This window comes from Elgaria multicarinata, chromosome 4, assembly GCF_023053635.1.
Source record: "Elgaria multicarinata webbii isolate HBS135686 ecotype San Diego chromosome 4, rElgMul1.1.pri, whole genome shotgun sequence".
Taxonomy (NCBI): domain Eukaryota; kingdom Metazoa; phylum Chordata; class Lepidosauria; order Squamata; family Anguidae; genus Elgaria; species Elgaria multicarinata.
The window spans coordinates 107,608,376-107,664,342 of record NC_086174.1 but is presented as its reverse complement, the minus strand read 5'-3'; the positions used below and the strand labels follow the sequence as shown (position 1 = coordinate 107,664,342).

Genomic DNA, 55,967 nt, shown 5'->3' with positions numbered 1-55,967 from the left:
CTGACAACATAATCCTTACATTGGGTCAATATCTCTTAAGATTTGAAAAGGACAGTTGATGGCTGGTAACATTCTTCCCCTAGAAATCTGACGGGGAACAGGAATTGCTTGTAGTGCTAATGGTGTGAACCCTCATCTTATGCTTAGCCTGTATATATGTGAAAATAAAACTTATATCACAGAAATGTCATAAGTCTCCAGTGAGTTCCTTCTAGGGCCACAGAACCCTGAGAAAGCGCTAGGGCAAATGTCAAGACTTCTGACTAGATGATTGTTACTGAAGTGGAAAATTCTGTAGGTTCTTTTTGTAGAAATGTATACATCATGATGCTATAGTGGATAATTCTTTGAAGCAAAAAAGAAAAGAAAATACTTGTCGCTTTTTCATAGAGAAAATTTGGAACCACTGATCTAGCCGATGATTATGTGATGCACAGCCATGACCACCAAAATGGTTGCTAATGTACAGAATACTGAAACAGACTGTACAATTTTCCACTTTGAGATTAATCTCATTACATAACTGGTTTACATTTCTAATCCAGTATATCAGACTCTAAATACAGTCTTGTATTGTAAGAAGTAAGAAAAACTATATATGCAAGGAGTATATGAGTTTGTATAGGACCAAAAAAAAAAAAAGTAGGCAGAGGCAACTTCTAGCATGCTTATGCAACCCCCCTTTTAAATTCTGTTATATAATAATTACTTTGGGTCCTTGCCAAAATTTCTGTGTTACTTTGTGTATTTAAGACAATCAATCCCAACAAGGTGCCCTGCAGATGACTTGGTCTGTAACTCCCGTAATTCCCAGAGAGCACTCATTATAATAGGTAGTAGAAGGGCTCCGCAGATGACCTTCAGCATTTGACAAAGGTCTTGCATCTCACCTCACTGAGATGTTCTTTGTTGGATTTATTTTGGCTGATAACTGCTGGGATTTTTGTTTGCTTGTTTTGGGCTGCATTTGTTCTTATTTCCTTTATTGGCTCATCTGTTTCAAACTATTGTTTATATTCCTTTTGCCATTTTCCCACCTTGCTTTGTGCAATTTTTGTTTTAAAGAAAAGCCATTTAAGACTTGTATAGAACAATCAGTAAAACAGTCTACTTTGGGCTTGATGTACTGATAGTGTTATACAAATTAAAAACAATTAAGAGAGTGCACCTAAGTTCCCAGGGAGGGGTTGCAGCAGACCTCCTTCTCTGTGCACTCCCAGTGGCAGCAGAAAGCTCCACCAAGAGGAGATCCCCAAATAAGGTGTATTGTGGGGTGTCAGAGGAGGCCACGGATCCACAGAATCCGAAGCCTCTTCTTCTCCAGGTGCAAAAAGCAGCCCCCAGGCCCCTCCCTCTCCATATCTGCCATGGAGAAACATTGTGGCAGCACAGCCGGGGTTTTCCGTTGCTAGAGCTAGTCTCTGCTGAGAGACTGGAGATGGTTTCCTTGCTAGTCTTTGTGGTGCCCTCCAGAAGTTTTTGGACTGCAACTCTCATCAGCCCCAGCTAGGAATAATGGGAAGTGTAGTCCAAAATTCCATGGTTGAGGCAGGGAGATTGCAGTATAAAAGCCTTGTCGGGTAACACCCATGGTCTCTGCAGCTGGACTCATAGGGCCATGCTAGACCAGGCCTTAGCGCGCCTTCCGACCCGGTTTCCCTGCTGTGCGTCCACATGACACACAGGGGAATCCGGCGGCAGGCCGCGCTGAGGCCTGGTCTAACGCGCCACAAGTGAATTCGCTTATGGCGCACCTTTTCCCCAGCTCCGGCCTCAGGCTGGAGCTGGGGAACGTCTAGGGACTTCCGCGGCTTTTCGCGGCTACTCGCTTACTCGCGAGTAGCCGCGAAAAGCCGCAGACCTGCCTGGCACAGCGCTCATACGAGCGCTGTGCCCATCGGCCCGGGGGGGGGAGAGAGGGGAGGGGGAAGGATGGCAGGGTGGGTGGCAAGGGGGCAGGGCGGGTGCGATCGCACTGCGCGCCGCCCGAGCAAGCAGGCGAGCAGCGCTTGCCCGGGCAATGCCGCCCCATGCCAGGCATTGCCCGGGCAAGCGTTGCTCGCCTGCTTGCTCAGGCGGCGAGCGGCGCAATCGCACCCGCCCTGCCCCCTTGCCACCCACCCTGCCATCCTTCCCCCCCTTTAAAAAAAACCCCCACTTACCTTCTCGGAGTCTTCGGGCCGCACCCGGCCACTTTAACAACAACAACAAAAATGGTGGACGCCGCAGGGACTCGACGTGTGGAAGCCTGGGGGAGGCACGCTAACGTTAGCGCGCCTCGGCCCCGCCTCCCTGCCGGAGTAAGCCGGCAGGTCTAGCAAAGCCCATAGTGAGTATTTGTGAGGAACTGGTAGGGGTTGGTACATAGTTCCACTGCTTGTGTTCTGCCAGTCGATTTGTCTGGTTGATGGGAGATGGCAATGATGTGGCCAATACTTACCCTATTCCCCATAGTCATGGTTTCTTCTGTTGCATGCACCCAGGCTGTGACCCTGCAAAGCAAAAATGCTCATGGCCAGTAGTAGTCCTGGTTGAAGTGGAGTCCCTTGCAATTGTCAATGGAAAGCAGACCTGAATGCGGAGGTACGGACTGCTACTAGCCGTTGGGGTGGGAAAGATAGTTTCACCAATGCAGTTCAAGCAAGACACAGTTTTCACATACATCCAGGAAATGGGGAGAAAGTCATGGTGGACTGTCACAGCAGAGCAGCAACTACTGTATACCTTGTATCACAGATGTAACCTTCTCTTGCTTTCCTGTGTGATGTACTGTGTGCATGCATCTCCAGTTGTAGAGGGGGTTGCTGCTGGGTATTCATGTATGGAGTCCCTGTAACAGTGCTAGGAAGAACAATGTTAGCCATGTGCTCAATTTTCTATCTGTGTTCTGGAGACCCGGCCATTTGTTGAAAGTGCTCTCTTGGGGGGGGGGGGCAGAATGCCCCTTCTCCTTTGTTCCCATCACCAGAGTTTTCCCTTATATGCTTTAAGTGTGAAAACCCAGGGTCAGGATGCTAAGAGTTCCATGTCGTGTGCCCTATCATCTGAATTATGATCTCCCTGCTAGGAGTTTATGGGTGTTGATGCACTGTGATTGGGTGTAGAGTACACCAAATGTTGCGAGTTGGGCAATTCATACAAAATTGAATGAGTTGGACATGTTGGAAAGTCTGGTGTGACTTATAGCAGAGTTGCCTTAGATAAAGAAAGCATGGTAACATAGCATTTAATATTAGAGGGAATAAATAGGCTAGAGTTTAGGAGAATTCAAATCAACTTACTTTATTAGTGCTTTTATACACATTGTTGAAGAAGTCCATCTAACACTGTTCAACTACAAGCACCCCTATACTGGGTGCGTGAGCAAAGGCATGATAGTAAGCAAAGGCATGAGATATAGTTACATGCTTCCTTCAGGGAGAGAGCACATGTTGCCTGTTGCAGAGGTGAAGAAGAAAGGGGGAATAGGAGAAATGAACTGATCAAATTACAGGACAACAAGGGGGATAAATAAGACAAATGGCTGTTGATACAACACATTCTCTATCGCCCCCCAGTGTTTGGAAGCATGCAGAGTTGTTCCTATTATCCAACAGGAATCACATACAAAAACCTAGTAACATGAATATTATAAATCATGAATTATGAAGGGAAAGGCCACAGCTCAGCGGTAGAACAGCTGCTTTGCATGCAGAAGGGCCCAGGTTCAATCCCTGACATCTCCAGGTAGAACTGAGAAAGAATCCTTCCTGAAAACCTGGAGAACTGCTGCCAGTCACTGTTGACCATACTGAGCTAAATGGACCAATGGTCTCTCAGTATAAGGCAGCTTCCTACAAATCACCAGCAAGAGGTCTGTTTCAGCCATGCATCTTCATCAAGTTCTACCAATAACTGATGGCTTTTAATTTGTCAGGAGGAGGACTTTGTCAGATTCTAGCTTGATCATTAGTAAACACTAATCCTCCCAAAATGATAATCTATTGTGAGTGCAATCCCTCAAATTTGTAGCATCATCATTTGTAGAAATTCTTTACTCAGTTTTGGAGAGTGATCTTCAGACAGCTTGTAATTTATATAGTAGCACAGTCTGCATCAATTAGGTTGAAGTAATTTTCTACAAAGGATGTACTGAAAGTCTGAAGGACTAAAGCTTACTGTATAATCATTTCGGGAGGATTAGTGCTTACTAATGATTCAAGAGTGGCATCTTTCATTTTGCATCGTCTACTTTAAAAAACCCAAAACAACAACAACCCTAAAACCCCAGAATTCATAGATGTGTTTCAAATTTAGCCAAGAAGAGTGCATATTAAGTACTCCTTAACAGTTAATGCATAAGAACTCTTTGTTAACCCCATACATGTCTACTTGGAAGCAAATCCTACTGAGATCCATGGTGCTCACTTTTGGGTAAGTGGCTATAAGATAACAACCTTCAGAACTTAGAGAACACCTTGCTCAATCAGACCAAAGTCCATGAGTCCAGTATTATTTTCAAGAATCCTCGCATTAAGGGATCTACCAAATACAGGCCAGTGGTTCACTGATGGACCACTCCTGAAATAGATGGATTCTAATAAGCACTGACATAAAATTGCATATGCTTAAACAAAATGGAAAATCGTCCAATAAAGAATACCATTTGCACTATTTTGTTTGCCACCTGCAAACAAATACCAATGCACATTAAAAATCTGAATTTTTCCCATTTTCCTGTATCACATGAGACTATAATTTGGTTTGGCTCAAATCTCACACTGAGATGTAGAGGTGTGCACATTTCAGTTCTTTATTCAGGCTGCTTGTACTCCTCTGTATTGAGTAAAAAATGGGTAACCACCCTCCTTCAGCCTTGTATCATGCATAGACATGCAAAGGAAGACATGTGTTTCTGAAAGGATGCATGTTGGTATGGAAGTTTTGAACAAATTGGCTTTGGCTATTCGAGCTAGCCACGGAATATGTACTAGCACTAGGTCTGAACAAGATTAGAAATAGTTTAGACAATTTTGGATGGCAATGGGATGGCAAGAAACTTGCAAGGATTGGCAACCCCTTTCCTCTTATAGAGGGAAATTCCCTAAAATTAAGTACAATATAAATACTCTAAATAAATAAATGCACCTGTACTAACAAAAACAATATTCAGCTGCAATCCCAGGAGTAAGCCCCATTGAACAAAGTGGGGCTTACTTTTTATTAGACATACATCGGATGGTACTCAGTGGAGGCTGGTGGCTTTGGCACCTTGGAGAGCTCCTTTAGAGTTCTGACTGAAACCTGGAGTGGATTCATGGCCCCAGTGACGTCAGAGCCACCAGCCTCCACTGATTGTACTATAAATTAGATACCTCATTTGGGAAGATAGTTTCCAGGTACAGTATTTTGAGATTGATTGTCAATCTTATATCCAAAAGGGTAAATTAAAAACAAGGGAAAAGGGAACAGTGAGAATTTGTATATGCAAGGAGAATTCTAATGTTCTTATACTATGTGAGAATTCGTGCATACAAGGCTGTGCACATTGTTATAAGCTATTTTGCTGCAATAGACTAACAGGGCTGCCCTCTGGAAATGGTTATACCTCGTTCGTTTTATTATTTGTTCCTTTGGTTTGTCTTTGTAATAATTTAATATTCTTTGCTTATTGAAATGGCGATATAGTACCTGAGCATATATGTATATATTCTTTCTCTGGTTTTAAATTGAACCAAAAAACAAACAAACAAACCCAAATTAATTAAAATGAGGATGCAGAGGAGGTTTGTTATGGGTCTTGCCGTTCCATTCAGCGACAGAACTGGTCCAGGACTTCATTTCCCAGGCATCCTTGCGCGCACCTTAACCCCACCCTCGCTTTCCCTCGCTTGGTTTTATCTTCTGAACCCTGCCGCTTGCCAGAGCTCGATTCCTGCTTATCTGTGCGTGCTGGGGTGTTGCTTGGCCGCGGTTCAGTCGTCGCGGCGGAACTCGGGGCTGTGCGTGAGCGAGCGAGCGAGGACGAAAGCCGGAGTGCCTGCTGCGGATCTCGCTGAAGCTGCGTTGGGGAGGCTCCCTCCGGCTGCTGCCGAGCCCTCACCTTTCCCTCGAAGCCGCAGGAGCGAAGGGTCCCTTGGCGCTTCTTCGCCCTGGCCGAAGGAACCGCTGCGAGGCGAATGTAAGCGAAGGAGGGAGGAAGGAAGGAAGGAAAGAAGGGAAGATGGTCATTCGAGTCTTCGTCGCCTCCTCCTCTTGTTCCGTGGCGGTGAGTGGGAAAGAAGGAAACCGGGAGGGAGGAAAGCGCCCAAGTCCTGCGAGGGCGAGGCGAATGGATGCATGAACCCTATGCAGACTTCCCTGGGAGGACAGTGGGCATACATACGTCTGCGGAAACGTAGTACCTATTGAAATGAATGGGACTTAGGTTGTTAGCCCTACTTAGAGTAGACTCATTGAAATGAATCCCCCTTATTTCAACGCGTCTACTCTAAGTAGGGCTGGCATTGGATCCTCCCCACGCGTAGGGTGACGTTCTTGCTTCCCGTCTAAACCCAAACCCAGAAGCCTGGCTGGTCATGCCTTGCCTTTCGCGGTCTATAGAGATTCAATACGCCGGAAAGGAGAAGAGCAATAATCATCATTGAGCACAACTCCTTTGCCCATCCCAGATCGGTAAATAAAGTCGTTGGAGCAGGAGCGCTTTCTCTGCTTAAGGACATTAGGCAACAGCAACAGCCTTGAAGCAAGCGCATCCCTGTCGTTTCCCACTGAGGACGGTAGCAAGGGGGCTCATATTGGTCGGCGTTATCTTGTCATCCCCATGCGCAAACTCTTGGGTAGGGCTGGAATGCGGCTTGCTCCTCGCATGTTGTTGCTGCTGCTGCTAGTGCTACTGGTACCAATGGATGGTGTTCAGCTCTCTGCCTCTGATATGCACACACACACATCCTTTAACTCAGAAAGCAGGGAGGGCCTCTTGGGTGTTATGGGAGGTTTTAAAAAATTAAGGCTGTGACGAATACTTTTAGCATTATTGGTTTTCTTAAGAAATGAGAGTGACTCCGGCGCCTCAATCACAGTCATTAATAATGCTCTATTTACTTAAAAGGAATCAGGCTTCCATATGCTCAAATGGCTTGGGGGATTGTTGGATGTGCTCAAATAATCACACATTTAGGAAGCAGTCCTATGTGCACAGAACTGGATATAAATCGAATTAAACTCTTTGGCCCCGTTTGTATTCAAAAGATACCTTAAACCACTGCTTTAACCACGGTGGTTAAGCCAGAAAGCCGGGCTGTGTTCAGAAGAAATCTTAAACCATGACTAAGTCACCATGGTTAAAGCCATGGTTTAAGGTGTCTTTTGAGCACAGCCTGGCTTTCCGGCTTAACCACTGTGGTTAAAGCCGTGGTTTAAGGTGTCTTCTGAACAGGGCCATTGTGGTGAACTTCTGAGTCAACTGAGTCAACATGTGTAGAACTGGGATGTGCATCAAAACAAATTATGGGGTTTGCAATATACTATAGAAGGCATGAATCCATGGAAAAGGGAAAAATTCATAAGAAAATAATTGGACTAAAAAGTACACACTAAAATATAATCTAAACCAACACACATGGATCTTTGGATAAAAACTTGTTTTCTTGTCCGGTGTATAAATAAACAAACCATAAGCACTATATAATATAGAATTTGTAATTCAAAGAAGAATGGCAGAGATTGAAGATCTGAGTTTTTATGGTCCTAACAATACTTACTGTTATGTTTCATTTATAATATTGGAAACTGATAAATAAATATGCTGTTTGTATTAAGAGTATCTGTTAATTAAGACTTTGTAAATGATGGATTAATAACCAGCTTTTAACCTGGTTAACCAATTACATTTTAAATAAAATTGTGTATTGCCAATACCTCTATAAAAGAATCTTTGAGATATTGAAGGAAGTGTAAGAGTACTTGCAATGGAATAAACAAAATCTACCACTCCCTATGGAAGGAAAAGCCAGGCTTAATATTTTAATTCCAATTACAGTAGCAGTAAAATACTTTCAAATAATAAAACAGTGTGCCTTTAATTGGCACGCTTGCTAATTTAAAATTGTCCCCGCTTTGTATACGTACTTGGGAACAAGTGCTATTTATCTAACTGGGACTTCCTGAATAAATATGCTTAGGATGGGAATGCACAGCTTTAGCTGACTGATCTACCAATCAAAGATTTAAGTCCCAAGTTTGTACAGGTTCCCATGATATAAAGGAAGTATAAATAACTACGGTTTCAGTTATGGAATGCATAGCATGCTATCTTAAAATGGTTCTAAATTATAATTGAATGGCATTCTTGCAACAGCACTAGGTTTGTATTTACTTTATATTTTAAAAGCCTAGGGCAGCCTTCCCCAACCTGTTGCCCTGCACATGTTTTGGACTGCAACTCCCATCTGCCCCAGCCAACCAGTGGTTAGGAATGCTGGGAGTTATAGTCCAAAACATCTGGAGAGCATCAGGTTGGGAAGGCTTCCCTAGGGCAAGCAAACTGTGGCACACTAAAAAGTATAAATTAAAAGTGGGACCTACCACAAAATGTTTCAAGACAGAGCTTTTCCTATTCAGGATTCCAACCGCTCCCAATACACACATGCACACAGACAGACAGACGTTTTTTCCACTTTTCCCTCGCCCATAGACACAGTCCATCAGTTTTTCATGGATACTGGGCATGCTCAGTCCTTGTTGGGTTGTTCTAGTTATTTTATTCTCCCAGCTCCTTTATTTATAAATGTTTTTGTACTTCTGCATACTTTGGGGGTACCCCACCCCCAAGTCTGCTGATACCTCCTCTTCTGCAGTGGTGCTGTTTTGGCAGTGTAAGAACTTGCAGGCAGAGAATCAAGATGTTGATCCCAGCCTTGTAAAACTAGTGAAATCAGCTTTAGTGTATTTTCTTTAGGTATGACATACGTATTTCTTCAGACTTTGTGCTGGTAGTTAAAACTGATAGTTAAAATTGCCTATAGCCTTCTGTTGGTACAATTCATTTTGCTCATAACCTGAGATCTCTCTCTCTCTCTCTCCCCATTTGCATTGCTCATTCATATTTCTGTATAGGTAGATCAATATTTACATTCAGGTTACATGTACTCTAAATGAAAATTAGTGGAGAGTTTCTCAATCATGGCAACTGCTTATACTTCAGAAATGCCAGTACTGAACTTTGTCTTCTCTACAAACACACACACACAACCTCTGTGGATTTTCCCACTGAAAGATTTCACTGCAAAACCTTTGGCTTTGTAATATTTGTGTTCAGTTCATTTGCACAACGAAAAATGAAGCTCTTGATACAGCTTGGCATGAAGCACATGCAGTGTTCAGTAGCTGTAGACTAATGCCCAATAACAACTAATTACCTATTTCAGGAGCCTGTTGAGTAAATATAGAATCTTTTTCAGAACTTGTGTAATGCACAGTCATTGAACACCCATAATAGAAGCCTTTCCTCCCATTATAACTGTCTGCCTGTTTTTGGCAGTTAGTTTATACTGAGTAATGCAACATCAAAATGTTTCATACTTGTTTTATATTTAAAACGACAATTAAAAAACCAAACAAGAAAGAGGAAATGCTCTCTGTGTTTATGCCCCTGATAATAAGTTATGAACTATGGTTGGGTGACTATACACATTTATTTATTTCTAGCATTTATTAGTCACCATTGCCCCTGCCTGGGAGTAATTTCCATTCAGTTTTGTAGTGTTTAGTTCTGAGTAGACATGCATAGCCTTGCACCTTGTGTCTGTGATCCTATGCAGATTCGCACAGAAGTACTTTCCATTGAAGTCGGTGGGATGTGGTGTTCTTCCCTCACCCATATCCTGAGCTCCATGTGTGCTCTATTGTATGCGTGCATTGTTGAACATGTGAATTATATCATTCACTGAACTAGAGAGAGCAGGTCTGCAACTGTTAATAAGGAGCACCGCCACACGTACAGTGGAGTTTCTGGATCACAGAATTGGATTGAGTTCTTCTAGATAGTACTTCACCTGTGGAAAGTGAGGGTGTTCTCTAATCTACAAAACAAACTATCCAAGCAGAGGCCCACAGTGTGTCCCTGCTGGGCGTGAATTAACTGAGCCTGAAGCTTAGGGCTGGGGGTTGGGAAAACAAACATTGGCATAAAAGACAGAGGTCCCTGCTCTAACTTGGGTCTTGCAACTTCGTTTTGTTTTTGAATAATGAATAGGGCGGCCAGTCGGTGTGCAAGAGCCAACCTACACATTACTCTAATTGTGTAGCCTTCAGCACAGGCTTGTCTCTTCTTCTTCTTCTTCTTCTTCTTCTTCTTCTTCTTCTTCTTCTTCTTCTTCTTCTTCTTCTTCTTCTTCTTCTTCTTCTCTTCCTTCTTCTTCTTCAACTCCAGTGGATATGCATGCACCTCCAATTTGGATTGGGACCACAATACTCTGGGAAGGGAGAGTTAAACCTCCCCCCACTGTTTTGCCATGAACCCTGCCCCCCTGGAAAACAGTGCTGGGGGAAGTCAAATTAGCCTCAGATGTCTGCATACAATCAAATGCTACATATGGCCTGAGAGGAGGTTTCAAGGGGCAATTTACGGTAAGTAGATTGGCTTTTGCTGCACCCTGAGAGACATGGAGACTTCTTGACTGAGACTCTAAACAGACTCATCTCTCACCTGCAATGTTCACAATGGACTACATTGCAAGACTGTTGTAAGCTATTCTCTATCAGCATAGCCTTCTGGCCTGAAATAGGGATATGACAGTGAACTACTACTTTCTTGGTCCAAACCGCAATGTGGGGATAAAAGGATTCTTGTACTCCCTCACCTTAAGCCCAACCTGCAATAAGGATTGAATACAGATATAGTATGTAAATATATTGTAGGAAATCATTGCGATGATGATGATGATGATGATGATGATGATGGTATTGGTTTTATTTATGTTTGTGAAGGGCTTAGTCACTTTTCATAACTAATTAGTATTTGGCTAGCTTTATTTTTTTGCTAGCAGTATTTTGCCAGTACTTTAACAGGAGGATTTCTCATGCAGTCCCCACTCCCACCGCACACATACTTTGTAAAGCTTAATGTCAAATCTAGTCTGAATTAGTTTATGGCTGCCTTCCTCAACCTGGTGTGCTCCAAATATATTGGACTACAACTGCCAGAATCCCCCAGCCAGCTATGCATACATCATGGGCTGTTATAGGGTTACCTGAGGGCTGTTTCCCCTTCAAACAAGCCATGCTGCCTGGATTTGGGCGACATGACAAGCAGCGCCTGGGCGGGTAAGGAGAGAAATGACGCCATCTTCTACCTCTCCATCCATGCACCTCCAATGATTATAGCTATCCATCCATCCATCCATCCATTCTAGATTTCCTGCTGTTTCACTTAATAAAACTAGTTGTGCTGAAATTCTAAGCCCTTCACTTTCTTGAAAGCATAAAGGAAATAATGCACATGGTCTTGGCAATGCTACTGCTGGTTTTCTTTTGTGTGTGTGTGTGTGTGTTAACTTTCCCATATCTGTCTGGCTGTTGCCCATTTTGTATCCTTCTAAACTGTTTAATGTTGACATTTGTTTAGCCAACTCCTGATAACTATCTGCTGATTCTGCTTTCAAACTAAGCTCTTGAATAAATTTGCTCAGGCATGCAGAAATACTAGTCATGTGTTTTCTACCAGTTGATGAGCTAATTGTTACTTCTGAAAGGGGAATGTAAGCTGTTCTTGTGAAATGGCTGCCAACAATTAACATGTTTGGGAGATTTTACCATTCTTTTGCTTTGTTTAGAAGGCCTCACAATTTCATTGAGGTGAACTTGCTCCATTTACAAGCAAAATATGTTTCTTAACCAGTGTAAACCTTTGTCTTCCACTTTATTCCCATATCAGAAGCCTGGAATGATGAGCTTCAGTTTTAATTTGTTTTGTTTTGTTCATTAAATGCACTGGGATAGAAAATGCATATAATTGTTTCATTTAGAAGATTAGCTAGATGTCTGCAAACCTCCAGTACTTGGCCGGATAGTTCAACTCAATATATGATATTCAGTCTGGCCGGTGTCTGTGTGGCTTTTCTGCCTCCTTGGTTCTGTTTCACAGTTGACCAGTCTTCATAGCTCGTCTACCTGTGCTTTCCCTTCCTACAACTAGCATAGCCACTGTGCTGTAAGGTACCCTGCCCCAGGGGAGGCATGGTTGTACACCTGCCAAGAGCCCAAACCCTACCAGGGACCCTTGATCTGACAAGAGCACTCTTGATCTGCCCCTCCTCTTCACCATCGTGACCTGCTTGTTCACCTGGCTCTTGTTTTGGTTCAGACAATGGTGATGGTGAAACAGAGGAGTAGGAAAAGCCCCTGATTACTTGCTCAGTGCCTGCCTAGGTAGTAAGACAGCTTCGGCTATTTAGCGGTATAAAAATGTAATAAATAAATAAATAAATAAAATAAAGTTGTAACAAAGATGAGAACAAGGATGAGGAGCAATAACAGCTGGTGGCAAAGGAGGCCCATTGAGGGTATATTGGCCAAGGACGAATGCTAGTAAGTTGTGTGTTCGCTAAATGAATAGGTAATATACTTCACTGACTCTTAGGCCACAGCTAGACCTAAGGTTTATCCTGGGATCATCCAGGTTTCGCTCCTGCCTGAGCACTGGATCCCCTGTGTGTCACCTAGATGAACAGGTTTGACCCCTGGACGATCCAGGGATAAACCTTAGGTCTAGCTATGGCCTTAGACTGCAATCCTATACTGGAAGTAAGCTCCATTGAACTGAATGGAACTATATTTCTGAGAAAACATAGGGTAGATTGTAGCACACACTATTTTGGTTCTATCTTTGCAGCTCTTCTGACTGAAGATGTGTATTTCAAATCCACACATGCACACACCCACACAACAGCTTGTGCTTTATGGTGGCCCTGTTGTGAATAAAACTATCTCTTGCTCTCTATCTTGTGTCTTTAACAGTCATTACTGTCATTACACATTCATAGGCATGTTCTTCATGAATTGTTAAATGGAAATGATTTATTTATAGAGTTATTACATTTATATCCCATCTTTTCTCTTCTTGCAAGGTAGCGTATAAGAGCCTCTCCCTCTCCATTTTATCCTAACCAATCCCATGAAGTTGGTTAGGCTGAGAGTTATTGACTGCCCCAGTGAACGTCATGGTCTTGTGAGGACTAGAACTGGGATCTCCCTCCTCCCAGTCCAACCCTCTAACCACTACTCCACACTGGCTCTTCAGATTCCTTTGGTAAAGATAACAGTGAAGAGTGTAAAGTAATATTTACAAGGCATATAAAGGGTGCTCAAAGAGCCTTTCCCAGTGGCCTCTTTGGTCTATTCTTAAAAGGCGAAAGCAGTGCACTGTTTTAATCAGAACTGGACAAGATTGTGCAGACTTGATCAGAGGGCAACACTCCAAACGGTATTTTTCCCCCTTTTCGGTGACATCCCTGTTTTCAAAGCTCCAGATATCTCTAGATGATGTCTGAGGTCTGCATATGGCTGCTTTTTCATGGGAAATGCTTTAATTTGCTAACAAAATAACCTCCAACTGCTGGCAAAAGAATGTTTTAAAACTGGAGAACATATTGCCTGATGCATTCCCCCGCCTCCTGGTGTACCAAATGTGTTGTGTATTCCAAACTAATTGAACATCTGCCTTGAGAAGTCAACATCACAAGAGAGATGCTCATAATGACGCAGTTGCTATGGTAAATAGCCACTAAGTCGCTGTTTTTGTTGTTTTGCTTTTCTCAGGCCTTTGGAAGAGCCTTTTTAACAAGGTTGTTCTGACAATCCAGTCATATGACGTACTGAAGAAACTGCTTTTATGGCTGATTGCTTCGTTTTGATATATGACAGCAACTCTCTTTCCTGAATTCAAGTTTTTTTTTAAAAAATGCCCCTTTCAGTGGAGGCTTCAAAAGAGGCATATCATTCTAGAATGAGAGCGGGAGATTAGAAGAATGCTTTAAAAGACCATCTAGCCCACCCTATGTTTTGTAAAGAGTAATCCAGAGTAAAACAGGTCTGGAAGGTTGTTCAGGTACGGACTGAAGGATAAGTCCACATTTCAGGGCATTGTGGCTTACTATGAATAAGCTGTGTGCTGGTGGATGCAGTCCATTTGCTCTCAGTTGGCTTCTTCCACTAGCATAACTTGCTAAACACTCCAAGAAGTAGTTGTTCAGTGTATTGTTCAATCCTGGCTTGCTGCTCTCTTTGCAGTCCAGAACCACAAACGATGATTTGTTCTTGGTTTACAAACCCTGGCTTGTTTGGGAGCAACAACTCGGGATCTCCAGTTTGGACAACACACTAAACAAATCCTTCCTGGCTTGTTTATCCAGTTTCACTAGCCTGTGGAGCTAAGCCCACACAAACAAACTGTGTATACCAGCACACAGATCATTGATGATGAGACAAGATTCTCCAGAATTCTGGTTTATCCTGCTATGCCAGAATGTTAGGGAATTATATAGATTCATAGAATAATAAGGTCTTCTGGTGTAGCTTGCTGGAAGTACCTCCAGCCTTTCTTGAGGCATTCTTAATTTTCCAATAAGTTTCCATGCAACTAGAGATGAAGATTGCATATATTTCACCCTGCTTTGTGCTTTTCCAAACATCCTTTTTATTCAGTTGTAGCAGGATATAACATTTTGCATATCAAACTTATGGCTCAATAATATCTATTGCACAGAAAAAAAGATATCAAATAAAACAGAATGACTCAAAAAATAAGCAAATAGTAAATAAAACCACTTAAATAAAGAAACAAAGAAACCATATCACATACACAAGAACTAGTGTGGTGTAATGGTTAGAATGTTGGACTGGGAATCAGGAGATGCAAGTATTATTCCCCATTTGGCCATGAAGTCCACTTGGCATCTTTGGGCCACTCACTGACTCTCAGCCTAACCTATCTCACAGGGTTGTTATGATGATAAAAATGGTGCTTTGGGTTCCTTGCAAGAGGGAAAAAAGTAAGATAACAATGTAATTTATAAATCAACGGGATAAATTGTGAGATGGTAGCATATGTAGCATCAATATAAGGAGACTCGTTTAAATCTTTGGGGGTATTGAGATTGTCTTCGGTGGATTAAACAGGAGAGAAAAGGAGGAAAACTAAAATGTGAGAAAAGAGCCAATCTACACTGAGATGTCACAAGGCATGCGCCAGGGAAGACACATAAGAACATAAGAAGTGTTCACACACTGTTCACACAGTGGTCAACAAAGCAGGACATGGTGCAAAAGCACCCTCCCAACCATGTTCCCCAGGAACTGATGCACACAGGCTTACTGCCTCGGATAACCATCAGGGCTAGTAGCCATTGATAGCCTTCTCCTCCAGGAATTTATCCAACCCCCTTTTAAAGCCATCCAAATTGGTGGCCATCACTACATCTTGTGGTAGTGAATTCCATAATTTATGCACTTATTTGTTCTGAATCTCCCACCAATCAGCTTAATGGGATGACCCCTGGTTCTAGTATTTTGAGGGAGAAAAATGTCTCCCTGTCCACATTCTCCACACCATGCATAATTTTGTACACCTGTATCATGTCTCCCCTTAACCTTTTTTCCAAGCTAAACAATCCCAGCTGTTGTAACCTTCCCTCATAGGGACGCTGCTCCAGCCCCTTGATTATTTTAGTTGCCCTTTTCGGCACTTTTTCCAGCTCTAGAATATATATTTTTAGGTGTAGTGACTAAATCGGTACACAGTACTCTAAGAGTGGTCACACCATAGATTTGTATAAAGGCAGTATGATACTGGCAGTTTTATTCTCAATTCCTTTTCTTATAATGCCTAACATGGAGTTTGCCTTCTTTACAGCTGCTGCACACTGGGTTGACATTTTCATTGAGCTGTCCACCACAACCCCAAGAACTCTTTCTTGTTCGGCCACTGCTAGCTCAGATCCCATCAGGTTATGTGTAACATTGGTTTTTTTCCCCTCCAACGTGCATCACCTTACACTTGCTTACATTGAACCACATCTGCCATTTGGATGCCCACTCTCCCAGCTTGGAGAGATCCCTTTGGAGCTCTTCACAATCCCTTTGTGTTTTAACAACCTTAAATAATGTGGCGTCGTTGGCAAACTTGGCCACTTCAGTGCTCACTCCTAATTCCAGATCATTTATGAACAAGTTGAAAAGAATTGGTCCCAATACTGATCCCTGTGGGACTCCACTATTTACTTCCCTCCATTGAAAGAATTGACCATTTATTCCTACTCTCTGCTTTCTGTTCTTTAACTAGTTACTGATCCATAAGAGGACCTCTCCTCTTTTTCCATGATTGCTAAGTTTGTTCAGGAGACTTTGGTAAGGGGCTTTATCAAAAGCCCTTTGGAAGTCCAAGTAAACAATGTCCACCGGATCACCCATGTCTACATGTTTATTGATACTCTCAAAGAATTCGAAAACATTAGTGAGACAGCACTTGCCTTTGTAGAAGCTGTGTTGATTCTTCTTCAGCAGGACATGCCCTTCTATATGCTTTCTAATGTAACATCAACTTTTTAAAAATTGGTGTTACGTTGGCCATCTTCCAGTGTTCTGGTACAGAGGCTGAGCTTAGAGACATGTTGTATATTTTGGTATTTCATATTTGAATTCTTTGTGAACTCTAGGATGGATACCATCTACACCTGGTGACTTTAAGGCTAGAACCCTCTCAAGGTGGCATACAAGATAAAACCAATGCAAAGCTATGCAAAATACAATAGAAAAACAATAATTGAATATTCAATAAAATACCAATTCCACAGCTTCAAGCACAGCACCAAAAAACAAAATGCAAAAGTGATATCTAAGGAATTAAGCATGTTCATGCTGATGGCAGTTTTCAGGGCAATAGCTAAAAGCTGGAAAACTGCAAAACTGTTAGCATTGCAGTCTTTGTACATGGAGCTGTGGCAAATAGTCATGAGGAAAAAAGCTCATTTTATCAACTTAAATCAGCTAAAGGCAGAGTTACAATACATTTTTATACAAAATGGCATGATTTTATTTCATTTACAAATCAGGGACATACATAGCAATGTCTATGAAAGCCTTTCATCAAGATTATGAAAACGAGATAAAGGGTGCAGTGCTATGCATATTTAGATGGGATAAAAGTCATACAATTCCCAGCCATGATGGCTGGGGAATTCTGGGAGTTGTGGGACATTTTTCCTCTATAAACATGCATACGATTGTGCCCTAAATATATTTTTCTATTATAATAAAGAATCCCAAAAGTATCTAGATTTAAACTTGATGTATTTTTGTTTGAATGTTGGTATGTTTGTATTTGGAAAACTAATACAATCTTAAAAAGAACAAGAAATTTGGGTTTTTACAGTTGAGCCATACGAAAGGAGAGCTGAGTCTTTGGCTTATGATACTATTAGTCAACATTGCAAACAGTTGGAGACATGTGTTGATAAAGAGTTCTTTCCCTCCAATTCTACCATTGTGGATTTGTGCTGAGGAAATGCAGAGCAGGGCATCCATCGGGATAAAGGCACTGCTCTTGGAGAAGAATCGTGCTGCCTGTGATCAAAGTAACTTTGTCCCGATACCATGGTTTAACATAATTTCCTTAGCAGCTGCTGATTCCATCCTCCTTCTGGTTTCTCTTTCTCCCAGATAAAGAAGAGACAGCAAGACATTGTGCAATTTCTGGAAGCCAACAAGATTGACTTTGTAGAGGTGGATATCACCATGTCGGAGGAGCAAAGGCGATGGATGTATAAAAATATTCCTCAAGACAAGCTGCCTGCACAAGGCAACCCGCTGCCTCCCCAGATTTTTAGCGATGATCAGTATTGTGGAGTAAGTTACCCTTTAACGCCTCAGTTCTCAACTTTGTAAACTGCAAAGGCATCCATTGTTTTTCATGACGGGCACCAAGAGAGAATGAATGGTTATGGTGTTGTTATTTTGTTCTCATCTTAAGTACACTATATACAGAATGGGCAAGCAACTTAATTCTTAGCCTTTGGCCTTCCATTTGCTGTTTCCTAAAACAAATAATTTGCACTTGAATCCGAAACATTTGATAGCCTGTGCCTTGGTGATGCTTACTTGCTGCTTTGGAGGGTTGCTATGATGACATTGCTGACTAATTCCTTTACACAGGCCCTGTTCAGACGTCATGCTAAGCCATGATGGTTAAGTGCTTTGAGCTAACCATGATGGATTAGCACGTCATATGATGGGTATTTTTCCCAACTATGGTGGCTACATAACTATGGTTTAACCATGGTCACTAACCATGCACTGCAAAGGGGTTAGTGGCCTTAACCATAGCTTAGTATGTTGCGTGTAATGCCCCTGGGGTTAACCATAGTGCTGCGAAGAGCAGCCAGAGCTGCTGCTGCCACTTCAGCTACTGCATAAGATTGCCATGGTTGAAACTGCCTAGCAACACATGACAGCGCAGAACCACCCCACCCCCCTCTCTCCCCGCTTGCAACACACAATTGGAGAAGCACACTGAGATCAAAGCTTGTTTCAATCCTGTGCCTCTGCTATCAGCACAGTGACCTTGAGCACTCACGTCCCAAGTACAAGCACTTGTGGATGCCTCGGAAAACCAAAACAGCTCCACCCACCCAGCTGTTCATCAAGTGGCGGCAGCCCTGCCTCTGACCATGCTCCACTGCATGCCACTGCAGTTCCAGGAAAAGCTACATGTGCTTAAGAAGGGTGGAGGGTGGTTAGGCAGTGGTTAGGGTAACCCTGCTGCAGGCTGTGGTTCTGTGCATGTGTGGCAGGAGCACATGGCGTGGTTAATGGTAACCACTTAGTAGCATAACCACCTTTCCCCAAGTTGCATCTTAATAGGCTAATTCATAATCATGAAAGCCCACCCCTCATTTTTAAGAATGTCACATTCATATAGTGCAATTACTGTGAAGTTTTTGGATCCAGAAGGCCTGGGTTACTTTCCAAGCCATTGCTTATTGAGTTAAGAAAGCCTGCACATTTTAATTCCTAGTCATATTTTTAAAGGTGTTTTCATTCAACGGTTTTCATTTTAAAAAATTCAGTGTAGGGAAGTACCTGTATTAGGTGTAATCAAAAAGTGTCACCAAAGAGTGAGAAAGCTTTCAAGTTCTTTAAAGCTCTTCAACAGGTTGGATGTAGAGCAAGGTGGGCTGGAGGATGGGGGGGGGGGAAACAGTCTTGGTGTTGAAGCCATAAAGCAGGGGTGGAGGATCTGAGGGCCAGGGGCCAAATACAGCTCTCCTAGGGTCCCAATCTGGCCTTCTGGGCTTCCCCAAATAGCCACACCCCTGTCCCAAGCCCTTTCCTGCAATCACTGATTTTTCAATGGTTACCTGGCTTTTGTGCGGGTCCCCCCCCCTCCCGCAAATTCTGAAAGGTTGAAGTGCCTCCCCTAAGCCTTAGTTACTGGCCGTAAGAGCTTCAAGCTAAAATAGGCTGGTGTCCTTTATGTTTGGCCCCACCCCCTTTTGTCTTCAGCCCCACCCACCACTGGAACCTGGCCATCAAGAGTGCCTTCACAATTGAATTCGGCCCTTGGGCTGAAAGAAGTCCCTTTTCATCAAATCAAGCCTGGCCCAACATATGTGACTGTCTGAAGTGAGGCAGGAACCCCTCATCTGTGCCTCAACCCACCGGTGGCAGTGGCCGCCACTCACTGGGTGCTTGCTCAGCCACTCCTTGGTCCTGCCCCATCAAGCTGCTCCCACCTTGTGCCTCTTACCAGCCATAGGGACAGGGCTCCCACAATAGGTCGGCTGACCTCATGATAGTTCAACCGACCTCCACTCTGCAGATCTAAGCCTCCTGCGCTCGGGGCCCTGCTATCGTGAAGCGGCGGCACACCCAGCAGGTTGCTCAAGAGAGTCCCTCAAGCTGTTCTCTTTCTGTGGCAAATGCTATAGTGGCAGAGTGGTTGGTGGGGCTCTCCAGAGCACTCAATTCAGGTGGCGGGGAGGCAGCAACAGGCCGTCCTGGTGACGGGGGAGGGGGGGGAGAATGGCACACGGCGCCACTCTTCCCACACTGCAGCCTGGTATGGGCTCATGAGCCAGTGTAATGGTAGGGCCGGCCCTGCATAAAATCGATATTGGTCACTGCCCCATTTTGATTTAATGGTTACACTTATCTGTCTCTGGCCTTGTGCAAATCTGTCAGGTTCCTTGTTAGGTTGAGAACAGCAGAAAAGAGAAAAATGGCAGTTGTTATGTTAGCAACACTGGAGATTAATTCTAGGTGGTGAACTTCCTGACTGTTAGAGCAGTACGACAATGGAACTGATGACCTAGGGAGGCTGTGGGCTCTCCCACACTAGAGGCCTTCAAGAGGCAGCTGGACAGCCATCTGTAAGGGATGCTTTAGGGTGGATTCCTGCATTGGTTGGACTTGATGGCCTTATAGGCCCCTTCCAACTCTTCTATGATTCTATGAACGTCCATAGAAACTGGATCGGGTAGCACTACCTACTGGTTGGATGGAACAAACCCTCAAAGAATAAAGCCCCGTATACAAGTGGTAGAAAATCTTTCTCCAGTTTTAGGATCCCAGTCATGAATGCCTAAATTTGGTATTCTTCAAGGCATTCAGAGGTGTGGCCCTGAAGTGTTTTGATTCTTTGGTAAATGTTTGAACACTTCTATTCTTTGATCCCACCCACAAACTGTTCGCTGGGAATGAACTCATCCCACTTGCTAACACTTCAAAATTCTTGTCTTTGCTCATTTGTACTTGCAGTAATTGATCTATACTATGTTTATATGAATAATAGAAATATCTGACCCTATAATCCAGCCTTTCTGAAAGAGGTGGAATTGTGGCGTCAAGAAGATCCAGCATTCAAATCATTCCAATAAAGCCCAGTTTCTTCATTATGAGAGAAGTGGCTTTTCAGCTTTCACTATCTGTTTGGAGGGAGAAAGATTTAAAGGCCCACTGTTAGAAATATTTGAAAATAAAAGCAATAACTATTATTATTAGCAGTAGTACTGCTACAACTACAGCAATAACCAGTGTATGTGTTAGCTGCTTTTTGTTGTTATTGTTATTCTTGGGTGTTGAAACTACTCTCAGTGGTGTTTATGTAGCATGGCCTGGAGATGATAGGAGTTGTCGTTCAGCACATCTGGAAGGCACCAGGCTGGGGAAGGCTGATGTAGCAGTTGCTTCCCCTTTACTGGATTGCCAACCATCAGCCCAGTTGGTCACTGGCTTGTGGTATCCAAGCATGCTTGGATGCCCACAAAAGAACTGTGATTCTTGCACTATGCCAACATCTGGGAGTATCCTAATGCCAGCAGCTGACCGAGTGTTATGACATGACAATCCTGTTAACATCTCTGAATTCCTGATATCTGCTTTAATCCCTTTATGGTTGCTTGACCAATATTGTCTTTGCAATTAACTGTAATGAGTAGCTCAGCTTTGAAGGTTGATAGATGACAATGGGAGAGCCTCAGACTTGTGATGGTTGGGACACGGCTGATCCAGATCTGATTTCTCTAACGGCCTTTGGAAAGCAGCCAAGCTCTACCCTTTCTATAACAACAGTGCTGTTTCATGTGCAAGGAAATCCCCTCTTGGCAAGCTGCCTAGTAGCTATCTCTGCAATGATGAGAGATTTCTTTGCCTTAGATCCCCCTTTCCATGTTTTCAGGCGTTGTTGAGAAGGTGAAACAAACCTTTTTGCAGGTTTTCTCTTGGTTGAGCAGGAACCCCAAAGACAAATAATCTTCTGGCATAGAAGTATCAATGAATACAAGCCTACTATGTTCATGAAAAGCTCCCCATGCGCCTTCCAAATCTGCTTTGGAGACTTGTTCGATGAGGAGTGAGGCTGTGGGGCAGAGGTGAGCAAAAGAAAGTCCCCGTTGCATGGGCAGAGATCCATCTGGGTGACATTAGATTTACCTATTGATTTTTACTTCACTGTGTGTATTTATATTTAATTTAGTAAGCATTTTATGTTTTAGTAAAAGCATATGTTTTACTCTGATACAAAGCACAAAGGAGACAGAATGTCACTATTAACATCCTAACATAATATTAAAGTATTAATGATAATATTTATTTAGGCAGTTTCTACAAAATGTGTAAGGCATGATTAATCCTTTCAGAGTGATTTAAACAGACTAATGATCTTTCTGTTCATCTTGCATCCTGTCTTCTTGCAAATGTACCCTTAATTTATAAGGAATGCTTCTTGTGTGATATTTGAAAGACAGCAGGTGTGCTCTCGAGTCACCTCCAAGTCTGCAAATGTATGTAGATGTCCTGTGAAAATGAAAACAGATATTTCTTGGCAAGCTCCAGAACACGCTATGGTTGGTTTTTGCAACTGAGCACTATTAGGAAAAGGCCAGGGTTCTGCAGTTAACACTGCTCAGGGAGGAATTTTCACTTCCATATGGACTAGTATACCTGATAGTTCATCCATGGATATTTCTTGTTTTGATCCTGTCCACTGCAATGAAATCTTTTAACTGTAAGCTAGGAGTCTCTACAATTACCTCATTGTGGGAGGCTGGGAAGAGAGAGAGAGGATACTTAACCATTTTCCCTGTCAGCTTTCTGCTCAAAATAACACCTGCAGCTACTCCCCACACACTCACAGTGGAGTTCCAGATGCCTGCTTACAAGAGCCAATACAGTGCGGCTGCCTTTGAAGACAACTTGAAAGCTTCAGCTGGTGTAGAACGCAGCTGCTTGAGTTCTTGTTGGGCTAGATGGAGGGATTATTTTACGCCAGTTCTATGCTAGTTGAAGTGGTTGCCAGGATGTCCCAATTCAAAGTGCTGGTGAGGTTTTGACTTAAAAGAGTTTGGGTCCAGGTATCTGAAGGACCACCAACATCCTTAAGTTCATCATTGTGTATTAAATTCATCATTGGAGGCCCTACTCACTGGCCCACCATTAAGATCTGTAAGGTTGGTGGACACTAGAGCTAGGGTCTCTGGGAGCCTGTTACATCTAGCGGCATATTATTTTGAACAGGGACACATGCCATATATTATTGCCATTATAAATCACCACCTGTAGCCTATTTATTGGTGGGCTTCTAGCCTTGTGCAAAACCAGAGTTCTCCTGTAAGTTACACAACTCCATTACTAACACCCCAGGCAGGATATTCCTACAAACACAAATCTTAACAAATATTCACATACCTATACCACTACCTTTTCTTATCTGGAAGGAAACCGTTTTTTAAATAAACTTGTGCTGCACATGTATATTTTCCTCTCTCTTCATCCTCCCCCCACACAAATGCATACAAAGAAGGAATTCCGATAGGCTGATGTTGTTTAATTAATACTGGCCAGGAGCTTCAGGAAGCCTGCACTGAGCTTTTTAGAAATGCTGCCTCTTTGAATAGTGTTTTTAGTCTTCTGCTATCAATATTTTGATTCTGTTTTTATTATACTATTTGTTGCAAGAGGCCTTGAACATAGTGTACACAGAATGATGTAGAAATAAAGGTGGGAAGCCCCTGGTATGTGAACTGGGTGCACAAATGGACTATCGTGAAAAACCTGTTAAAGGTGATTGAATCCAGACTTCCTGTAAGTGTATGCCTGAAAGCAATCAGAAGACTAGGTCAACATGCCAGAAAAACACAATCAACCTCGATAGTCCTTGCAGAACTATTTCTGTGTGTGAATGCTTAGGCTTGCTATCCATATATTCCTTTCAAGTGATCGCTTGTTATACTAATGATTTATTGACATTGGACCTCTTGTGTGGACAGGAACCTATCAATAGCAGATTTGGATAAAGGCTCCCTTAGCTGAAAGGGTTGCTGCAGGATGGAATGTTTAGCCCAGGTTGTTTGCACATGAACAGTGAAAGATGTGTCTTTTGAATCTTTTAAGCTTCTAATAACAAAGCCCCTATTCAAAGCACAAGGTTGTGAGTGGAACAGGAAAGTAATAAATAGATTGCAAACAGAATCTAAGTGTGCTTTTAAAAAACTCCAAAGGTTTTGTCAAAATATCAGCTCTTGAAAGCAGTGCTGAGTGAGAGCTTTTGTTTGTAATCCCGCAGAACTGAATTGCCCTTTCAGCCAGGAAGGGGGGCTCATTGTCAGCGAGACAGCGTGATAAGTCTCTGAGAAGAAGGGGGGCTGTCTTAGCTGATCTTTCAAAAGGTGTTTTTCTCTCCAACACCCCTACTTTTTATAACTTGGGCAAAATTATCTGTCTGTATGATACACTGGCTAGCATTTGCATATCAGACGGGGAGAGATAGCTTGCCTATAATTTAATTTAGATTTCCTTAAAATTGTATTAGGGGACAGTATAAAAAGGTCATCAAATGCAGAGATATTGGGGTATTGCCCAGCCACGTTTATTTATTGATATCCCGCGTTTTCCTGCAAGGAACGCCTGTCATGTTATTTTCAGACCAGCTATGTGAAGGAGGGCAGCCCTAAGAGGGCCTAGCTCAGGGTCTCCCAAGAGCTTCATGGCTGAGTGGGATGTGAACCTTGGTCTCCCAGTTCTACTCCTATCCCACACTGGCCCTTGATCAAACCAAAATGTAAGTCTTTGGGGTTTAAATGAGAGTTTAAATGAGAGTTAAGAATATGGGTTATTTATTTATTTACAACATTTATATACCACTCCCTATTCAAAATTTCAGAGTGGTGTACAAGATAAAATAAAAACATAATAAAACACTTTAAAATAGATTTTAAAAGAAGCAAAATGTACTGTGAAACTTGGCTGGTCATTAAGGAAAGGCTTCCTAGAATAATGACGTTTCTCACATTGAAACCAGTGGGACTTAAACGGCGCTTGCCTTTTTGACTGCATTGATCCTAGTCTTTAAGACAGGGTGTCAAAGCTCTTCCAGCTCAAGGGCCGAGAACCTATCAGAAGCCACGTTCCAGTGGTGGGTGGGGGCTAAAAGCAAAGGGTGCAGGACTAAAAATACCCCACCCCCCAAAAAGCCATCATATTATTGTAGCTTAAAGCTTTTACTGCCAGGAAGTAAGCCTTAGGGGAGGCATTTCAGCTTTTTAGAATAGGGAAAAATTGCACAACACTTATTTATTTATTGCATTTCTATACCGCCCAATAGCCGAAGCCAGGAAACCATGATTGATGATTGGCAGAAAGGGCCATCTGCAGAACCCCAGGCAGGTCGAATTTGGGCCCTGGGCCTGGAATTCTGCACTCCTGCGTGGTATAGCAATAACTCAGATTTTATAGGTGTGGTATTAAACTGAGTATTGCTCTATGTGAAAAGGACTACATGCAATATAGTATGAGGAAGACCTACAGAACAATGCTGGGTTATGGGGAGAAGCTTAGGATAGAGCAGAGGTGGGGAACCCGTAGCCCTCCAGATGTTCTTTGACTATAATTCCAGGTGTTGTGGGAGTTGGAGAGCCACAACATCTGGAGAGCCACAGGTTCCCCACCCCTGGGGTAGATCATGCCAAAAAACACTTGCGCCATAGACAAAATAGTTAAGAACGTGCGAAATCAAATGTTGGTACGGATTAAGAGGAGACGGAGGATCGTCATTGTCAAGGGAAAAATTGGAATCCAATTTCAGGAGCTTGCCTAGGTAGGAGCGGGTTTACAGCATTCACAGTAGCCAAAGTGTTATGAACAAAGAAAGCGGAATTACTGTCCAGAGACAGGAGAGCACCATCTCTCCAATTTTATTCATTGTGTGGAGAGAATAAATCAGATGCGGTGAGCTGTCTGAATTCAATATGTATAAAGGACAGGCTTGGGGGAACTTTTACAAATGGTGGAAGGAGTGCCTTTTGGTCTGGAATGCCTCATAGAGAGATAAAAAGCAGAAGAGCCATTTTAAGACCTGAGCTACATATCTGTCAATGTAGACCCCAAACACACACACACACACACACACACACACAAGATTTGCAATGATGATAAGAGTTAAGGCATCACTAATGAAAAACTAGCTTGGACATATTGACGCTGTTGTTTACTTGAACTGTTCATCGCAACTGGAAAGCATTGCAGCAAATGCACTTCCTATCTTGGGCAGCTGGGAAGAGGGCCGTAGCTCAGTGGGATAGCACCTGCTTTGCATGCAGAATATTCCAGGTTCAATCTCCAGGTAGGAGAATCCTGCCTGAATGCTGGAGAGCCATTGCTGTCAGTTAGTGTTGACAGTACTGAGCTACATGGACCAGTGGACACTCAGTATAAAGCAGCTTATTGTGTTCCTACGTTTGGTCACCTAGCAGTAAAGCTGGTTCTGTGTGTATAGAAGGAGGGGCTGGCTAGGGAAAGGGAGCTTGCACAGTTAAGAGTGACCGTCACTTTGCATCCTTCCCCGCCCCCCCCCCCCCCATGCATTGCCCAGATTTTCCTGCTGCTGTTTCCAAATCCCCCTCCCGCTCAAACTTCATCTTGCATGGAGATCTTTGATCGCCGTATGTGCCTAATGGTGCACATGAGAGTCCAGCAGTATCAGGCCTCTAGGGTGTGTTACTAGGATTTGATATGGCTCTGGGTATTCCTTGGACAGATCTGTAAGGTTCAGTTCTTATACATTGGGATGGGAATTCAGGTGCTGGGTAGAACTTCTGGGAATTGCAGTCCAGCAACATCTGGAGGGCCAAGTGTTCCCCACTTCTGCTGTATGCTAAGGGAGAATTAATTCTCCGAAGTGCCAATTGTTACATAGCCAAAATGGTACCATCCACACACCAGAGTGGGGTGAAAGTGGGCAAGCTTAAAGGAATCCTGAGGTTTACAGAAGTGTGTGTGTGTGGGAGTTAGCACAAAGACCTCTGCACAATTAATATTGAGCATGCTCACTGGGCATAGAATACTAACTGATGGTTGGGGAGGGGGTTGAAAAGGGAATGGAAAGGAATGGAGTATTCTGGAGGAGGGCATGGCTGGCTAGGTGTAACCATGGGACAGAATCCAATGTTGCCCATTTGCTAGCGGAGCTGGCCACCAATTCTGCTCTTTGTGTGGCCAGCTCCACCACTCTTGGTCCAAAAGCAGCACCTACCATTTACCTAACAACAATTTAGCACATCTGGAGGCAAGCCCTAAAATGAACAGAAATGATAGTTTCTATTTTAAAGACAAAAGGAAGCAATATGATATGACAGTGGCTTTGAATTTCAATTTGCATTTAGAAATATGCTTTAAGAATGTGGGTCTCTTGCTATTTCAAGTTACATTTTGGTGCCTCCTTAAGTCAGGCTGCAGTTCTATACATGCTTACCACGGAATAAACCTTATTCCATGGTAAGCCTGGCACCAACATTGTTAGCTTTTTGGCGCCAGGTCAAGACTCTTCTCCCAGGCATTTAACAGCCTATGCTGAGTTTTTTAACTGACCCCAAAATAGTTGTTTTAAATGGATATTGTCTGTTTTTTTGTTTTGTATTTTATGCTTTTTATGGTTTTAAATTTTGTATATTTGTTTTTAATGTTCACTGTTTTTAACCTTTGTAAAGCGCCCAGAGAGCTTTGGATATGGGGCGGTATATAAATGATAATAATAATTAAAATCATCATCATCATCATCATCATCATCATCATCATCTTTATGGGGCTTAATGGCATGAGATTCTGTCATCAGACGGTTTCAATTGAATGTTCAGGCATTTGAACCAGAAATGGAGAGCTCTGCTCCCTTTTCGACATCAAACTTGAACATGGAGCCAACATTAGTGAAAGCTGCAGAACTTGTTTCTAAAGCATGGGCCTGAACAATAGCAGCCTATATACTCTGATGCATTTTTGGTGAAATGCCAGAGCAGTTTACTTTTTACAGTGAAGATGTATAATTATGTTGTCATGAATTAGTAATTCTTTATTTCCATTACCAGTCATCTTAGTAGATTAGATGGACCGATGGTGTGTTCCTGTATCAAGCAGGTCCTTTGATTTGCTTTAATCTGCTGGGAGGGGCCCTGGGAATTAAAATAAATATTTTACTAATTTTTTATCAATAACAAAGCAAGGGATTATCAAGTGCTAAGGAAACTGGAATTATCCTCACACAACTAACAATGTTACGGCTATTTCTTTATATATCAATAGCTTGATTACTTCACCTCTGACTATATTCAATATAAGGGGGCTAAGCTTTAAATAGGTTACTTATTTTATTTTATTTTATTCTTTTTCTTCTTCCCTTTTATCTTTAGGATTATGACTCCTTTTTTGAATCCAAGGAAAGCAACACCGTCCTTACATTTCTTGGCTTGAAACCTGGTTTGGCATCAAAGGTGAATATTTCATGATTTGAAGCATAACGAGATTCATCTTGTCATTTTCAGTTTGCATTCTCTTTCCTAAGGAATAGTGCATCCTGTGATCAGAAAAATAAAAATAAAGAAAAGGAGCACGAGGTATTCCAGGCAGCATCTGAGCCTTAAAAAACACGCAATTGTTATCTTATCATTCATAAATGCCTAAGATCAAGGTGCACTCAGTTATTTCCAAGAAGCTCAGCTGATTTTAATCAGGCCCTTTAGGGTTCAACTCTAATAGAACTTCAAAGAAGTTGGCCCTCTGTTTTTGGAACATGCATAAGATCCCCTTGGAATTTGTTACAGTCATATTGGATCCACTGGGATTCCAGCCAAATCAGGTCACAGTTTGCTCTGTCTGTAACACACAGCTACAAAACTATTTTCAGCTGATTCTTTTGGGATCCCCTTTAGGAAAAACTTGGAACATGTTCATATGAGGCACTGCTTCAGGCAACTTAGCCTGCATGACCTTAAGGATTAACAATCCTGCCTGCTGTCCCTGAAATATTTGGATGGGCAGAGGAAATTGAACCTCAGCTGCTTGCACTGTGGCCCATGTATATGCACCATTGCTTGCAGGGAGACAATATATACTAAATGGCTTGGGGCCAGTGTATCTCAAGGATCACCTTCTTCCACATATACCTTTCATATGGTCTGTTCCGTATCTGAAGTCTTGCTCTATCTGCCCCTGCTCAGTGAAGTTTGGTGGATGTCTACCAGGAGTATGATTTGTAGAATTCCTCTGCCAGGCTCCAATGCAGTATATCTTCAGATGCCAGGTCAAAATCTGGCTTTTAAATTAAGTCCTTTGTGTTTCATTAATTTGGTTTGGGTATTTGTAGGCCTCTAAGTTGCTGGATGTTGTTTTTGTTATTTTGTGTCTTTAACTCCTGCTGGTAATGTATTATTATTATTATTATTATTATTATTATTATTATTATTATTGAATTTGTTTCTTCTGGCGTGCTTGCTGTGATTTTTCTTTAATTGTGTGTTTTGATGCTTTATTGTTTAATGATTTATGTCAGCCACTTGAAGTTATTTTATAATATACAACAAGTTACAGTTTTTTAAAATAAGTGACTATGACCCTGTTCAGACAACCCACTAAGCCACAGTAGTTAAGCATTTTGTGCTAAATATGATGGCTTAGCATGTCGAGTGAACCATTTCTAACCATAATGGCTACATAATCATGGTTTAAACATGCTCAGTAACCATTTACTACAAAGGAGTTAGTGGCCTAACCATGGCTTAGCCTAGTCTGAATAGGCCCTATATAATTATAATGTTCTTATTTTTTAAAAAAATATAGGAGTCAGAGCCTTAGAAAAGTTCCTTGAGGATTCAAGAAGCACACTGTCTGGGTGAATGAAATCCTTGATGTTCAGCACACAACAATTTCCCTAGTGGATCACTGTGACACAAGCCAATGTGCACCATCAATATTTTGCTTGACACTAAAGAGGTGAAATAAGGCTGTGGATACAAAATGGACTAAGTGATGGAGGTGGTGGTGGGTGGGTGCTCTTCCTGCTTTGCAAACATACCTGAAGTTGATGTTGGGGACAATTGTTCTAACAGGTGCTCATGTTCCACTTGAATGATGACTTATATTCTCAAAATGGTAGGTGGGTATTGAAACTGACTGTACAGTGGTATATCGTCTTAGCTTCAAACGCTGAGAATTATGGCAGACATGACTATTATTCTTGAACGCATTAACAATAATAGACAATGTTGAGCTGCAGAAATCTCAGTCCAAAAAATACCCTCAAAAGGCAAGATTTCTATTTTTGGAGTATTTGCTACTTGTGCCGAAATGTGTTTAATTAATGTAGAAGTAGTGGCCTGGTAAGTCTTCCCACTTGAAAAATGAGATCAAAATCTCACATCTCCTTAGCAGTAAGTTATAAAAGCAAGGACCTTCCTACATATACACCTAGCGTCAGCATTGATGACTTTGCTTTGACTTGCCCCCGAGAATAATCTGAAATGAGATGTTCAACAAAAACTACCTTAACTTTAGAAGAGAATACCAGGCGTGTCTGTCATTTTGAGTTGTATTACATGCATTTGCCAAAATTTATATTTATAATTGAGAGTTATTCTTCTACCTTACAAGCAATCATATTGCTTATGAATCCTATTGCTGTCAATGAGATTAATTTTAGAACAAAGGTTAAAACCTGTAGTGCGCTGTGTAGTGTAATCAGAGTCTGTAAAAGCCAGAACTTAGTTCTGTTGCCTTAAAGGCTGAGGGTATAGGGAGGGTTCTTAAAGGACAGAAGCATTACTTCTTGTAAAAGGTGTTGGTTTACGTGGCTGTGCTGGATGAAATTAGTGTGCTTAGCATCCCAGTTTTGAACCATCAGTGGCAGTAAAGGTAACATATTCCAGCCCAGTGGTATATCTATGAAGTATGCAAATGAACAGTGTGGGACTGAACAATAACAGCATAATCCTATGCATATTAAAGTTCAATGAGACTCATTTCCAGGAAAATGTGTAGAGCACTGCAGCTTGATTGAGTTTTAAAACACAATTTTATTTTATCGTTTGGAGCTTTCAACACTTTGTCAAAAATAACCCACACTGATCACTAAATTTTTTGCTGAAACTTTGGGGCTTTCTTGTCAAGGCAGTTTTATAATGTTGTTTTTCTGTTTGGGCCTAAATTTGTGGCCCAAACAGTTTGGGTACTTTTCTTCCATTACCCATGGCTTGCTTTTTTTTTTTTTACAGATTGCCACGATTTACAATTCTTTAGCTGACCTTTACAATTCTTTAGCTGACCGTTCTCACATTCTGCTTCCCAGCATGCTGCCTGGATGCTGGGAAGAACACAAATGTCAGAGCTACAAATATATGGACTGAAATCATGCTGATTTGCTTTACTGCACTGCAACTGAAAAATCTTGAGAACGTTAGCATAGCTTTCTTTTCAGGTCTTAGGTTCTGCCACTACCCAGGATGAGTCCCTAGGAAAAACTAATCATATTTGGACTTTTAAGTGAATCATTTTATACACGACCACTTGTTTCCTTACAGTAAAGCCTGGAGTAGGGAAGATCTCAATACTAACTTGAAATTTGGATTATCTGATTTAAAGTTTATTTATTTATATTTATTTATTTACAATATTTATATACCGCTGCCCATTCAGAATTTTGGAGCAATGGACAAATTAAATTAGAATAAAGACAGAATAAAAACACATCAAAAGTACATTTTAAAAGAAACAAAGTGCAAAATTAACCGTGGCTGGTCATTAAGAGAAGACTTCCTGGAACAGCAACGTTTTCAGGAGGTGACAGAAGGAATACAAAGTTTGCACCTGCCTGCCCTCCAGAGACAGGGGGTTCCATAGCTGGGGCCCCACCACACTCAAGGCTCTTGCCCTGGTAGACTCCTAACGGGTGATAGGTCAATGTAGAACCATCAGGAGCATGACCTCTGATGACCTCAGTGACCAGGCAGGTTGATAGGGGAGAAGGTGGTTTCTCAGGTATCCTGGTCCCAAGTTGTTTAGGGCTTTGTACGCTAATACAAGAACCTTAAACCTGGTCCAGTAGAGAATAGACAGCAGGTGAAGTTCCCTCAGCAGAGGAGTTGCATGCTGGAAAGGGGCAGCTCCAGACAACAGCCGAGCTGCAGCATTCTGCACTAGCTCCAGCTTCTGGACCAGCCTTAAGGGCAGCCCCACATAAAGTGCATTGCAGTAATCCAGTCTTGAGGTTACTAATGCCTGTACCACCGTGGCCAAGCTGTCCTTGTCCAGGAGAGGCCGTAGCTGGCCCCTTGGGCCTCCAGTGACAGAGATGGATCTAAGAGTACCCCCAAACTATGAACCTGATCTTTCAGAGAGGGAGTGCATTCTGAGCTACTGTCCCAAAGAAAAATGCAAGTTGATATTCACAGACAAACATTAGTTGTGCTTAAATCCCATTAATAGGACAAGTTAGTTGTATTTCATTTTAAGTCCCATTCATTTTAATGAGATTTAAGCATAACACAGGGCCAAACTACACATTATGCTTATTGTATAACATGTAACTGCATCTTGTTAATTACAGGCTTGTGAGCAGGGCAATTCTTACTTTGGATCTAGTGGGCACTAAAGGGAAACTCATCTCTTCACTCCCTCGTTGCATTCTGACCAAAAGCTGCACCCCACATAATGCTTGCAGATTTGGAGGGGGGGGGGGGAAATCCCACTGGCACCCAATTTCCCATTGGCTGCATTCAAAGTAAGAATCACCCCCACCCTCACCTCGCTACCTTAACAATAAGTGCAGCATGTTTGGGCCTGGCTCTTCGCGATTGAGGCTAAAGGACTTTAGGAAGTGTTTTGCTGTGGGAAACATGTTCTCCCCCATGCGCATGCAGAGCTCCCCATTTGCTCAGGCTTTCTTTTTATCTTTGATCAAGATGACCTCTTTCAGTGCCCTCTGGGTCAGGACAATAAAATAGTTAAAATATTTGTCCTAAAAATAAGCAATAAAAAAAGAACTAAAGAGAAGCCACATTGAATCAACCATTAAAAACACAGATAAATATGAAGTGCTTATAGGAGCCCTATATAGTTGTTCAAAGCTCAGGGAAGTTTCAAAAGCAGTTTGTAGTTGGGAGCAGGATGGGTTTGCTCTCCCAAGGGGTGGGAAAAGTTTAACATTCCACTGTGCTGCCCATTCCACTGTGTGCATGCAAGCCCTCTAGCATGCGATAGTAGCTCTTTGGATCCTAGTTAACGTTAAAGATATTTGTGATAGGCAAAAGGTACATCATTTTAAAATGCCTTAAATGTATGTTTGTGTGTGTGTGTTGGAGGAAGGAGGATATGCCTAGAAATGCGAGACTAGATCAAAAGGTGTCCAATTTTCATGCCTGTATCAATTTGTTAAATTCACTGGTGAATGCTATTTGGTTTTTAATGCAAAGTTTGGCTTTCATTTTTTATATTAAAATTTTGTAAAGTGCTTGAATACTTTCCATGTTATTTTCATTCTATTACATCCTTGTTTTGTGGGGGAAGTTAGATGTAGTTATTATAATGCATTGTTTATTTTTTAAATAGCCTAGTTTCTTTTGTTTACAAACCTCTTGAGTAGTCTGTTCTTTGGTGTCCCAGCCCTCTAATGATGTACTCATATCAGGAAATAAAATAGATTTGTTAGTCAAATATGGCCAAAAGACTGTATTTCAATAGCCTCCTGAACATTTATGGAGCTGTTGCTACATATATGCTATGGTTAAACTTTGCGAAACACTGCAGTTTCTCTTATTTTTTAAAAATCTAGCAGTACCCTAATCTGGAGATGTCATCTGTGGTGGTGGTATTTATTTATTTGTAACATTATTTCTGAGTCTCCTTTTGGCCCTGAAAAGACCCCAAAGGCAACTTACAGTTTAAAACATTAAGAAAATTTACAGTCATCATACATCATACATGCAGGAATTAAGCAAAGGAGAAAAATAATATTAGAAACAGAGGACCTAATATATTTAAAATCAGTCAAAAGCCATGCAGAACCAAAAAGGTTCACCAGACCACCTAAATTTCAACAAAGACAGGTTCAGTCTAACTTCCTTAGGGAGACCTGATATTTCCATAACTGGGGTGCCACGACAGAGAAGTCCCTGTCCAATGTTCCCACCTGCCTGTACTGTCTTACCGCAAGGCCAAAGAAAGTTTTGCATTAGGGAATGTATACGAAGATACACTCAGAATATGCAGAGTTTGCAAAAGTGAGGGCAAGGGCCATTTGCAGGTGGCTGGGCAGGGAGCGCTTTATTTTATATATTACGTTTATATCCTAGCTTTCCTCCAAGGAGCTCAAGGCAGTGTATATGATTCTCCTCTCCCTTTTATCCTCACATCAACCCTATCCCAAAGTCACCCAGTGAACTTCATCACAGAGGATCTCTCCTGTTCCAGGCCAACACGCTTAACCATGCTACCACACTTTGCTCTTTTCCTGTCTGTGGATTCCCTCCCCCTCTCCCGCCTGCAAATTTTCTCCAGGCCTCCAGCTGGATCCTGAAAATGGAACTGAACTCAAGTACAGGAAAAAACACCTGAGGGGATATCTGCGGGGAAGAATCGTGTGCCCAGCCCCTGGGCTCAGCCTGTTTCCATTTCAAGGCATCTGCACTGTGGAGGAATGAACATGGGCAAAACACAGAATAAATCCATCTCTGTTGAAATCTCTTCATAGTTACTATAGCCTGAGAGTGGCGTTGATCTGCTTATAAATACCCTCTTTGTGTGATCACCTGATGTTATTATTAGCTCTGGTGAAAGTCTTTTTCACACACAGGAGAAAGCCTCATTAAGCAAGGGAAGAAATTATGGGTTTATTTGAAGAAGTGGGTTATGTCCTTTTAAAGGTATAAATCAACGTTGCTCTGTTGGAGCAAATAAAATTATATCTGCTTAAAAGCATCATCATTTATGGAGATATAGCCAAGCTGGAATTCACTTTAGTGTGGAAGGAAAATAATCAAGGTAATTATGCAACTTCAGGAATAGTTTGCCTAGAGCAGCTTCCTCAGCCTGAGTCCCTCCAGATGTTTTGAACTATAATTCCCACCATCTCTGACCTTTGGACATGCTCGCTAAGGCTGATGGTTGTTGTAGTTGAAAATATCTGAAGAAAAACAAGTTGGGGAAAGCCGGTCATGAGGCCTTAACCAAATGGCCCATTCCAGTGGAATAGCACTGATGTGGGGGATATGGGCCTCACTCTGTCAGGGCTTTGAGACTGAGGCTGGCGGTGATGGAGCTATCAAAGCTTTGGGAGAAGTGAATGTCTGTGGTAGTGGCTCTCACAAACAAAAGAGGGCAGTGGGTCTCCTCACAAACTGGAAAGCAAATAGGAAATAGGTGAAGTTTGGAGTTGATGATAAACAGAAGAAGAAAGGAGATGCTGAAGACGAATCCCCCGCCTTGAACTGAAGGATGAATTGGGGAGGAAAGGGGAAATGGGCCCTGAAGCTACCATGACCCATTACAGAAAGCTGAAAACAAGACAATAGCAGCCTCCCATCTCCTACATTTATCAGCTCACACTCCTGCTTACAATTCCCATGGGCATTATTACCTCAGTTATGTATACATGGTTGCCAAAAACCACCAGTAATTTAAGTATACACTGTACAACTGTCGTGTAATTTTAATGCTCTGTGGCTTAAGCTTCAAAACTTAATTAGGCCGGGATATTCCTGTTGACTTCAGTAAAGTTACTCCAAGATAATAGTTTGAAGATCATAGTTGGTCTTCCCCAACCTGGTGCAGAGTTGCAGTCCAGGGATGGTGTTTTTCAGGTGTAGTGCTCTGGTTGTGCAAAGTTCTCCCTAGGGAGGCTGGGTAAAGCCCTCTTCCTGTGTCCAGGCCTTTTAAATCTGTCCCTATAAATAGGGGGGGGGGAACAGTGTTCAGCACCTTGGACAGCTAGTCATAGAGTTCTGGCTGGTTCTGACCGAAACCCAGAATTGATTCACAGCCCTGCTGAAGTCTGAGCCACCAGCCTCCACTGAGCCAGTATATACATAAAAGTTTCCCCATCGTATTTTTTTCTCCCATTTTGGAAATGAAGTGTCACTGCTTATAAATCACACCCTCAGCAACTATTCAAAGCACTTGTGAAATAGTAAAGAGCTGCATTGATTTACACTGGGCAAAGGAGCTGTTCCTTTATTTCCTTCTCTGTTAGGATTTGCAAATTCCTCCTGTAAGCTGTAAAAAGCCATCTTAAAAAAACCCTGAGGAATCTTAACTCTAGCCATTCCTGGTTCCCAAGGCAGTACGAAGGATGCAGTTCCAAGTTTTATTTGCTGAAAACATTTAAGATCCTTGGGTAAACATTCTCGGCCCCCCCTCCCATCAGTTGCTTTATCAACTTTATTTGCTCTGGAAATATTTTTAGATAATTAATTGGTGTACTGTCCAGTCTTTTTGTGTCCTAAGAAGTGGTAAAGGTAGCCAAATGTTTTCTTTTCATTATTCAATGTTACAGGGCCAGCTGCCTCAGCCAGTACAGCCACGAATGATCAAGGGCAATATCCAATTGAACTCCAATGCTCATGTAAGGAACCTCTAGCACAACTCTAGTAGCATTAGCTGACACAACTAATGCTATAGGCCTAGTGCAACACATCCATTGGATACTGCCCCAAGGATTTAAAGTATATTTCCATACTATTTACATCCTGCATTAGCTGTGATGGATGTATAACTGGGTCTTGCCTGACACTGCTTTGTCTGTATTTTAAAGGGGAATGTGGCACTTTGCAAACACATGTATTCTTCCCAACCAATGGTACTTACAATGGTTTTTATGTTCATGTGTCAGCCTGAAAGCAAATCGACAAGCCATCCTTGGATGGAGGTTGAGCCCCACCAAGTCAGGCTCTTAGCAGCTGTGCTGACTCATGCATATTCATTCAATGACTGCATTATGAAGTGATAACTTGCATCCATGAAAAAGCTGTCAGAGAGCATCCTCCCCAGGCAGAGTGTTGGTATCACCTTGACATCACCTCAGACATGATGCTTCCCATACAGACAGTTTACACATTCATCTGTGAGTCACCAAATGTTGAGCGATCAAGTGATCCACACGAGCTGTCCTTACTCATCTGTTCCCATCAATATGTAGTGTTTGTAATGAGTTCTGTGGCAGTCACAGGTAATGCATCACCTATATTCCTTTTACCAATAGTACTGTGTTTGTGTGATAAAACTTGGGTTTCACCTATACATTTAGCACTGGGGCACCTCTGCATTTTCACCGGCTCTTAGTTCAAGGCACAAACCAAGTTCTTTGGGGAAGCTGGATCATGTGGCATCTCCCTGCCACACATTTTATTCGAGGAATTGGAGCTTCCTTTCTGTCAGAATATAACAGAACTTCAGAGTATAAATTTTCTCTCCCTGCTCCCCCAAGGAGACTTCTATTGTGCCTAAAGGTTTTCACTGAATGATGTAAAAGGAAGATTCTCTAAACATCCATTCTGTCATGTATTGGATGGAATGGAATTCCAGCTTAATGTGCCTCAGGTGTACTGTTATGTTTAAAAAAGACTGATGTTTTATATTTTAAGTTTAAATGGTCATATTAAACTTCCATATAAAGAGAACAGTGGCTTGTGTTTGATTGTTGCATGCTTTTGACATCTATATACTGTCCCCATAGTCAAAATGACTTTGCAGTCACTAAACGCAATCCCACAAACCTTTTGTTAGCCTCTCTTTATTTTTAATTTGATGTCTCAAGTTATCAGGAAAATTTCTTGCTACATATTAATCTAGGAGTAAACCTCATTAAACATAGAGGGACTTACTTCTGAAAAGAATTGTGCATTATTATTATTATTATTATTATTATTATTATTATTATTATTATAAAACATTTTAAAGGAAATAACCACCAAACAATCCACTGAAAGAAAAATGCTTTAAGCTGACAAACGATTTTGTAGGAGAGGAATGTGAGTGGGGAAAACTGCACCCATCTGGCTTAGTAAGTTGGTACGAAGTATCACGTGTGGAAAACCGTTTTCACAAAGCAGTCTAAAATTGGCAGCTGGTGATAAAAAAAAATCCTTCGTGTAATTTGCAGATTCCCAGTTTATGCCTTTAATTTATTCTGTGAAGAAAACCTAATATTTATGAGGAGTGATTTTTGAGATATCTTTAAGATACCTTATGGCAAAATCTCTTTTCATTCCTTGTGCTCCTTTGTACATTATTCTTTCCCTTGAAAAATTTCAGGCTTTTTCAAGGATAGCTTCACCTTTCCCTTCTTTGCCTTTAACTTCTCTGCATGTATGAGCCAGAGGAAATGTCAGTACAAAACAGATGCAAAACAGGGCAGGGCTCCTGCTGCTTTAACTGTTGTGTTGAAGAGGGAATTTCAACAGGTGCAGCATGCATAGAAATGACACCTGCTGAAATTCCCTTTTCTATACAACTGTTAAAGATATGGGAGCAGCCCTGTCCTCCTTTCCATATGGTCACCCTAAATCAGCCTCCTGCCCCTGGTGAAGCATCACCTTCCTGCTGAGAAGATCTGTGCAGGGTTTTGTGCTGTTTTTGTGGGTTTCCACACAAAGCATCTCACAGGGGTGAGAAATAAGGATAGAAATAGCACAAGGAATGGGGCTGGGCCGATTGGTGCTGAAGCTCTGTTGCAGCTTTGCTGAGTTCAAAACAAAATGTAAATGTATTTGAATATATTTGGGAAAATATGTGTTGAGTCATCAAGTGTGGTGACATAGATTGAGAATCAAAGCTATTGTCTGAAGCTCCAAATAACAACATCAGTGATGTTAAGATGTGTCCTTTAAAGTGGGACATCAGTGATCAGGATGTTAATTTTTAAGTGCAATGAAGAAACTCACAAACCTTCTCTTGGCATTTGTTTTTTTCTCTAAGTCATAGAGACACCAAAATAGGGTGGTAATAATGAACCCAAAGTCAGAAACAAGCATCTTTGTTAGAACATGCATCATGTCGTCCTCCGATCAGCTGACTTTGAAGACATTTTCACAGTGCAGGTTAAGTCAACAGTTGAGCCTCTTGGAAACTGCTTGTGCCACATTTAGAAATATATTATTAAGGGTGGATAGAATGCAAGAAAGTCACTGAATGTGAATTCTCAATGTAGGCTTTACATTCACATTATAGACCAAATTAAACACAAATCAGTTTAAGCCTTGTGTACAAGTGACTATGTTTTCTGCTTCTAGAAGTTGCCAAACTTCATGCATAGGTGGATTTTTAATAAGCTGCTTGAACAAAGCCTTTGTGTAACAAAATTATGAATTGTTGTTTCCTCAGTTCAGCACCTTTGGACTCAGAAAGAGGTTTGCAGCTAATTATAGCCTTTTATATACCATTCTGGAACATAATCCAAAACCTCGAGTCATGCAACCCACATGCCTTTTGCCAAAGAAGAAGAAGATTTGCTTCAAGGAACAGTTATGAAACTTGGGCAGGATCTACACTACTGCTTTATAGCAATATTGAAGTGCACTGGCAACTGTCGGGGGCCATGACACATGCCATATACTGCTTTCATACAATTTTCAAAGTGTTCTATCCTGATTGGTGTAGATCTGGCCTAAAATCTGCAATCCTACAGCCACTGCCATCTGAGTAGGTACACAAGTAAGCACAATCACTTACTGGAAGACTTCATTGCCCAGGAGCAATGACTGATAGCGTTGTGTATGACAGTATTTCTACAGGACACAGAAAGTAAATATGTGTGATGTTTGGAACATACTCCAAACTTTTGTCATTTGCACAATAATAAATAGAATTCATGACATATTGACCCAGTTTCCACATAATGACAACTCATGGGTTGTTTATCCCATGGCTTGTTACGGCTGCGAGAAGATGAGCAAGTGTGCTGTGTTCCATCCACTCACTGCATCTGGTTTAGCAAACAATCTCAAAATACCCTTTTCCAGGGTTGTTTGCTGTGACATCTGAACCCCAGTGAACAACCGTGGAATAGGGTGTTCCTGGGTTGCTGGTGAAACTAGATGCAAAGTGGAAGTGGCGAAGGAGCGGGAGGCAGTGCACAAGCAAATCAGGACAGCTGATTTTCGTTGACACCGTTTCCTTTCTGCAGCCTTCCCTGCCATATGCCATCCTTTTCTGCAGGGGTGGGGCAATTCTCAGGAACAATTTTTTAGGAGGGGAGGGGGAAGGGGAGATGGCTAGCTGACAATAATGAGGTGCCCTGGCTTGCAGGAGTAGATGCACTTCCTGCTGTGGCATTGGTGGGGAACCTATGTGCCCTTGGCCATGCTTGCTGGGGTTGATGGGAATCCAAGAACATCTGGAAGGCCACAAATATTGCATCCCTGTGCTAAGGCAAAGCCACCATTGAATACAACACTATATAAGGTTTTACCTTAAAAATCACACTTACTTACCTTGGGCCTATTCTTTTATGTAGAAAAGCAGGATCTAATGTAAATAGGTTTGATAGAGCATCATGTTTAAGAAATGCTGAGTGTAGATTTTAACATAGTTCTATTACATTGAGATTTAATTTTGAGTAGAGTTATCTTTAAATATTTGTATGGCATTTTATATTTTTCACTGTTAAATGGCAACTGCTTGCACCATGTACATTGATGGTGCTATATAAATAAATAAATAATAATAATAATAATAATAATAATAATAATAATAATAATAGAACATTAGTTATTGGGCAGATTAGCCTTGTCCTAAATAAAGAAATAGAAATAAAAAGGTTACATGATGATTTAATTTTAAACAGAGTTATCTTTAAGTGTCAACTTGGGGGGGGGGGGAAGTACTTTTTTGAATTGATTTTCCCCACCCTGGTAAGTATGCAAAAATGGTTATCCCCACACTTCAGTTTGTTATAAGATTAAGAAGTCAATTGGCTTGCGGAAGCATATGTAATGTATCAGTTGGCACCTGTATCTATTCATCTAACAGAATTCCTGCTTCGTAATTTAAAGCTGTGATAAACGAACGACCTTGAGACTTCTGCCACACTGTCAAGCTGTGCTTTTCCTTGAGCTCTGGGAAAGTTAACTGAGCAGTTTAGCATATTTCTTGGGCATGTGTTCCATGTGGATAGATGAAGGCGATGAAGTCTGCATTGCTAAATGCAAACAAAACATTCTCTTGACCCTGAGTAATTTTAGATGTCCAGGATTTCTATAGGGGAATCGTAAAGCCTTTACAGAAGGGGAGGAAAAAACAAAAAGAACTCTGAAGTTCAAGGCTAGATGGGTTGAATGAAAGGTGCCCTTCGGGAAGTGGAAGGCTCTTCCACAAATGGAAGTGCTTTCCCCAACGCAATGCAAGATCATTGCAGAAGTAATAAGTCAGCCCAGAGAAATGCAGAGGTATTCAGGACAAAGCGCTCTCTCTCTCCGTCCCTCCCTCCCATGCAGTGAACTCTCTTTATCTGAATGGTCTGATGTGTTCCGGCATAATAACACATCGGAATAACATCTGAAATTACTATCATCCAAACATTTCCCCCTTTCTTGTTCCCAGCAACCCTACGGCCAGCTCCAAGTTCAACCTTGTAACCATTGTGTGATCTGTAGAGCCTAATTTGAATGCCTGCAGAGTGCAGACCCCTCCCCACGCCCACACCTTCGGACGCTGAACATGCAGACACTGTGATTGCACCCTCAAGTCAGGTGCTTGTTTGCTTTCCTCCCCATTTCTCCACCCCACCAAGTCTGTTTTTTGTAACATCTTGCTTGATGGAAGAGATCTGGAGAACTCAAAACCTTTTTGTGACGTTATGGCTGGTCTACATTTTCTGAAGATCTTTTGGTTGACACAAATGGACACTAATATGGATTTTGGCAATTTTTATTGTCAACTTAATAATTGAAGCCTTTATATTTAAGGACAGAACAAGAACTTGCTTACAATCTAAAATGACATGACACATAAGGTAAAAGGGATGGAAAGGGAAGAGGAAAAAATTAAATAGTTTTCGGGAGGGGGTGTTGGTGGAATGGCTCCAGTTCTCCTCTCCCTCTGTACAGCCTACTGGACTTGCTGCTCTATACAGATTAGAATGACCATATGGCAAAGAGGACAAAGAGGGCTCCTGTATCTTTAACAGTTGCATAGAAAAGGGAATTTCAGCAGGTGTCATTTGTATGTATGGAGAACCTGGTGAAATTCCCTCTTCATCACCACAGTTAAAGCTGAAGGAGCTATACTAGAGTGACTATTTTAAAAGAGGGCAGGGCACCTGCAGCTTTAACTGTTGTGATGAAGAGGAAATTTCACCAGGTACTCCATATATACAAATGACACCTGCTGAAATTTCCTTTTCAATGCAACTGTTAAAGATACAAGAGCCCTGTCCTCCTTTTCATAGGGTCACCCTAACATAGTCACCCTAATACCGATCCCTTTGACTCCCTCTGCCTTTGGGGCAAAAGTAGCTCTGGGCACACTGCAACACACCCAACTATTAACATCAACAGAATGCCCCTGTGTGTTGGCCATATATGGATCAAATGATTTCTCTGTTTGTCAGGGCTTAGCACACCTGCAAGATGTCACTTCACAAATGGATTGGATTCTGATGGAAAGGAATCTGAAGCAGAAACCCTCCCACAGATTTTAAAACTAGTGAGAGAAAGCATAAGGTAAAAGTTGTGAATCTGGTGTAGTATCCTTATCCCCATGAAATGGACTACCGCAGGAGAGAAAGCCTGTTCACGTTTCTGAATCCCAACAGAAGTGCTCAGTGCTATATAGGGGAAATGTAGCTTAGAATTCTCTTTTTGTCCTCCACCACCATCTCCATCTCCACCTCCACCTCCTCCTCCTCCCTCCTGGCAAACCCCATCCCCCAAAAGAGAAAGACTGGAGAGTTCTATGGTCACAGGCTGCAGTTCTTTATCTTCTTTGCTGCTGACCTAGTTTAGGGCTTTGCAGGCAGGAAGAATGAAAAATCCTCCTCTGATTAGAATATCCTCTCCACAGGGAAGCTAGAAAGGCTCAAAAAGAAGACTGGGGTTCCGGTTCCTTTCATAGACGTTCTGCCTCTGGAATGGGACATGGCCTCACACCCTTCTCACTTCCCCACCCTTTGCCCATATTCCATTTGCCTCAGGGCCGTTTCAACCACGACATTTTTCTGACATGGGTCTCAAGAAATGTACTCCTGCGTATACTTGTATAAACTTTGTGTTACATCTCCATGCACACATTCAGAACCCAATGGTACTAGCTGTAAGTGGCCCAACATGACACTGATTGTATTGCTAACGTGGATTTTGTAGATGTCCAGCGCATGGTGGAGAAGAAGTAGGGTCCCTTCAGATGATTCACTTCAACTCAATTTCCACCACTCTATCACTGTTGGGAGATTACTTGGAGAGGGGATTGGGGAGGGGGGGGGATGCTTTTCGGACTTTATTTTTCAAAGCGGCAAAGTTGAAAAGGATGTATCCATGAATGCCTAGTCTAAATGTATAATCAACGTAAAAATTGCATAGGTTTCTAAACAAACAAAACAACTCAACATTCTTAAGTATAACCCTTGGTTAAATAACAGTGTCCAAAGGCTTTAATTAAATATTATTTTTTCATTCTCTCCACCCACCCACCTCCGTGTTTGTTTCAGCAGGATGAATTGTGTGACACTGACATCTAGAGGACTACAGTGTAACACATTTGAACATGTACACAGCAAAGTTTGATTGCTGAGTGTAATAGAAACAGTCCTAGAGGCCCTATAAAGGTTGCTTCACCTATTACATGACAGCAAATGTATGTTTGTCACCATGTGCGCACATTGGCGGGTGCAGAGGGTTCCATTGAACCCCCTAATGTGCTGCGGCCCAGGCCTGAGGAGGCAAACTTCCAAGCGACGCCACTCTGAAAATCGTTGGCTTTCAGTTTAGTGCCGGAGCTGGCTCTCCTCTCTTCACTTTTTACCTCTTTGGCCCCCTTTCGGATTGAGGCAGTTGCCGTGGCGAAGCCACACGGTGTAGGTTAATAGCAGGTGGGAGCCAATTGCCGAGCAGCCATGGCGTGGAGTGAGTGAGTGACTGTCCCTGCCCCTGCCCGGGGAGGCGAGGCTTCTTGACCCGGTGGTCTGCGTGGGGGAAACAGGGCGCCAAGTGGGCGCTGCTGCTGCTGCCCTTGTGCAGGAGCTCATCACCAGCGTCAAGTTCGACCTGCAGGCTGGAGAAGCAACAGCGGTGAAGCAACAGCTCAGGGTACAGCCGCTGCCCTTCCCGGCCATGGACAGTATGGTCATAAGGGGGCGAGGGAAGGAGGGAGGGAAGGGAGAGCCAAGGCACAGACTGACCCATGCGCCAATCCACTACCCTACCAGGCTTGGGAACCACTTTCCTTGCCTTTTAATGATTAATGTTATGATTCTCTTCCTTTCGTTCATTTAGGGCGCGATCCTATGTCGGTTTAGACAGGAAAGAAAGCCCTACTACAGCTCCCAGCATGCCCCAGCCAGCATGTTTACTTCTGAGTAGCCATGCATAGGGCTGCACTGGAGGTGGCCCTTTGGTCTCATGCAGCAGGGCTCTTCTTAGGGTTAAGGTTAGAACTAGGCCCAAGAGCTTGTGCTTTTGTGAAGTCAGCTTGAGTTAGGGTGCAGTCCTATAGAAAGAAAAAAGTCCTACAGCTCCCAGCATGTCCCAGCCAGCATAGAAGCCTGGGGCATGCTGGAAGTATTAGGACTTTTTTCTGTCTAAACAGGCATAGGATTGAATAAAAGAGGATGTATTAAAAAGGGGAAGAGTGAATGAAGAGTGGCATGAAGATTGCAACCCTAGTCATAATTTACTGTTACTTAATGTATATATTTATATGGCCTATATAGTTTGGTCTCAAGGTGTCTTAAATCTGCACAAAAATGAAACATAGAATATCAAAGGGTAATTGGCACCAAATTTACAACAACAAAAAAACACCAAAATACAGAATCCAGAGAGGGGATAAAGTCTCATTGAACTTGGTTGGGCTTTCTTCTGAGGAAGCAGGTGTAGGATCACTCTATAAATCTTTGCAGTGAAATCCTGGAGTTGTCTAGTAATCCCCAATGATTTCAATGAAACTTAATCCCAGGTAAATGTGCATAGGGTGTTCCATGTTGCCATCATGACTAGTAGCTGTTCACAGATGTCTTCTCTTCCATAAATAAACCCTAGGCTGGCCAGCGGTGGGGCTTACAGTCAGGGGCCTACACTGTTCCTAGCTCTACAATATTTATTTTTCAAGCCATTCTTTTGGTAAATATGGTATGTGTGTCTCTTGTGTCACTTTAAAACAGAGCTGCAGCACGATCCTATGTATGTCTACTCAGAAGTAAGCCCCACTGAGATCAATCAAACTTACTCTGAGGTAAATGTGCACCGGATGCAGCCTGAAAGTGAAGCGAGGATGAAGAAAGGACAGGAGAAAAAGAATTGTAGAAATAGAATAGCAAGGTAACTGTGGGATATTTAACCATATTTAAAGACAATAAGTACATCCCACACTGGGATAGTTAACCATATTTAAAGACAATAAGTACAGCAAAATTAGTGCCCCTCTACTTCAGTCCCAATCAAATAATTACAACAGTGAACCAGCCAGGTCTTCCATAGGAAAACTCTGTACCAGGTGATAGTTATTTTTAAATTTTAATTAAAAATATATTATCCTTTCCTATAACAAAATGGTACTTACTCCTAAGTAAGTGTGTCCCACTGAAGAAGGAAATCCTATTTGATTCCTGTATTCCTGTTAGTGTGACATGATAAGTTAAAGGCACAATTTTATGCATGTTTAGACAGAAAAAAGTCCTTCAACTCCTAGAATCCCCTAGCCAGCATGGCTGGCTGGGGTATGCTGAGAATTGTAGGACTTCTTATACAGTATGTGGGTATGTGGTGTGGTTTGGCTTGAATTGCTTGTGTCTGGATTTCCTTTCTGGACTGGACTTGCTGGTTACATGACCCACAAGGCCAGGTTGTGGTATAGTCCTCTTCTTCTTTTGTGTTCAAAAGCTGTAAAGTATCCTGTGAGATCTGGAAGACTCACAACTTTATTATGGCCTAATAAGCTGTTGGCCACTGGCCTCAAGTGCCAAAATGACTTTACTGGCTTGGCACTGTGAGTTTGGGGGGTGGGGTGGGGGGTCATGTCATTTGCTATTCCGCTTTGGGCAGCAAAATGTCTTGGACCAGCCCTGGCAAGAGCTGACTATATTTTAGATACTGAACAACATGCATTGGGTTTCCTAGGTGTACAGGGCCCAGGTGTCTCAGGCAGGATCTACACTACTGTTTTCATAGAATCATAGAATCATAGAGTTGGAAGAGGTCTATAAGGCCATCAAGTCCTGCTCAATGCAGGAATCCACCTTAAAGCATCTCTGACAGGTGGTTGTCCAGCTGCTTCTTGAATGCCTCTAGTGTGGGAGAGCCCACAACCTTCCTAGGTAACTGGTTCTACTGTCATACTGCTCTAACAGTCAGGAGGTTTTTCCTGATGTCCAGCTGGAATCTGACTTCCTGTAACTTGAGCCCATTATTCCGTGTCCTGCACTCTGGGATGATCGAGAAGAGATCCTGGCCCTCCTGTGTGTGTCAATCTTTCAAGTATTTGAGGAGTGTTATGTCTCCCCTCAGGCTTCTCCTCAAGGCTAAACATTACCTCTGTTTCCTCTCCCCTCTGGGACACTCATACCTCTCCTGTCTGCACCCTTTCTCCCTCTTCTACCCCACACATAGGGGCATTTCTCTCTCTTCTTTCCCCAGGGCTCCCCCTACGCCAATCCTCTTCTTTTGCCCTTATTTTATTTAGAGTATTTTTATTTAGAGTATTTTTATCCCGCACCTCAGCCTAAAAGTTTCCCGGAGCGGCTTACAATTGATCATTAAAGAATAGTGATGTGCCCTTGTGACGGTTTCCCATCCTCTCTTTTCTCCTTCATCTCCTGTCTTCTGCCAATAGCCCCTTCGCGGCCTTCCAGAGATGCCCCTAGTTCCAGATCTCCTACACTCCCCCAAGTTCTCCAAATCTTGCTAGCTAGCCCTCTCTTATGCTAGGCTCGCAGCCACCCCTCGTCCTCACTATATTCACCCCAGAAGTCTCTCTCCTGGACCTCATTCCAAATTCTTTGCTCAGCAGCACACAGGGCAATTTTTTAAAATCATTATTAGGGCATTTTATGTATGGTGTATTCTCTGTATGGTGCTGGAACTTAAGATGACACTCATTGTTGTTAATGTGATAGAATCTGTTTTAAATGTGAATCTGTTTTAGTAAGTTTGGATTAGGTCATTATCTGATTAAATTTAAAGATGGTGAAAATTGACTGTATCTTTATATATGCCTGGTTATTACTACAGCAAAAAAAAGTATTCAGAGTCTCTGTTTCAAAATGTGTATTTTTAAAGTACAGATTACTTGTAAATAACAAAAATACAGTTTACTTCAGTTTTCGTTTATTTCGTTTGTTTGATGAGTGAAAAAAGTCCTTTATTACTGTATATTCAATCAATGTTTACCTTAAAAAAAACAACCCCTGGCTGAACCCCCTAATGAAATGTGCTGTGCACGCCTATGTGTGCGCATGCTGTGTGGAGCTGCTGTCAACCCCAGCTTCCAGCAATGTATACCAATATAATAAAAATATTAACAAACACACATTTGTTGTGTACATTTATGTGTACATTCATATACGTTTACATAAGAAGCAGCCCTTAGTGCTGTAAATTCAGTCTGTTTCGCTGCAGACTTTTTCAGAAAGTGAGTTTTGTTTCATATTTACATACCAGATGGAATGTATCTAGCCATTGTACCTCACTGTTCATATGATACAAAAACATTGTTCTGCTCAGTTGTTATTGTGGCACAAATGTAAAGTGAAACAACTACCCACACAATTTCCCTAAAGAACTAGAATTTCTACTTCCTGTGGGGAAGCAGCAGCGCAGAAGCAGGCAGAGAGACCGTCAGGGCCTACTCCAGTTGGAAATCCCCACCCCCAGGATTAATGGTCTTCATGACCCTGTGGGGAAGAAGGAGGAGCTGTTGGTCTGCCCCTCCATTGGGAAATGAAAACCAGGAACAGGGCCTTCCCCCCAGCTGTGCTGAACAGTCTCCTTAATTTCTTTTTCTTTCCCCCTTCTTCCCTCCCCATCCCCTTTTCCTTGTGTGTCACGTCTTTTTTCTTTTCTTTTTTAGAATGTAAGCCTGAGGGAAGGGACTGTGTTCTTCATTGATTGATTGTAAGCCACTCCGGGAGCATTTTGGGCTGAGGTGTGGGATAAAAATACTATACATACATAAATAAATAAACAAATGAATAAGTAATAAAATGAAAAGGCGACCAGTTACTTAGCTATACTTTGGCCCTTTTCCACTGTTGATCTTCATTTTTACCTTTCATTAAAATAGGGTGACCATATGAAAAGGAGGACAGGGCTCCTGTATCTTTAACAGTTGTATTGAAAAGAAAATTTCAGCAGGTGTCATTTGTATGTATGGGGAACCTGGTGAAATTTCCTCCGTCACAACAGTTAAAGCTGCAGGTGCCCTGCCCTCTTTTAAATCTGGTCACTCTAGTATAGCTCCTGCAGCTTTAACTGCTGTGATGAAGAGGGAATTTCACCAGGTTCTCCATATATAAAAATAACACCTGCTGAAATTCCCTTTTCTATGCAATTGTTAAAGATACAGGAGTCCTGTCCTCCTTTTCATATGGTCACCCTAATTAAAAGGCATTTCCCCCCTTGAAATCTTGATTGAACTTAGAAATGAATGTTCAGTAGTTCTGCCTAATAGCTGATGAACAATACTTTCGTATGTTGCTCTGAATGTCCAAAATTTAGTGAATGTCAACACTCGTATGTGTATGCTGACAATCCCAAATGAATTTTCTGAGTGCCTGAAAGATGGATACTGTTGTTTTTATGTTTCTGATGATTTTAAAATTCTGTATACTTTTTAAATGTTTACTGTTTTTAACTTTTGTAAATCACCCAGAGAGCTTTGGCTATTGGGGCAGTATATAAATCTAATAAATAAATATAAATAAATAAATAAATAGAATATATATATATATATATATATATATATATATATATTCTTCATTTTTCTTAGAAACATCAGTGAATGCTGACAAACCTATGTATCTCTAGGTTTTTGGACACTCACAAACCTTGTCTGGAATTTGCTGCTTTCAGAAGACCATATTGCCATTCCCACAATTGTGAACATTCACTATAACATATTTTTTTAAAAAAGAAATTCTGGTTGATGTACAGATCAGGTGCTATTTTATGGCATTCAACATTGTTTTGTAGATGCATAGGTTCCAAATACTCTGTGATATTAAGGTCAAAGCATGTAGACTTGATGGAAATCTTGCTCCTGTTCATCAAATGAACAGCAGCTGAAGTATGAATAGTAGCCACAGGCTCTGCAGGCACCAGCTACAGAAACAGGGCCAGCGTCAATGGTTGGGCACCTGTCAAGGGCCAAAACCCCAACTTCAAGAGCCCCTTGAAGTTTCAGAGGCAGGCCAGTATCAGAGGCAGCAAGCCTATGTGCACCAGTTGCCTATGTATGCCACAACAATAGTAGTGAGAATAGAGATGTGAAAGCTTGGGGGGAAACCAGAAAAATTCAGGAAAAAAAACCCATTTTCCCCCATTTTCCCCCAAAGCCTTTTTTGGGTTTCTTCCAAAAAAAATTGAAAAAAATGAAGAAAAAATGGATGTTTAATTTTAGCATGATGAATAAAATGTTTAAGAGAAAGTGTTCAGATATTTACTTCTCCAAATGATTTCTAAAAACTATGTACAATATCAGGTTATTACAATTTCTATGCACCAAGGACAAGCAAGTCCTAGGTTGCAAACTGAGACTACAACTCTCAAATGTGCCTCTAGGGGGCACTGCCATTGAAGCAGAGACTGAAACTGATAGTGATAGCTATAGCTCAGAAAATGAATCTGATTAAATTTCATGCATATTCAGTGAATCTTGGTCCACCCTTTTTTCCGTTCTTTTTATGGGAATGGGTGCTTTATGTCTGATACTGTGGAGGAATAGCGGAGACATAAATAATTTTGTTTGTTACTAATGTTGATGATTTCCTCTGTTGTTGTTTTAAATTATTTTCTGCCTGCTCCTCATAAACTGGCAAAACCAAAGAGGTTCCTTACAGTTCAGGTGTTCCTAACAGTTCAGGAGCTTGTAGCTCCATTTGTTACCAAAAAAGGAATTTAAAAAAAGGTAAGTAAATTCAGTTTGTAATAATTGTTTGAATACACTGTACTTTTAATATACCAAATGTAATAACATTATGCCAAACCAACTGGGACATAATTACATTTTATGTTCCTAAAGCAACAAAGTGACTTTCAATCTGTAAAAAGTGCTAATATTGCATTATTTCAATTTTTCTGAAAATTTCTGTTTTTTTCTGGAAAAAATTGGTTTTTTTCCATGGCTTCAAAAATTCTGGAAATTTTGCATCTCTCGCTGAGAAGGGGAGCAGTAGATGCCACTGCCACTTACTCCCTGGCTCTGCAAGTGGTAGCAATGACAAGAAAGAGAATGAGGAGCAATAGCAGCTGGTCACAATGGTGGCAAGAAGGTAGCCTCAATGAGGGTTCTGGATGCATGTTAGAGAACAAAAAGGTGATATTTGGCCTAGTCTGGCATCCCTGCATGGTGCCAACTTACTAGTTGTTCTAGAGGGTGCTCTTGAGCTACATCAGAATATAGCTAGCGATAGAGACAGACACCTGCCTTGTATTATTGTCCCCATTTAATGGGTAGGTGCTGCCGCAGTCAGCATCTGTAACTGGGTGCCCACATGTAATTGGAAGTGTGCCATCCAATTCTTTTCCCACTCCCTATGCCCCAGCCCATTCTGCTGTTGAGCGTGCACTTACTTGGTAGTCCCTCTGCTGTCTATGCTTGGGAATTAGGTTGTTCTTGATGCAATGCTCACTCATCCAATATAAAGAGTTGCACTGGGACTCTGCCTCTGCTTGTTATGCTGCCCTGTAACTTCACTCTAATCCTGGAAGAAAGAATGAACTAGAAGTGTTTAGTTAGCAGTATGAAGAGAAGGAACAGTGGTTGCTGAGTGGATTCAAGCCAGGACCTTCATGGATGCCTTGCCCTGATTCTAATCCACCTCAGGAGTCAAGTACCTCCTGTTCCACTATACCTGTTAAGTGCAGCAGGGAGGACGAGAGGCAGGAAAGAGAAATGTCTGCCTTTAAGGCAGGAGTGGGCAACCTTGGCAGTTCTGGGGGCCACTTTTCCCCTGAACCTACCAGGGCCACATCCCTCCCCCCTGCTGCCAAAATCACCACTCCCACCCTTCCAATGTTACCACATGATGACAGCGGCAAAAAAGGGCCAAAAGAAAAAATCTATTTTTGCCACTGCTGAACCACTGGATTTTAGCTGCAAACCACTGCATCCCTCATATTCAGTGACAGAGGGACAGTGAAGTCCTCAAACAAGCCAGGGGTGGGGGCATGTGCAGCCCACAGGCTGTGTGACATCTGCCCCTACTTTAAAGATCCGCACTCTTTATCTTGGGAGGGGTAAACACAGGATGGAGGGCTTCTTAAGGCCGCAGTTCACCAGCCTTTGTTTGTGCAAGTTACTCACTTGGTGTTTGCATCTGGCAAAGCTCCTGCAAAGTACCTGAGAAAGCGAGGGCTTCCTTTCACCTAAACTCCCCATCATCAAGTTCCCACTTGTGCTCTTGTATCCTCACCGTTCTGTGGATGTAGGGGCGGAGTGAATTAGCTCCCATGCCCCATATCATGATAAGGAAGCCCCCTTGCTGAGACCTATATACTTCTCATGTTCTGTTGTGATTTGATTACTGAGCAGGTTAGAAGAATGCAGTCTGGCTGGTGGCTGTAGAGGCAGACTGGTTTGTGGAGCTCTTCATCGACCCCAGTGGGAGGGTTTTCAATTATGCTATCATTTTTAGGTGTTTTTTTATCTTGGCACAGTAAGAAGGAGGAAATGCATAGTGCATAGAATTTTAAGTTCTGATATCACCCCTCCCCCCACACACTCCCAGATGTCACTCATATTGCTGGTGCAAGATTCCCACCACTACAGCTTATTATTTCCACACTGGTATTCCTCTGCCAGTACAAATTCAGACTAACAGGCACCAGAGGACAGAAAACATTTTCTCAAAGGAACCAACTGTCTTATTGATGGGAATTATTGTTCTGCACCTACACAGAACAGACAGACAGACTTTGAGAAACTCCACAGCCAGTATAATTTCACATGTGTTCAATATACAATGTTTTGGGCCCATCAGAATGATTTACCCCCAAAATCCACCTCCAAGTTTCCACTTGCGAATTTTTACATTCAAAGAGTCTAAGGACAAAGAAAGCTGTGATATCTTTAGAGCAATGGAGCTGATTTGGAAGTACTCCACTGTATTAAATCGAAACGTATAGCCCAAGGTCAAATTCTGGAGGGGGGGACTCTCAAAGCTTTCTGTAGAAGCTTGCTATGGAAAGCTTCTGATTGACAGGTCCCTGTGAAGTCACCAAGACGTCCCAGATCCCTGGAGTGGTTGTATACTTGCAATGGGTAACTGCATAAATGGGTAAGTGCACTTGTGGCACATTAAAAATAAAACAAGCAACCAGCCCATGTAGGGATGTGACTAAGCTTCATAATGGCCTGGCTTGGAAAACAAATTTGGCACACCCAAAGGTCCTTGTCAGATATTTGTTACCAAATGCATGAAGAAGCCAGCAGGCATGCACAGGACTAGCCCCACTCTCTTAATGATGATGCATGTGCAGGCAACATCTCCCAGGTGACATGTGAGTGACTCAGTCTGATGGAAACTGCCTCAGTGTGCATCACACTTCCTCCATGGGGATGGGAACCAGGGCCAATCAGGAAACCCTACACGCCTAAGAGTGGCTCCCTTCAGACTGAGCATGATCATTTGACGGATGTCACACTTCTGCAATCCAAGCCGGAGGCAAATTCTCCTCTCCCCCACCCACTTATTGGCCTGACAATGGCAGGGGGAAGGTTTGTGGATCTGTCTGACTGGGTTCAAACAACAAAATAACCTACACTCAAGGGCTGAGTATGGGTTGAATGTGGGTTGTCGTTGACTGCTATTGAAATATGGGTTGTTGTGTTGCCTGAACCCAGCCTCAATATGCCATGGTTTGTTAACCATGAACAAACCATGGATTCTCTTTGTGGGTTGTTTTTGATTAACAAACCATGGTTTGTTAGTGTGGCTGGGTTCAGACAAGATAAACCATATTTCAACAATAACTCACTGCTCAACGATAATCTACGCTGAACCCATATTCAACCCTTGAGTATGGTTATCATGTTGTGTGAACTCACTCACTCACTTATCCACTTTCTCTCCACCTCTCCCATGTATTAAGAAAACTGCTATGACAGCTTCCAGGGACACCAGGAAATGGCTTTTTCGTGGTACTCCTAGGCAAACTACATTGCCATTCCCCCTTGGCATTGAGAAGCAGTCATTGGAGTGTTATAATCTCTGGGAGGAAAGAAGGGGAAATAGAGAACGTGGGGAAAAGAGGGAGCGATGGGGAAGAGGGGCAGTATTGCTATCAGTGAAGCCACCACCAATAAAAGAGGAGCTGGGTATCCACTGAGTGGAGGTTGGGAGCTGACAGGGAGATCAGGAGAAGAAGTTGGACACTTCTACTTGGGTGTCATTGGGACTATGTCAGGGTCCAAACTACGCTTGGAATTAGCAGGGTCATTTCCTGGTTTTTATTTTGTTTATGATCTGAAGCTTGAGGGGCAGAGGACGGGCAATTTGCTGGATAATAGGTCTGTCACTTAAAATTGCTATGCCACAGGGAAGCTGGCCTCACACCATGGCTGAGCGACAAAGATGTAATGGTAAATTGTGACGTGCAGGCTCTCCTCATGAGAGTTTCCTTAGCTATGCCTCCGAGGAGAGACCAAAATTGCAGGTTGTTCTGTTGCTCCCTATCAACAAACCAGTTCTAGCAGTTTTCACCTCCCCCAGGAGTTGGTCTTATGTCACGTTAATGGGCCTTAATTGCCATTCTGAACTAAGTCACCCCCAACATATTTTGCATGACAACAGAGAGCATTATAATTTCTCTGGGAAAATTCATTTCCTCCCAGCTACTGTGAGGGCTGCAGCACTGTAGCAAAGGAAGGGGGGAGGGGGCAGATGACACAAGAATCCCTGCTAATCAGAAAGCGCCAGCACTGCATCCCTGTGGCTCCACTACAGCTGAAGGACCCCCCTTTTTTTGTAATATAGCTTGCATTTGTCACCACTCTGAGTCATCTCATACATTCTGTTCATCACATCTTGATAGGGAGGCTACTTATGAATCACCCCAAAAGAGGAAATGCACCACCAAAAAGAAGACAAAAGAGGACACCAATATGTATTAAATCTGCATATGCCAAATTTGCAAATTTAGTTGTTGTTGTTGTTATTATTATTATTATTATTATTATTATTATTATTATTATCATCATCATCATCATCATCATCATTGAAATACAATATATATCTCCATAGTGTGGAAGACCATGGGACCTGTGTGCCTGCTCAGCCTGCAGTCTAGGTGCCATTGATGGGCAACTTCAAGGCCTCCAAGCTCTTCCTTCTGATGGTTCTTCATCTTTAAACTGGACTTGGACTGGAGAGCCCTGCAAATAGAGGATGCTTTCAAAACAGAGGATGGTTCTCTGGCAACCCTTCAAACAGAGGACTGTCTTCTGTAAAAGAGGACACATAACCCCCTACATTGACTGTAACAGCCTTTCCCAACTTGGTGCAAATCACTTTTGGCTGGGGATGATGGGCGTTGTAAGCCAACACATTGGGAGGGCTGCACGTTGGGGGGAGGCTAGAATCAAGGGTTGTGTAAGTAAGCCATCGCAGATTAATCACCAGACGTGAAATTCTTGTGTTTCCTGATACCAACTCACAAACCATTGTTTTCGTCCAATTTAGTTGATGGCTTGCAGCTACTTCCATGTAATGACTAGTGACTAGTGGATGGGAATGTGCATCTTCATCTGCATTAAAAGAGGCATTCAGCTAGTTCAATATCCCAGTGGATCATTGTGAAGTGCACGTGCACCCAGAGGTACTGGGGAAGTCTGCTTCTCTGCATGGTCAGGGTGCATACTTTTTAGTGGAGGCCATTCACACGTTTGACTGAGAGTGACCAGAGATAAGATATGAAGTGATGGATGTGGAACTGTGCATCAGCTGTGTGAGCCAGTGGGGAAATGTAGTAGAAGAGTATTTGGGTTTGTGAGCAAACGTGGAGATCTTCAGATACTGGCTTCTGGATGTGGAGTTGCACATTTATGACTTGAACATTGTCATAACCTTGCACTTCACTTACGAAAGTAATAAAGGAACCTCAAGAGAAAGCAGGCACATTCAGTGGTTGTCTAGACTTGTATGAACAATTAGCTTTACCTAACTTTCCCCATGGTTTCAATTTGGCCTTAAGATATTACTCATCTTCATCCAAACTAACTGGTTTAGCTGGTGAATCTTGCCCTTTAGTGGGCAGAACACAGAGCTGGATCTACTGGTAGATCTCTAAGTCATTTGCAGTACATTGGCAAGGAGTTCTGGCTCCCCACCACATTAAGACAGCTTGGGGCAACCATGAGTGGATTTCTATGTGGAAGTACTGTGAGTTCCATTCAGACCTGGTACTTCAAACAAATGCTTTTTTCCATTCTAGGTCACAAACTGTAAGAAAATAATAACAACGTTAAATCTTTATTAGTGTAACACCTTTTTTAGGTCAACCAAAAGACCACACAAAATTGTGCAAGCTTGGATTGGTTACAGAAATTTTCTTATGGTCTATTTATTGTTTTTTGTTTGACTTGGAGAATTCAAAATTTAGCTGTTCTACAGTGCAACCCCCCATCAGAAGCTGGAACGTTATTCTCTGAGGGTTCATCCATTCCAGCTACTAAGCAAAGCTACTCAATTTGGCTTATCTTTACTTAAAAACAAAGCAAAAAACCTAGCACAGCATCTAAATTTATCTCTAGTTTGGTTAATA

At 42.2% G+C, this 55,967-nt stretch overlaps 1 protein-coding gene across 1 annotated transcript; it reads left to right on the top strand.

Annotated features, from left to right (window-relative positions):
• The first annotated feature begins 5,911 nt into the window (after nucleotides 1-5,911).
• On the top strand, nucleotides 5,912-33,501 carry SH3BGRL2 (SH3 domain binding glutamate rich protein like 2). Its single transcript, XM_063124920.1, has 4 exons — nucleotides 5,912-6,247; nucleotides 17,695-17,880; nucleotides 28,209-28,289; nucleotides 29,635-33,501. Exons 1-4 carry the CDS (start codon nucleotides 6,203-6,205, stop codon nucleotides 29,647-29,649), a joined length of 327 nt encoding a protein of 108 aa, XP_062980990.1. The 5' UTR covers nucleotides 5,912-6,202; the 3' UTR covers nucleotides 29,650-33,501.
• Nucleotides 33,502-55,967: the final 22,466 nt, after the last annotated feature.

What these genes read in the sequence shown, in the direction of transcription:
- SH3BGRL2 (XM_063124920.1), top strand. Translation starts at nt 6,203, where the DNA reads ATGGTCATTCGAGTCTTCGTCGCCTCCTCCTCTTGTTCCGTGGCG. An exon ending in CCTCCTCTTGTTCCGTGGCG is followed by an intron (nt 6,248 to 17,694) that starts GTGAGTGGGAAA and finishes TCTTTCTCCCAG; the next exon opens with ATAAAGAAGAGACAGCAAGA. An exon ending in GCGATGATCAGTATTGTGGA is followed by an intron (nt 17,881 to 28,208) that starts GTAAGTTACCCT and finishes TTTTATCTTTAG; the next exon opens with GATTATGACTCCTTTTTTGA.